At 38.8% G+C, this 72,089-nt stretch overlaps 1 protein-coding gene and 1 pseudogene across 1 annotated transcript; one reads left to right on the forward strand and one right to left on the reverse strand.

Moving 5' to 3' along the window:
* The first annotated feature begins 6,733 nt into the window (after positions 1-6,733).
* LOC122689707 (endogenous retrovirus group K member 113 Env polyprotein-like) lies at positions 6,734-13,127 on the forward strand. Its single transcript, XM_043896356.1, has 2 exons — positions 6,734-7,097; positions 11,856-13,127. Exons 1-2 carry the CDS (start codon positions 6,930-6,932, stop codon positions 12,684-12,686), a joined length of 999 nt encoding a protein of 332 aa, XP_043752291.1. The 5' UTR covers positions 6,734-6,929; the 3' UTR covers positions 12,687-13,127.
* Positions 13,128-41,821: 28,694 nt separating this feature from the next.
* LOC122689945 lies at positions 41,822-48,700 on the reverse strand (annotated as a pseudogene).
* Positions 48,701-72,089: the final 23,389 nt, after the last annotated feature.

The raw sequence follows: 72,089 nt of genomic DNA on the forward strand, positions 1-72,089 counted from the left end.
TTGGTTTCAGTGTAGGTATGGAGGCTTTTGGATGATCTCTTATTACTTAATGTTCCCTGTAGTCAGGAGTTCTTGGCATTCTCAGGTTTTGGGCTTAAGTCTCCTGCCTCTGGATTTCAGTCTTATACTTCCAGTAGCCTCAAGACTTCTCCAACTATACAGCACTGATAATAAAACTTCTTGTTTAATGGTGAAAAGATTCTCCACAGTGAGGGACACCCAGAGAGGTTCACAGAGTTACATGGAGAAGAGGCGAGGGGGGAAGGAGATAGAGATGGGCAGGAGGAGAAAAAGGGGGACTCAAGAGAAGAGAGGCAGATCTTGGCAGTACTCTGTTCCCTAAGTGTTCTCCATAGCCCAGAACACCCACAGAGATTCACAGAATTGGATTGAGAAGAGAAGGGTGAGGGAGGAAATAGAGGTGATCTGAGGGAGAAAAGGGAGAGTCAAAAGGGGGAAAGAGTAATCAACACACTCCTGAGTAAAAGTGGGTACTGAATATTGGATTCTTAAATGTCCAAAATTGATATCAAATACTGAAAAACAAAGATTAAAAATCTAGAGTAGAGGTTAGACTCTTAAAAATACAATATTAAAAACAAGAACACAAAAAATTTAAGAAATATATATGAAGTTCACTTTAAACATAGGGTCTTTTTTTTTGCAAGTTTATAGTGAAATGAAAATGAAGATTAGGGAATAATAGAGGAGTACTAGAGGAGTTTAAAAGAAAATAAAAGAAAAAAATTTTTAATTAAAAATAGTAAAATTATATGAAAGTGAACATTAAAATTAAGGGGTAATAGAGGAGTAATAGAGGACTTTAAAAGAAAATAAAAGAAAAAAATTTTTAATTAAAAATAGTAAAAATATATGAAAATGAAAATTAAAATTAAGGAGTAACAGAGGAATAATAGAGGACTTTAAAAAAAAATAAAAGAAAATGAAAATTAAGGAGTAAAAGAGGAGTAATAGGGAATTTTAAAATAAAATAAAATAAAATATTTTTTAATTAAAAAAATAGTAAAAATATATCTAAGAATTTCTCTGTAGCTGTTGTGGGCAGTGTGGGTTCGGTTCAGTTTCAGATAGCTCCTTGTTCCAGCTTACACTTCTCCATATCTATGGGCCCCTTCCTGTGTAGTCAGTGTTAACTACAGGGATTTTAATCTGTTGCACCTGTCACTTCTGAAGTGGTTCCCTTTGTTTATTTGGCTTCTGTTTGCAGGTCTCTTCAGTGTCTAGTTTCTGCCCTGACACAAGCAGACGGAGGTGGTCTCTTGTTTAGGTTCGCTTGTTCAGTCGTGCTGTGGGGAGGGAGGGGCACTGCAGACAAATATCACTGGCCTGTGTGCAGAGCACTCGCAGTGTTCCAGCTACACTGGGTTTGCCCCCACTCGCGGTCTGTCTACACTGCTCAGGTTCCAGGCTGCTCTATAGGGAGTGGGCCCTGAGTTGTGTGCGGTTCCAATTTTCTGGTACTCCACAAAAGCGCAGACTAGGTTGGGCCTGCGTTTTGTGCCTTCCCAGCCCGAGCAGGTCATGTAGCCAGGAGCTTGACGAGCGCACTCTCCCCGGGTGCAGTGCGCCTTATCCCCTCTGCAGTCCCAGCCTCAGTTTCCGCACGCGCACCGGTCGTGTGTTCCTTGTGTCTCTGCTGGGGAGCTGGTCTCTAGCTGCGACCCTTCCGGAGGATATCAACCATCCAGAATCTCAGGAAGTCTTTGGTTAGAAACTGGAAGCCTGTTTGCAGTTTGGTAGGGGATGCCGTCTCTGGGGCCGAGTTTGCCCCTTTCCCCTCCCCCCTGCCTCCTGCCTCAGGCGGGGGATGGGGTGGTCTGCAGCCGACTAGCTCTTCTCTGGAATTGCTCAGTCTTTTCTTTGTTCTGCGAACGGGCCGGCAGTGTGTTTGGTTCACAGGTTAATTTTCTCTCTCTCTTGCTATCCCACAGTTTAAATTGCTATCTCACGTTAGCTCCCTCTGATTGCCCTCAGGGCATTCAGGCCCGGTCCTTACCCTAAGCAATGCCGCCCGCTCCTCTCTGTTCAGCCCCCACTTGCTGGTGGCGGATGTGAGCATCTGGGGTACTTTTCTGCTGGGAGTTGCTTTTAGGCATTAGGCATGTAATCTGTGGGTTTTATTTATTTTTCCTCCCGGTTAGGTTACTCTCCGAGATTCAAAAACTTCCCCCAGACCCGCCAGTGAGAGGGTTTCCTGGTGTTTGAAAACTTCCCCTATTACGACTCCCTTCCCGGACAGGTCTCCATCCCTAACTCTTTTGTCTCTCTTTTTATCTTTTACATTTTGTTCTACTTCCTTTTGAAGACAATGGGCTGCTTTTCTGGGCGCCTGATGTCCTCTGCTAGTGATCAGAAGTTGTTCTGTGGAGTTTGCTCAGTGTTCAACTGTTCTTTTGATGAATTTGTAGGGGAGAAAGTGGTCTCCCCATCCTATTCCTCTGCCATCTTGAACAACTGAAAATTTAAAATAAGTATACAGTGTCATTTTCATTAGCAACAATAATGTAAAATACTTAGGTATAAATCTAATAAAATACACAAAAAATCTTATGAGAAAAACTATGAAACACTAAATGTAAGAAGCTAAAAACACTTAAATCAATATTGGCTTATCAATTGTTTAATAAAGAATTAACCTCAATTCTTAATTTCAAATAACAGATGTGATTGAAACGTTCTCCAACTTATTCATGAAACCAGTATTTATCTGATACAAAAGCTAAACAATGGCATCACAATAAAAGAAAACTATAGACCAGTACCCTTTATGAATATGGAAGCAAAAATCTGGAATGAAATTCCAGTAAATGGCATATAACATTATGTTAAAAGAATTATTCACCATGACCAAGTAGGATTTATTTTAGGACTGAGTGCAAGGGTGACTCTGTTTGGGGAAGCACATTGACTGAAACCGCCCACCCTGGTCAGGCACCATAGTAACCATTTGTATGAGTTGTTTTATGACAGGAGGTCCTGGTAAGGAACATGGAACTAATAAGTCACCACCAACTGGAAGAGTTCAGGAAAGGTCAAAAGGAGACACTACATGTCTGACCACCTCCCAGAATCCTTCTCTCTGACTTCCATCTTGGCTGAACAAGGCTTGCACCACCAGGAAGGACTCTGAGTCAGAATGATTGGCTAAAGACAACCCGTAAACTTATCCCATCATCATAAAACCTGAGACATCAAGCCATGTGGCAGAGCTGTTCTTCTGGGTTCCTTTACCCTACTGCTCTCCACCTGGGTGCCCTTTCCCAATAAAATCTCTTGCTTTGTCAGCACATGTGTCTCCTTGGACAATTCATTTCTGAGTGTTAGACAAGAGCCCAGTTTTGGGCCCTGGAAAAGTTCCCCCTTCCTGCAACAACTCAATACACAAAAATCAATGAGTAACATACCACATTAACAGAATGAAGGAAAAAACCCAACATGGTCATCTCTATTGATTCAGAAACAGCATTTCACTCTATTTAATACACTTTCATTGTAACAGTCACTTAAAAAATGAATAGAAAATATGTCAGTTTGCCAGGGCTGTCACAACAAAATGTCACAGACTGGTTTAAAATATTCTCACAGTTCTGGATGCTAGAAGTCCAAATTTAAATGTAAAGTAATTAGCCTCCAACTAATAAAAATAAATGAAAAAAAGAAAAAGAAAAAAAAAATATTCGCACAGTTCTGGATGCTAGAAGTCCAAATTTAAAATGTTGGCAGGTATTTTTTTGTTTGTTTTTATCTGTCTTTTCTTAGCTTGTAGATGGTTGAACTTCTCACTGTGTCTTCACATGGTCACGTTCATACACATCCCTGATGTGTCTTTGGGTGTACAAATTTCCTCTTCTTATAAGGACACTAGTTAAATTGGATTAGGACCCACCCTAATGGCCTCAGTTTAACTTAGCTACCTCTCTAAAAGGCTTTGTCACCAAATATAGCCACATTTTGATGTACTGGGATTTAGGGATTTGAGTTATAAATTTAGGGGCTACATTATTTAGCCCATAACAGTTAAGAACTTACACAACCTGATAAAGTACATCTATGAAAAACATACAGCTAACACACTCAGTGGTGAAAGACTAACAGCCTAATTCCTTAAGGTCAGGAATTAGATGAGAATGTTAATTTTCACCATTTCTATTCAATATTGTTCTATAAGATAAAGCCAGAGAAATCAACCAAAAAAAAAAAAAAGCATCCAAATTTGAAAAGGAGAATGTAAAACTATCATTATTCACAGATGAATTTTTTATTTTTAAAATTTTTATTGGAGTATTGTTGATTTCTGGCCTGGAGAATTCCTTTCTTTTCACTTTCATAGTTGATTTAGTGTTGTGTTGGGCTTCCCTGATAACTCATTTGGTAAATAATCCACCTGCAATGCAGGAGACCCCCGTTCAATTCCTGGATTGGAAAAATCTCCTGGAGAAGGGATCGGCTACCCATTCCAGTATTCTGGCCTGAAGAATTCCATGGATTGTATAGTCCATGGGGTCGCAAAGAGTTGTGTTAGTTTCTAATGTACAGCAAAGTGAATCAGTTATGCATATGCATATATCCACTCTCTTTCAGATTCTTTTTCCATGTAGGTCATTACAGGGTATTGAGAAGAGTTCTCTGTGCTATATAGTATGTCCTGATTAGTTACCTATTTATATATAATAGTGTGTATATGTCAATCCAAATCTCTCAATTTATCCCTCTCCCCCGACCTCCTGATAACCATAAATTTGTTTTTCACATCTGTGACTATTTGTCTTGTAAATAAGTTCATTTGTACTATTTTCTTAGATTCCACATATAAGTGATATCATATGATATTTGTCTATCTGACTTACTTCACTCAGTATGACAATCTTTAAGTCCATCCATGTTGCTGCAAATGACAATATTTTGTTCTTTTTGATGACTGAATAATATTCTGCAGTATATATGTGCCACATCTTCCTTATCCATTCCTCTGTTGATGGACATTTAGGTTGCTTCCATGTCCTGGCTATTGTAAATAGTGATGCAATGAACATTGGGGTTCAACAGATGACATATTCTTATACAGAGGAAACTTAAAAATCCACAAAACTATTTCAGATTATGAATACATTCAACAATGTTGCAGGATACAAGATCTACATACAAAAATCAGTTGCATTTCTATACACTAGAAATAAGTAATACAAAAATGAGTTGAGGAAACTAGTCCATTAATAATAGCATTAAAAGAGTAAAATATTTAGAAATAAATTTAACGAAGGAGATGCAAGACTTGTACATTGGATACTACCTAACATTGAAAGAAATTAAATAATATCTAAATAAATACAAGGACATCCAATGGTTATGGATGATGAGAGTTAATATTGTAGATGGTGCTACTTCCCAAAGTGATCTAGAGATTCAATGCAATTTGTGTAAAAATATCTACTGCCATTTTTACAAAAATGGACAGGTTGATCTTAAAATTCATATGGAACTGTCAGGGACCCCAGATGGCCAACACAATTTTGAAATAGAATGTAGTTAGAGTACTCATAATTCTTGATTTTAAACTTACTGCAAAGTTCAGTAATCAAATCACTGTAATACAGGCATAAGAATAGTCATAGATCAATGGAATAGAATTGAAAATTCAGAAACAAACCCATATATCTCTGGTCAATTGAGATTTTAAAAATTGGTGTATTGTTGCTTTACAATATTGTGTTACTTTCTGCTGTACAAAGAAGTGATTAAGCTATACATATACCAAATATATATATATATATATATATATATATATATATATACAGATGGTGATGCAACCATGAAATTAAAAGTCGCTTGCTCCTTGGAAGAAAAACTATGACCAACCTAGACAGCATATTAAAAACGAGAGACATTACTTTGCCATCAAAAGTCCGCCTAGTCAAAGCTATGGTTTTTCCAGTAGTCGTGTATGAATGTGAGAGTTGGACCATACAGAAAGCTGAGTGCCATAGAATCGATGCTTTTGAACTGTGGTGTTGGAGAAGACTCTTGAGAGTCCTTTGGACTGCTAGGAGATCCAACCAGTCAATCCTAAAGGAAATCAGTCGTGAATATTCATTGGAAGGATTGATGCTGAAGCTGAAACTCCAATACTTTGGCCACCTGATGTGAAGAACTGACTCATTGGAAAAGACCCTGACGCTGGGAAAGATAGAAGTCAGGAGGAGAAGGGGATGACAGAGGATGAGATGGTTGGATGGCATCACTGACTCAATGAATCTGAGTCTGAGCAAGTTTCAGGAGTTGGTGATGAGCAGGGAAGCCTGGCGTGCTGTAGTCCATGGGGTCACAAAGAGTCGGACACAACTGAGCTACTGAACTGAACTGATATATATATATATCAGTATACACACACACACACACACACACACACACACACACATATTTACCCTCCCTCTTGGACATCCTTTCCACCCACCCATCACATCTGTGGGTAGAGACCAAATTAACCAAGATGGCGTGTTCAGGCTCTCTCACCCTACGTTTTGTAAATAATGACTATGTAATAGCTGAGAGCATTTGTAGCACTGCACATATGAGCCACGAGGTACTTGTTGGTCATGGGTGTTGAGGGAGACTATGTGACTGCCTTGAGGAGAAGGTCCTCACAAGGAACTGGCAAAGGGCCAGGGCCGCCAGGCATGTCTCCATGTTTTGCCCTGAGAAACATTTCCTGCATATACGGCTTTTACGACTGCATGAGAATAGTGTTGAGAATAACAAGCTGGCCTTGAGGAGAACAGACTGTCTTTTGATCCTGAGAAAATAGAGTCTATGTGTCTCATTAAACTTGGTAAACTTGCTGTTATCAACTTTGTACGTGCTCAAGCTCCATCTGTGTAACCTTGATTTTTGTAAGTTTTTCCCTTGCTCCCATGCATAAAACGACTCGCTGTAGAACTAAAGTTTTGTTAGTTTCCCAGAGAGGCTGTCCGTGTCCTTTTTTCAGAATCTACTCTGCTGAGCTTTCCACAAGTGGTGCCCAACGTGGGGCCTCGAAGTCACGACAAGTTGAACACGGAGAAAGATTCCTGCAGAAAGAGGTAAGCAGACAATGGGACACCAGGCAAGTAAGATACCTTTTGTTTCACTTATGCATTAATTTTTGAAACAAGTCGGCACCAACGTTTCTGTTAATCAGTTAACTGAATGTTACCAGCTTGTTTTAGAATACAATCCTTGGTTTCCTGAGGAAGGGACTTTAGATGAGCAGGTATGGCAACGCGTTCGAAATAATGTCTTAACCGCATATCGCCAAGGTGCTCAAATTCCTCCCCGATGGTGGGTTACTTGGGCATTGATTTGGACCGTTGTCGAACAACTTGATGGCAAAAAGGTTGATGTAAAAGTAGAAACGGTGCAATCTTTACATGAATATGAATTAGGTGAAAAGGATATGCAAGGTGATTTGCATCATAAGAATGTTCTTTTTAATCAGAAAAGACCCACTGATGTTGGCTGTGAGAACAAACAGCCATCTGCTACTTGTGATTTTTGGTCTCCTAAAACCGAAAGCAATTTTCCCTCACCGCCGAAGGAATTCCCTAGCACCACTCTTCCGTCCGCTCCTGCTCTAACGCTCCCTTCGCATGTTTCCCTTGATGTCTTGCCACCACGGGACCTAATTAAACGTGCATTCCCCATCGTATTTAACCAACCGCAACCAGGTCATATTACCTGGAACCCTGCTGATTTTACTGTAGTTTCTGCTTTCAAAAAAGCATGCACTCTTTATGGGCCCACTTCTCCATACTGTCTTGAATTCCTTCGGAATTGGGCGGATCATTGGCTTCCTGCCGACTTTGCAGCGGTAAGTAAAATGGTTTTGACTCGTCAACAATTGTTGCAGTGGCAAATGTGGGTTAACGATGAGGCAAATGAAATTTTACAGGAACAACAAAGTCGTGGAAATCCTGCTCAACTAACTTTTGACATTTTAACAGGAACTGGCACTATGGCTGAGGTAGGGGCTCAATTACAGAATACTGCCCCACCCATGGTATATTGGATAAAGAGGTTGCTTTGCGTGCCTGGGCAAAGGTTGACAGTGCTCGGTCTGATGGGTCTTTTGTTAAAATATTTCAAGGACCATGGGAGGAATACGCCCAATTTCTAGAAAAACTTAAAGATGCTATAGAGGAATCCATTAAGGATGCTAATTTGCAGCAGATGTTGCTAAAACAGTTGGCCTTTGAAAATGCTAATGAAGATTGTCAAAATGTAATCTGGCCAATTCGAGAAACCGGATCTATTATGGATTATATGAAAGTCTGTCGAAACATTGGCTCCATTCAGTATAGTGCTAAAGTTGCAGCCATGGAAACTCGCTGCACAATAGGTTATGAATTTGAAATGTTTTAATTGCGGGAAGCCCAACCATATGAAAAAGCAGTGCCGCCTCCCCATTAGACCAAGGCAGCCCCCTACTGCTACGAATTTCAAAGAGAAAGGAAAACCTCCCGGACCTTGCCTGAGATGCAAAAAAGGGAATCATTGGCTAAATGAATGCAAGTCGAAATATGACAAAGCGGGGAATCCACTATTACAAAAGAAAGACTGCCAGTCTGGAAACTAGAAACGGGGCTGCCCTTCAGCCCGGCACACAAAGAAGGGAATCTTCCTAATATTCTTCAGTTGCAGACAGCTACATAACACAGTGCTTGTGTTGATTCCTTGTCCTAAAGATATGGAACTTTTGATGATAAATTCCCCTTAAAAAATCAACACTGGTTATTATGGCTCGATACCCTCTCAGACCGTGGGACTAATTTTAGGTCGCAGCAGCTGTATCATGCAAGGTCTCACGGTCATGACTGGAGTTATTGATGAGGATTACGTAGGGGAAGTTTCAGTAATGGTTCAAGTCACCCGGAATTTATATTTACAGAAAGGAGATAGGTTTGCTCAATTGCTTCTTCTATCATATATAAAACCACAAAAGACTTCCACTGCTGCCAGAACAGGGGGTTTCGGCAGCTCTAACATTACTGCAGGATTAAGTACTTTATTACATGAGCTCAAAAAACCCTTACTATGACTTAATATTCGGGGAAAAATTTTGAAGGTATATTAGACACTGGAGCAGATATCTCTATTATACGCCGCTCTGAATGGCCCCCAGAATGGCCCATACAACCGGCTTCTAATAGAATAATTGGTGTGGGAGAAGCTAATTCCTTGACCACTTTTGAAAGTGTTTCCTATTTACAAGCTCATGGTCTAGACCAAATTACAGTTTACATAAAACCCTATGTTACTGAAGTTCCTATTAATCTTTGGGGCATGGATTTCTTACAACAAACTAAAGCAAGACTTGTACTTAATGAACCTTTTTGACTGGGGCCACTGAGTTATTGCCACTACAATGGAGATCTAATGAACCTGTGTGGACTGCCCAGTGGCCCCTGACTACAGTAAAATTAGCGACTTTAAAGGATTTAGTGAAGGAACAATTGAATTATGGGAGAATTGAACCTTCTTTTTCTCCATGGAATTCTCCTGTATTGGTTATTAAAAAGAAGTCAGGTAAATGGAGAGTGCTTATTGACCTGCAAAATGTTAATGACACCATGGTAACCGTGGGAGCATTGCAGCCTGGTCTTCCAAATCCTGCTATGATTCAAAAAAATTGGCCTGTTATCATTATAGATCTTCAAGACTGCTTTTTTACACTGCCTCTTCATGAGGAAGATAGACAACGTTTTGCCTTTTCTATTCCCATGACAAATAATATTCATCCTGTTCAGAGATATCATTGGAAAGTTTTACCTCAAGGTATGAAAAATTCCCCCACCATCTGCCAATATGTTGTCACCCAGACTTTGCAGCCCATGAGGGACGCATACCCTAATGCTTATATTATACACTATATGGATGATATTCTGCTGGCCGATGCTTCGTCGCTCCAATTAGACAAGATTTTTTCAGACACTGTTCAGCAGTTACAAAGTCATGGCTTAATCATATCAGAAGAAAAAATCCAACATACAGAGCCTTTTAATTATTTGGGCTATCTTTTAACAAAAAACAAAGTGAAACCACAGAAAATATCCATTAGAATGGATTTCATTAAGACTTTAAATGATTTTCAGAAATTGTTGGGCAACATTAATTGGTTGCAACTCTCCTTGGGCATTCCCACATATGCTTTGCAAAATCTTTTTAAAACTTTAGAGGGACCTTCAGACTTAAATAGTTCTCACCATCTCACCTCTGAGGTGAAACAAGAATTAGAATTAGTAGAAAAACGTATTGCTGAAGACTTCATTCATCATATCCAACCTAATCTTCCGATTTTTTAATATGTTTTCCTCACTATCAGATCCCCTACTGCTGTTATATCACAAGAAAATTCTCCATTAGAATGGGTATATCTCCATTCGAAACAGGCCAAGAAAATTGTCTCTTACCTTGAGCTTATTGGTACTATTGTCCATCAGGGTCATGCTCATATACAGACATTAACTGGATATGATCCTGATGGTATATACATTCCCATTTCAAAGTTAGAATTTAATGCAGCATTGCAAAACAATATTATGATACAAATTGCCTTTTCTAATTTCCAGAGAACTTTACTTCCAAATTTGCCTAAAGGTAAACTTTGGGACTTTCCAAAAACAACTCCTTTTGTTGTCAATTCCATCCTATCTGAAACCCCTATTCCAGAAGCACCTACCTATTACATAGATGGAAATAAACAAGGATATTCTGGAATAGTGGGTCCTCACTGGATGAAACGAGTAAAAAGTCCTTTTTCCTCTGTCCAGAGAGCTGAACTTTATGCTTTATATCTTCTACTAGAATGTGAATCTTCCCCTTCTAAGGTACTTACAGATTCGTTATACATTGCCTCCATGTTTCCCAATTTCGTCACAGCCCCGCTTTCTTCTTCCGATTTGGAATTGACTCAATTGTTTTTGTCTGTTCAAACTCTCATTCAATCACATTCATGCCCTTTCTATATTACACATATCCGTGCTCACTCAGGCCTTCCTGGACCTTTGGCAGCTGGAAACAACAAGGTTGATAAATTAATAAGTGCTCTCTTCTCCTCTCCAAAAGAAGAACATGAGCTTCTTCATACCAATGCTAATCGCCTACATGGCCACTATCATATTCCTTTATCTGCTGCTCGCGATATTGTGCGATCTTGTTCTGTCTGTTCCCCATTACATCAACGGATGTCACCATCAGCAGCTAATCCTCGTGGCCTCCATCCTAATGAATTGTGGCAAGCTGATTTTAACCACTTTTTTTTACCCCGTGCCTCTCTGCTTTTTGTTGTAGTTGACACTCATTCAGGTTTAATTTGGGCTGTTCCTGCCTCTTCTGAGTCAACCAAAGCAGAATCCAGGGTTTATTGTCCACTTTTGCAGTGATGGGCCTACCTCATACCTTGAAAACTGATAACAGTCCCGCTTTTACTTCAAAAGGTTTTGCAACCTTTCTTTCGGATTGGAACATCCTTCATCTTTGTGGAATCCCTTATAACCCTCAGGGGCAAGTCATTATTGAACGGGCCCATAGGACCCTTAAATTAACTTTAAATAAATTAAAAGAGGGAACACTCTATACAAAATATGGCCCAAAAGGATATTTACCTCTTACTTTATTTACCATAAAATTTTTGAACGAATCTTCAGAAAAGATGACTAGAGATAGAAGGCATTTCTTGAATATGTCCAAAACTAACGTTTCTGAGCAATTTTTGAATTTGGATGTTTGGGTGAAACGATTCAATAACTGGAAGCCAGGGGTGCTAAAGCTCCTAGGCAGAGGATATGGTCTTGTCCCCACAGATGGAGAAGATATCTGGGCTCTGCAGCGATGTATATGTCCTCAACAACCAGGACCCATCGGGAGCAAAGAAATGGGTGACCCACATCACCAAGAGAATGGCCACAATGTCACTGGAGGAAGAGAAACAACAGAAAAGAAGGAGAACTGCTCCAGCTCAACCATACCCCACTTGGGCACAGATCAAGAATCTGACAAGGAAAGCTGAAGATGTACTGAAAGAAACCAGAACCCCTTTAACTCCTGATAAACTTTTCTTGGGTATGCTAGCTGTATTGTCTTGTACATCGGCATTGAGTGCTAATTATACATACTGGACTTACATTCCTGCTCCGCCTTTGTTGCAATTTGTTGACTGGAGTGAACCTAGCCCTCTGGTCTTCACTAATGATAGCCAACACTTCCCTCCTCCATGGTCTAGAGCTGGACCTACTCATCCTGATCAAGAGGGGAAAGCAATCAATATATCCATAGGGTATAAGGTTTTACCTATTTGCTTTGGTGCAAGTCCTCCCTGCATGTCTATACTTCCTCAATGGTGGGGTTATTCCTATAATAATGGCACAGGTTTTAGGTTGGGGTTTTTTGCTGCCACTTCATTTCTGTTAAATCAATCTGAAAGGTACTATCATGGGCAAATTTTTAACAGTACAAAGGCTTTATTTTTACCTGAGGAGCCTCCCTCTGAAGCAGTATCCTGGCAAAGAAAACATCAGGGCCCTCCATTATTTTGGTCTGAGTGCCGGGGAGTTGTTAGAAAAATATCTCATTATTTGAATGTTACATTTATTGATTGGGGACTACATGGAATGTTTGTTAATTGCTCTGATTGAGAAGAGGGAAATTGTAATGGGACAAAAAATATTAGATTTAATCTTTCTTTGGGGGGACTATGGCATCAACAGAATGATATCCTCAATTGGTATAATGGTGGCCTGTCTCCACCCAGGCCCTGTATGATTCATCCTCAACTCAGGCCTGAACATTGGCACATCTGGAAAATACCTGCCTCTTTACACCAATTTGCTACCCTTGTAGGACATGCTCGTACTTCAGGCCCCCAAAATTATACTATCACTTATAATAGCACTGGGTTCATTCAAGCATGTGTACACCCTCCTTTTCTGTTTGCTATAGGATAATTCATTATTACAAACTCCACACAACTTGTCAATTGCACAAACTGTAAACTCTACACTTGCTTAAACCATAGTTTGCCATTCAATCGTAGTAGGGAGGGAATTTTCCTTATGAAACAGAGAGCAGAATTATGGATACCTATTTCTCTTGATGAACCATGGTCTGACTCTATGTTTCTATCATTTTTACTAGAAAGAGTTGTCAAAAGAACTAAACGCTTTGTCGGTTGGATTATATTAGGCATTATTAGTCTCATAACAGTCGTGTCTCTTGGCACTGTGTCAGGCATGGCCTTATATAATTCCATTCAAAATCGTGAGTTCATCACTTCATGGCATAAAGATTCCCATGAGCTGTGGGCACAACAAGCAAAAATTGATCAGCAAATCCAGGCCCGGTTAGATGAAATACAGGATACTTTTTTTATATGTAGGAGATCAAGTAAATCGATTACAATTATCACTCAAACTGAAATGTCATTGGAACTTTACACACTTTTGTATTACTAATTTACCCTACAATGCCTCTGAGTACCCTTGTGACACGATTAAGGCTCATTTACAATTAGAAAAAACTAACATGAGTCTTAATATTGAAAAATTGAAGAAACAAATAAGTGACAGTTATTCTCACTTACCCCCAGAATTATATAGTTTGCAGTTTTATGATGCATTAACCTCCGCCTTTTCATCACTAGACCCTCGATCTTGGTTTTCATCTTCTCATATTATCTCATATGTTCTAATAATTCTCATTATATGCATTGGTGTTATAAGCTTCCAATGCCTCTGGATCAGATCCTCCCTAACCCAAGCTACAGGAATAAAAATGATGGTTGCAGTCCTAACACTAAAAAAGAAAAGGAGGAAATGTTGAGGGAAACTATGTGACTGCCTTGAGGAGAAGGTCCTCACAAGGAACTGCCGAAGGGCCAGGGCCGCCAGGAATGTCTCGATGTTTTGCCCTGAGAAACATTTCCTGCATATACGGCTTTTACGACTGCATGAGAATAGTGTTGAGAATAACAAGCTGGCCTTGAGGAGAACAGACTGTCTTTTGATCCTGAGAAAATAGAGTCTATGTGTCTCATTAAACTTGGTAAACTTGCTGTTATCAACTTTGTACGTGCTCAAGCTCCATCTGTGTAACCTTGATTTTTGTAAGTTTTTCCCTTGCTCCCATGCATAAAACGACTCGCTGTAGAACTAAAGTTTTGTTAGTTTCCCAGAGAGGCTGTCCGTGTCCTTTTTTCAGAATCTACTCCGCCAAGCTTTCCACAATGGGTTATGTGCAGTATGCATGTGTGAGTTCCACCTGAAGTGTGGTGGTATTGCTTCTGCATCACAGCTGTGCCTATTGGGTCAGCCACGAGAGGAGAGAATATAGTGTGTCTACTGCTATGGCTGCTGCATTAGCCAGGAGAAAGGTTGTGTTGTGTGAGATTTTGGAATGGTTGCTGCTATGGCTGCTGTGTCAGTCAGGAGAGAATAAATGTGTGCGCAGTTCCTACGGCTCCTCGAGTCTTTTTCCAGCCTCTTGGCTTGTGCCTTGCCTACCCTGGGTTCAGGGAACAGTGTGGATAATGTGAACCATGAGACATTTGGTGTCATGAACAGAATCAGCAAAACAACATCCATCTAGGTCACGACAAAGCACCGAGCTGAGCTCCCTACACTAGACAGCAAGTTCCCAATAGCTATCTGTTTTACACATGGCAGTGTAAGTATGTCAGTATCAATCTGCCAATTCATCCCATGCTCCCCCCATGTCTATGTGTCCATTCTCTATGTCTGTATCTCGATTCTTGCTCTATAAATAGGTTCATCTGTACCATTTTCTAGATTCCACATACATGTAAATATATAAATATATATTTATGTAAATATACCATATTTGTTCTCTTTCTGACTTTACTCTGTATGATAGACTCTAGGTCCATCCACCTCTCTACAAATGACTCAATTTCATTCTTTTTTGACTGAGTAATATCCCATTTTATATATCTACCACATCTTTATCCATTCCTCTGTTGATGGACATTTAGGTGGCTTCCATGTTCTGCCTATTCTAAATAGTGCTGCAATGAATACTGGGGTGCATGTATCTTTAAAATATGGTTTTCTCATAGTATATGCCAAGTAGTGGGATTTCTGGGTCATATGAAAGGCCTATTTTTAGTTGTTTTTTTTTTTTAAAGGAACCATTGTTGCAATGGTAAATGGGATTGTTCCCTTGATTTTATTTTCTGATCTTTCATTGATGGTATACAGGAATGCAAGAGATTTGTGTGTATTAATTTTGTATCCTACAACTTTGCTAAATTCATTGATTAGTTCTAGTAGTTTCTAGTGTCATCTTTAGGATTTTCTGTGTATAATATCATGTCATTTGCAAACAGTGACATTTTTACTTCTTATTTTCCAATTTGAATTCCTCTTATTTCTTTTTCTTCTCTGATGGCTATGACTAGGACTTCCAAAACTATGTTGAATAATAGTAGTGAGAATGGACATCCTTGTAAAGTTCCTGATCTTAGAGAAAATGCTTTCAGTTTATCACCATTGAGAATGATGTTTGCTGTGGGTATATCATATATGGTATTTATGTTGAAGTAGATTCCCTCCATGCCAACTTTCTAGAGAGCTTTTTAAAAAACCATAAATAGGTATTGAATTTCATCAAAAGCTTTTTCTGCATCTATTGAGACGATCAGAGGTTTTTATTATTTAATTTGTTAATATGGTATATCACATTGATTGATTTGCTTATATTGAAGAATCCTTGCATCACTGGGATAAATCCCACTTGATCATGGTGATGATCCTTTTAATGTGTTGTTGAATTCTGTTTGCTAGTATTTTTTTTGAGGATTTTTGTGTCTATGTTAATCAGTGATATTAGCCTATAATTTTCTTTTTTGGTAATATCTTTGTCTGGTTTTGGTATCAGGATGATGGTGGCTTTATAGAATGATGTGTGGCAGTTTTCCTTCCTCTGCAATATTTTTGAACATGAGTTTGAGCAAACTCTGGGGGATAGTGAAGGACAAGGAAGCCTGGCATGCTGCAGTCCATGCGGTCACAAAGAGTCAGACATGACTGAGTGAATGAACAACAATAACAACAACAAAATGTTTGGCAGGACACACCTCTAAAACCATCAGGCCCTGCACTTTCTTTGGTTGGAAGTTTTTAAATCACAGTTTCAGTCAGAGTGCCTGTGATTGGTCTGTTCATGTTTTCGATTTCTTTCTGCTTCAGTCTTGGAAGGTTGTACCTTTCTAAGAATTTGTCCACTTCTTCCAGATTGTTAATTTTACTGGCATATGGTTGCTTGTAATAATCTCTACAATATATAACTTTGTATTTTTGCAGTGTCAATTGCAATTTCTCCTTTTTACATTTATAATTTTATTGATCCAAATTCTCTCCCTTTTTCTCTTGAAGGCTGACTAAAGGTTTATCAATTTTTTAAATCTTCTCAAAGAACCAACTTTTAGTTTCATTGATTTTTGCTATTGTTTTATTTGTTTTTATTTATTTCTACTCTGATCTTTATGATTTTTTTTCTCCTTCTACTAACTTTGTGTTTTTCTTGTTCTTATTTTTCTAGTTGTTTTAGGTATAATGTTAGGTTGTTTATTTGAATATTTTTCTTGTTTTTTTTTCTTAGCTGGTATAAATATCACCTTTATTTTCAAAGCAATGAAACATGGAAAAAACAGTCATTTACAAGAGAATTTTTCATAATATAAATCTCAGCCACAGTCTTACAACTAACTTTGACAAAAAATGGTTCACTATAAACCTGTAATTGCCCAATACTGTGCAATTCAAAAGATTTTGTACCATTACTGTTGACATTAAAATGGCCTGTCTTCATTTGTTCAACATGAAAAAAGAAAATGGAATAAGTGTTTAGAACTGAGCATCTTATTATACTTCACTAAAGTGACAATAATTTATTTATTAAAACCTCAGTAAAGCTAATGGAAAAGAGATGTACAGGGACTTTGCTCTTACCTATTGGATAACACACAATGGAATATTTATTTATTCAATACAAATTTATAAATCTCTTAATCATATTTCAAGGTTACAAATGTTAGTACATTAATTCTGCTTCTGTACTATTTAGCTGTTCACGTTTAGTTATTTGTTGATAATTTGGTGGCCTCAGTTTTTCCAACTATAAAATTATTTCATTTCCTTTATAAAACTAGATCTGTGGTAAACATTTAGAGGTAAAAAAAAATTTTTTTTCGATTAAACCACAGACTGTATTTGAGTATCATCATTTCCCCTCTACTGTTCCTTTTGTGTCCCAGGATATGACTCAAGACCCCATGTTGCATTCGGTTTCTGTGTCTTCCTAGTCTTCCCCACTCTGAACAAGGGCTTTCCTTGTGTTTCCTTGTCTCCCATGGACTCTCATTTTACTTTTTTTTAATATAAATTTATTTATTTTAATTGGAGTCTAATTACTTTACAATATCGTATTGGTTTTGCCATACATTGACATGAATCTGCCACGGGTGTACATGTGTTCCCCATCCTGAACACCCCTCCCACCTCCCTCCCCATCCCATCCCTCTGGGTGATCCCAGTGCACCAGCCACGAGCACCCTGTATCATGCATCAAACCTGGACTGGTGATTCATTTCACATATGATAATATAAATGTTTCAATGCCATTCTCCCAAATCATCCCACCCTCGCCCTCTCCCACAGAGTCCAAAAGACTGTTCTATACATCTCTGTCTCTTTTGCTGTCTCACATATAGAGTTATCATTACCATCTTTCTAAATTCCATATATATGCGTTAGTATACTATATTGGTGTTTTTCTTTCTGACTTACTTCACCCTGTATAATAGGCTCCAGTTTCATCCACCTCATTAGAACTGATTCAAATGTACTCTTTTTAATGGCTGAGTAATATTCCATTGTGTATATGTACCACAGCTTTCTTATCCATTAGTCTGGTGATGGACATCTAGGTTGTTTCCATGTCCTGGCTATTATAAACAGTGCTGTGATGAACACTGGGGTACACGTGTCTCTATCAATTCTGGTTTCCTCAGCAGTGTGTATGCCCAGGAGTGGGATTTCTGGGTCATATGGCAGTTCTATTTCCAGTTTTTTAAGGAATCTCCACCCTGTTCTCCATAGTGGCTGTACTACTTTGCATTCCCACTAACAGTGTAAGAGGCTTCCCTTTTCTCCACACCCTCTCCAGCATTTATTGCTTGTAGACTTTCGAATAGCAGCCATTCTGACTGGCGTGAAATGGTACTTCATTGTGGTTTTGATTTGCATTTCTCTGATAATGAGTGGTGTTGAGCATGTTTTCATGTGTTTGTTAGCCATCTGCATGTCTTCTTTGGAGAAATGTCTGTTTAGTTCTTTGGCCCATTTTTTGATTGGGTCATTTATTTTTCTGGAATTGAGCTGCAGGAGTTGCTTGTATATTTTTGAGATTAACTCTTTGTCACTTGCTTTGTTTGCTATTATTTTCTCCCATTCTGAAGGCTGTCTTTTCACCTTGCTTATAGTTTCCTTTGTTGTGCAGAAGCTTTTAATTTTATTTAGGTCCCTTTTGTTTATTTTTGCTTTTATTTCCAATACTCTGGGAGGTGGGTCATAGAGGATCTTGCTGTGATTTATGTCAGAGAGTGTTTTGCCTATGTTCTCCTCTAGGAGTTTTATAGTGTCTGGTCTTACATTTAGATCTTTAATCCATTTTGAGTTTATTTTTATGTATGGTGTTAGAAAGTGTTCTAGTTTCATTTTTTTTTTTACAAGTGGTTGCCAGTTTTCCCAGCACCACTTGTTAAAGAGATTGTTTCTCCCTTGTATATTCTTGCCTCCTTTGTCGAAGATAAGGTGTTCATAGGTGCATGGATTTAATTCTGTGCTTTCTATTTTGTTCCATTGATCTATATTTCTGTCTTTGTGTTAGTACCGTACTGTCTTGATGACTGTGGCTTTGTAGTAGAGCCTGAAGTCAGGCAGGTTAATTCCTCCAGTTCCACTCTTCTTTCTCAAGATTGCTTTGGTTATTCAGGTTTTTTGTATTTCCATATAAATCGTGAAATTATTTGTTCTAGTTCTGTGAAAAATACCATTGGTAGCTTGATAGGGATTGCATTGAATCTATAGATTGCTTTGGGTAGTATACTCATTTTCACTATATTGATTCTTCCAATCCATGAACATGGTATATTTCTCCATCTATTTGTGTCCTCTTTGATTTCTTTCATCAGTGTTTTATAGTTATCTATGTATAGGTCTTTTGTTTCTTTAGGTAGATACACTCCTAAGTATTTTATTCTTTTTGTTGCAGTGGTGAATGGTATTGTTTCCTTAATTTCTCTTTCTGTTTTCTCATTGTTAGTATATAGGAATGCAAGGGATTTCTGTGTGTTGATTTTATATCCTGCAACATTACTATATTCATTGATTAGCTCTAGTATTTTTCTGGTGGAGTCATTAGGGTTTTCTATGTTGAGGATCATGTCATTTGCAAACAGTGAGAGTTTTACTTCTTTTCCTATCTGGATTCCTTTCATTTCTTTTTCTGCTTTGATTGCTGTAGCCAAAACTTCCAAAACTATGTTGAATAGTAGTGGTGAGTGTGGGCACCCTTGTCTTGTTCCTGATTTTAGGGGAAATGCTTTCAACTTTTCACCATTGAGGATAATATTTGCTGTGGGTTTGTCATATATGGCTTTTATTATGTTGAGGTATGTTCCTTCTATTCCTGCTTTCTTGGGGGGTTTTAAATCATAAATGGATGTTGTATTTTGTCAAAGGCTTTTTCTGCATCTATTGAGTTAATCATATGGTTTTTATCTTTCCATTTGTTAATGTGGTGTATTGCATTGATTGTTTTGCAGATATTAAAGAATCCTTTCATTCCTGGGATAAAGCCCACTTGGCCATGATGTATGATCTTTTTAATATGTTGTTGGATTCTGTTTGCTAGAATTTTGTTGAGGATTTTTGCATCTATGTTCATTAGTGATATTGGCCTGTAGTTTTCTTTTTTGTGGCATCTTTGTCTGGTTTTGGAATTAGGGTGATGGTGGCCTCATAGAATGAGTCTGGAAGTTTACCTTCCTGTTCAATTTTCTGGAAGAGTTTGAGTAGGGTAGGTGTTAGGTCTTCCCTAAATTTTTGGTAGAATTCAGCTGTGAAGCCGTCTGGTCCTGGGCTTTTGTTTGCTGGAAGATTTCTGATTACAGTTTCAATTTCCATGCTTGTGATGGGTCTGTTAAGATTTTCCATTTCTTCCTGGTTCAGTTTTGGAAAGTTGTACTTTTCTAAAATTTGTCCATTTCTTCCAAGTTGTCCATTTTATTGGCATATAGTTGCTGGTAGTAATCTCTTATGATCCTTTGTATTTCTGTGTTGTCTGTTGTGATCTCTCCATTTTCATTTCTAATTTTGTTAATTTGATTTTTCTCCCTTTGTTTCTTGTTGAGTCTGGCTAATGGTTTGTCGATTTTATTTATCTTCTCAAAGAACCAGCTTTTGGCTTTGTTGATTTTTGCTATGGTCTCTTTTGTTTCTTTTGCATTTATTTCTGCCCTAATTTTTAAGATTTCATTCCTTCTACTAACCCTGGGGTTCTTCATTTTTTCCTTTTCTAGTTGCTTTAGGTGTAGGGTTAGGTTATTTATTTGACTTTTTTCTTGCTTCTTGAGGTAAGCCACTATTGCTATGAACCTTCCCCTTTGCACTTTTTTTTTTTTTTTTTTTACAGTGTCCCATAGGTTTTGGGTTGTTGTGTTTTCCTTTTTATTCATATTTTGATTTCTTTTTCAATTTCTTCTGTGATTTGTTGGTTATTAAGCAGCGTGTTGTTCAGCCTACGCATGTTGGAATTTTTAATAGTTTTTCTTCAGTAATTGACATCTAATCTTTCTGCATTGTGATCAGAAAAGATGCTTGGAATGATTTCAGCTTTTGTGAATTTACCAAGGCTAGATATATGGCCCAGGGTGTGATCTCTCCTGGAGAAGGTTCCATGTGCACTTGAGAGAAAGGTGAAATTCATTGTTTTAGGGTGAAATATCCTATAGATATCAATTAGGTCTAACTGCTCTATTGTATCATTTAAAGTTTGTGTTTCCTTGTTAATTCTCTGTTTAGTTGATCTATCCTTAGGTGTGAGTGGGGTATTAAAGTCTCCCACTATTATTGTGTTATTGTTAGTTTCCCCTTTCATACTCATTAAGATTTGCCTTACATATTGCTGTGTTCCTATATTGCGTGCATATATATTTATAATAGTTATATCTTCCTTTTGGATTGATCCTTTGATCATTATGTAGTGTGCTTCTTTGTCTCTTTTCACAGCCTTTGTTTTAAAGTCTATTTCATCTGATATGAGTATTGCTACTCCTGCTTTCTTGTCTCTATTTGCATGGAATATATTTTGCCAGCCCTTCACTTTCAGTCTTTATGTGTCCCTTGTTTCGAGGTGGGTATCTTGTAGACAACATATACAGGGGTCTTGTTTTTGTATCCATTCAGCCGTCTTTGTCTTTTGGTTGGGCCATTCAACCCATTTACATTTAAGGTAATTATTGATAAGTATGATCCCATTGCCATTTACTTTATTGTTTTGGGTTGGAGCTTATATATCCTTCTGTGTTTCCTGTCTAGAGAAGATCCTTCAGCATTTGTTGAAGAGATGGTTTGGTGGTGCTGAATTCTCTCAGCTTTTCCTTGTCTGTAAAGCTTTTGATTTCTCCTTCATATTTGAATGAGATCCTTGCTGGGTACAGTAATCTGGGCTGTAGGTTTTTTACTTTCATCACTTTAAGTATGTCCTGCCATTCCCTTCTGGCCTGAAGAGTTTCTATTGAAAGATCAGCTGTTTTCCTTAAGGGAATCCCCTTGTGTGTTATTTCTTGGTTTTCCCTTGCTGTTTTTAATATTTGTTCTTTGTGTTTGATCTCTGTTAATTTTACCAATATGTGTCTTGGGGTGTTTCGCCTTGGGTTTATCTTGTTTGGGACTGTCTGGGTTTCTTGGACTTGGGTGATTATTTCCTTCCCCATTTTAGGGAAGTTTTCAACTGTTATCTCCTCAAGTATTTTCTCATGGACTTTCTTTTTGTCTTCTTCTGGGACTCCTATGATTGGAATGTTGGGGCGTTTCACATTGTCCCAGACGTCTCTGTGTTTGTCTTCATTTCTTTTAATTCTTTTTTCTTTTTTCCTCTGTTTCATTTATTTCTACCATTCTATCTTCTACCTCACTTATCCTATCGTCTGCCTCTGTTATTCTACTGTTGGTTCCCTCCAGAGTGTTTTTGATCTCATTTATTGCATTATATATTGACTCTTTTTTATTTCTTCTAGGTCCTTGTTAAACCTTTCTTACATCTTCTCAATCCTTGTCTCCAGGCTATTTATCCGTAACTCCATTTTGTTTTCAAGATTTTGGATCATTTTCACTATCATTATTTAGAATTTTTATCAGGTAGATTCCCTCTCTCTTCTTCTTTTGTTTGGTTTGGTGGGCATTTATCCTGTTCCTTTACCTGCTGGGTATTTCTCTGCCTTTTCATCTTGTTTATATTGCTATGTTTGAGGTGGTCTTTCTGAATTCTGGCATTTTATGGTTCTTCTTTATTGTGGAGGTTCCTCACTGTGGATGAGGTTGGACGGTGGCTACTCAAGGTTTCCTGGTTAGGGAAACTTGTGCCAGTGTTCTGGTGGGTGGAGCTGGATTTCTTCTCTCTGGAGTGCAGTGAGGTGTCCAGTAGTGAGTTTTGAGCTGTCAGTGGGTTTGGTGTGACTTTTGGCAGCCTGTATATTGAAGCTCAGGGCTATGTTCCTGTGTTGCTGGAGAATTTGTGTGGTATGTCTTGCTTTGGAACTTATTGGCCCTTGGGTGGTGCTTGGTTTCAATGTAGGTATAGAGGCGTTTGATGAGCACCTATCAATTAATGTTCCCTGGAGTTAGGAGTTCTCTGGTGTTTTCAGGATTTGGGCTTAAACCTCCTGCCTCTGGTTTTCAGTCTTATTCTTACAGTAGCCTGAAGACTTCTTCGTCTATACAGCACCAATGGTAAAACATCTAGGTCAGTAATGAAAAGTTTGTCCACAGTGAGGGACACCCAGAGAGGTACACAGAGTTACATGGAGAAGAGAAGAGGGAGGAGGGAGATAGAGGTGACCGGAAGGAGAAGAGGGGGAATCAAAAGGGGAGAGAGCAAGCTTTCCAGTAATCACTTCCCTACGTGCTTTCCACAGTCTGGATCCCTCAGAGATGTTCACGGAGTTACAGAGAAGAGAAGAGAAGAGGGAGGAAGGAGACAGAGGTGGCCAGTAGGATAAAAGGGGGAATCAAAAGGGGAGAGACAGATCCAGCCAGTAATCAGTTCCCTAAGTGTTCTCCACAGCCCAGAACACAGAAATAGATTCACAGAGTTGGGTAGAGAAAATTAATAACAAATACCAAAAAGCAAAGATTAAAAATCTAGAGTAGAGTTTAGCTTCTCAAAAATACAACAATAAAGAAAAAAACAAAGTCACAAGAATTATGAAATATATATATGTGTGTATATATATATATATATATATATATATATATATATATATATATGAAGTTTGCTTTAAAAATAGGGTCCTAAAAAATAAAATAAAATAAAAATAGGGTCTTTTTTTGCAGTGTAATAGGTTATAAAAATGAAAATTAAAGGAGTAATAGAGGACTTAAAAGTAATAAAAATTTTAAGAAATTAAGCAAATGATAATAGTAAAATATATCTAGGATTTTCTCTGGTGTTGTTATGGACAGTGTGGGGTCAGTTCATTTTCAGATAGTTCCTTGATCTGGCTTATACTTCTCAAGATCTATAGGCCCCTTCCTATGTAATCAGTGCTAACTGCTACTGCTAAGTCACTTCAGTCGTTTCTGGCGCTGTGCGACCCCATAGACGGCAGCCCATCAGGCTCCCCCGTCCCTGGGATTCTCCAGGCAAGTACAGTGGGGTGGGTTGCCATTTCTTTCTCCAATGCATGAAAGTAAAAAGTGAAATTGAAGTCGCTCAGTCGTATCTGACTCCTAGCGACCCCATGGACTGCAGCCCACCAGGCTCCTCTGTCCATAGGATTCTCCAGACAAGAGTACTGGATTGGGGTGCCATTGCCTTCTCCAATCGGTGCTAAGAGCAGGGTTTTAATCTATTGCACCTGTCACATCCGAAGCGTTTCCCTCTGTTTTAGCTTGCTCTGTTTGCTGGTCTCTTCCGTGTCTAATTTCCGCCTTGACACAAGAGGGCGGTGGTGGTCACTTTTTTAGGCTCACTTGTTCAGTGCTGTGGGGAGGGAGGAACACTGCAAACAAATATCACTGGCATGTGTGAGGAGTGCTCGCAGTGTCTCCGCCACCCTGGGTTTGCCCCTGCTCATGGTGTGTGTGCTTTCCCAGTCTACACTATTCAGGCTCTAGGTTGCTCTGCCAGGAACTGTCTGAGGCGGGCCCCTGGTTGCATGTACTTCCCAGGTCTAAGCCGCTCAGGTTCAGGTTCTCAGGTACTCCACAAAGGCGCAGGTTTGTTTGGGCCTGCGTTTTGTGCCCTTCCCAGGTCTGAGCAGCTCAGGTGATCAGGTGCTTGGGGAGCACAGTCATCTCCAGTTGGGGGCTGCATCTTATTGCCTCCCCCATCCCAGCCGTTCGGTTTTCTAGGTATACAACCGGCGCGCCTTCTCAGGTGTGCCGTGTATCTCTTCTGGGGAGCTGATCTCTGGCTGCAACCCTCCCAGCAGATGTCAACCAGCCAGAATCCCAAGAAGTCTTGGTTAGCAACGAAGCCTGCTTGCAGTTTGGTAGATGATGCCTCTCTGGTGCCGCGATTGCCCCCTTCCAGCTCGGGCTGCCCTCTCCTGCCTGTCTCTGGCGGGGGATGGGCCAGTCCGCAGCCGGCTAGCTCTGCTCAGTCCTTTGTTCTGTGAGCTGGCCTGGCAGTGTCTTAAGTTAGGGCTTTTCGCAGGATAGCTATCCCACAGTCTGGGTTGCTATCTCAAGTTAGTTCCCTCAGATTGCCCTCTGGGCATTCGCTCCTGATCCTTACCTTAAGCAATGCAGCCTGCGCCTCCCTGTCCAGTCCTCACTTGCTAGTGGCGGATGTGAGCATCTGTGTTGCTTCTCTGCTGGGAGTTGCCCTTAGGCACATAATCTGTGGGTTTTAATTATTTATTTATTTTTCCTCCCGGTTATGTTGACCTCTGAGGTTCCAAGGCTCCCACAGACCCGCCGATGAGAGTGTTTCCTGGTGTTTGGAAACTTCTCTCTGTTTTAAGACTCCCTTCCCCAAATGGATCTCCATCCCTACCTCTTTTGTCTCTGTTTTTATCTTTTATATTTTGTCCTACCTCCTTTCGAAGACAGTGGGCTGCCTTTCTGGGTGCCTGATGTCTTCTGCCAGCATTCAGAAGTTGTTTTGTGGAATTTACTCAGCATTGAAATGTTCTTTTGATGAATTTTTGGGGGAGAAAGTGGTTTCCCCCATCCTATTCCTCTGCCATCTTCTGACTATTTTTCTTGTTTCTTGAGGTAGGATTGAATTGTTGCAAATTTCTCTCTTAAAACTGTTTCACTGCATCTCATAAGGTTTGGATTGCTGTGTTTTCATTTTCATTTTTCTCTAGGTATTTTTTTATTTCCTCTGATGTTTTCAGTGATCCGTTGCTTGTTTAGTAGCATATTGTTTAACCTCCACTTGTTTATGTTTTTTAGGTTTTTTTTTCTTTTTCTTGTGGTGTATTTCTAGTCTCATAGCATAGTGGTCAGAAATGATGCTTGATATGATTTAAATTTTCTTAAATTTCCCAAGGCTCCCATTGTGGCCTAGCATATAATCAGTTTTAGAGAATATTATCTATACACTCAAGAAGAATGTGTATTATGCTGTTTTTGGATCAAATAATCTATAAATACCAATTAAGTCTATCTGATCTAATGTGTCATTTAAGGCCTGTGTTTTATTGAATTTTTTGATCTGAATGATATGTCCATTGGTGTAAGTGGGGTGTTAAAATCCCCCACTGTTGTTGTGTTACTGTCAATTTTCCCTTTTATTGCTGTTAGTATTTACCTTATGTATTGAGGAGCTCAATATCAACAACTAAACAAAACAAACCCAGAACAGCGAAATAAATGAATAAAAGTTTAAAAGTAAAATAAAGGGAAAAAATTAAAAATTCTTGTCTATCAGCTTCCTTGCCCCCACTGCAAGCTACACCCTACTGCACCTCCCCAGTGGGCCTCCAAGACCTCCCAATTGGTCTAAGAGGTCTGGACCTGTTGTGTCATCCCTACCTTTATGTATGCTCCTCTCACTGGCATCTGTTCCAGGAGCTGCTTTGGAGTTCCCTACCCACTCCAGCCAGCTGAGGTGCAAGCCTCCATAGGGACATGTACAGTGGCTGGATAGTTAGAGGAGGTCTTAGAGAGGATGGTGCTGCTCTGCCCGCCTGGAGCCACCTGTTCAGAGGAGGTACTGTCAGGTTTGGTAACTGCTGTGACTGGCATAGCTGAAGGAGGACTTGGAAGGGGATGACACTTGATCTGCCTGGATCCACATAGACAGATGAGGCCCTTTTGGGGGTGGCACTCAGGCTGCCAGGGTCTGTGTGGCCAGAGAAGGCTTTGGTGGGGGTGGGGCTCAGGCCCAGTTCCTGCATTGTCAGAGTAAGCCTTGCAAGGAAGCTCAGGCCAAGAAACCATATAGTTGGAAGATGCCTTAGTTGGGGGTGGGGGTGGGGAGGAGGCAGCTCAGGCCTGGGAGTCACATGCCCAGAAGAGACCCTGGGGAAGGGAGGCTCAGGCTTAAGGACTCATGTGGCTGCAAGAGCCTTGGGGGGTCAGTTCAGGCCTTGGGCACTCATGCAGCTGAAAGAGGCCCTGGCATGGGTCGGGCCCCAGGCCCAGGATCTGCACAGCTGAAAGGGGCCTCAGGGTGTGGAGTTTCAGGCTCAGAACCCCAAAAGGCTCACTAGGGCCCAAATGGGTGGGGGAGATGCTGGTCGTGTTCCTCTCTGATCCCCTGAAGCTTTCTCTCCATCCTCGCTGATCTCCCAGCTATGAGTGGCCTCTCCAAATGCAGGACTCTTTCCCATCCCTCACCCCCCATGAAGGGCACCAGTCCCATCCTGCCTCCACTTTTCCTTTTCCTCCTTCCTTCCTTCCTTCCCACATCCTATCTGGTCCTATAGGGGTTCCTCCCATCCCCTTAAGGTGTCCAAGGATCCCCACCAGTAACTACTTGGTATCCTAGTTTTGAGAAGACATGAACTCCAGGCTGGGGGAGTTCTTACTCAAATGAGTTTTGATAGGGTTCCATGACCATTAAACAATCAACAAATGGTGCCAGGAAGTTGGCAGAGCACAAGGATGTGTGCTCATCCCTTCTTACAAGAACACGCGAATCACAATTAATTGCCAAACAACTGTTGACAAAAACTCTGGAACCTGCCAAAAAAGATAACCATACATCCAAAGACAAAGGAGAAGCCACAACAAGATGGTAGAAGGGGCACAATGAAATCTCATATCCACCAGGTAGGAGACCCACAAACTGGTAAACAATTATACCACAGAAATTCTCCCACTGGAGTGAACTTTCTGGGCCCATGTCAGGCTTTTCAGTCTGAGGTCTGTCAATGGGAGGAGTAATCTCCAAAGACTCTGACTTTGGACGCCAGCAGTATTTGATTGCAGGAATTCCACAGGACTGGGGGAAATAGAAAGTCCACTCTTGGAGAGCACACACAAAACTTTGTGTGTGCCAGGACCCACGGGGAAAAAAGCAGTGACCCAATAAAAGACTGGCCAGAACTACCTGCTAGTATTGGGGGAGTCTCCTGCTGGGGTGGGGGAGGGGCGTGGCACAAGGTGGAGACTACAACACTGGCAGCAGCAGTTCTGGAAAGCACTAACCCCACCAAATATCCTGCAGGCTCCAGTTCTGGGTCACTTCAGGCCAAACAACAAATAGGACGGGAACACAGGCCTACCAGTTAGCAGACAATTGGATTAAAGTTTTACTGAGCATGGCCTTGTCCACCAGAGGAGCAAAACCTAGCTCTAATTACCACCACTCCCTCCCATCAGGAATCTTGCAGAAGTCTCTTAGATAGCCTGATCCACTGGAGGACAGAGGACAGAATCAAGAAGAATTACAATCTTGCAGCCTGTGAAATTAAAACCACAATCATAGAAAGTTAGATGAAGTGGAAAAAACAGGATTATGTCCCAGAAGAAAGAAGAAGATAAAACCCCAGAAAAATAACTAAGTGAAGTGAAGATTGGCTACCTTCCAGAAAAATAATTCAGAATAATGATAGTGAAGCTGATTCAGAATCTCAGGAAAAGTATGGAGGCAAGGAACAAGAAGATGCAAGAAATGTTTAACAAAGATCTAAAAGAACTAAAGAATAAGCAAACAGGGATGAATAATACAACAACTGAAATGAAAAATACACTGGAAGGAATCAAGAGCAGCATAAGTGAGGCAGAGAACAGATGTGACCTGGAAGACAGAAAGGTGGAAATCACTGCCTCAAAACAGAATAAAGAAAAAAGAATGAAAAGAAATTAACTCAGTCTAAGAGACCTTGGGACAACATTAAAGAATCCAACATTTGCAATATAGGCGGGTCCCAGAAAGAGAAGAGAGAGAGAAAGGATCTGAGAAAGTATTTGAAGAGATGATAACTAAAAACTTCCCTAGCATGGGATGTCAGTTACCCAAACCCAGGAAGCACAGAGAGTCCCAGGCAAGATAAACCCAAGGAAGAACACATTGAGTCACATGGTAATCAAAGTGACAAAAATTTAAGACAAAGAAAAAATATTAAAAGCAACAAGGCAAAAAAGACAACATACAGGGGAACTCTCACAAGGATATAATCAGACTTCTCAGTAGAAACTCTGCAGGTCAGAAGGGAGTGGCATGATACATTTAAAGTGATAAAAGGGCAGAACCTACAACAAGAATACCAGCAAGGCTGTCTTTCAGATTCAATGGAAAAGTCAAAATCTTTACAGACAAGGAAAGCTAAGAGAATTCAACATCACCAGACCAGCTTTTCAACAAATACTAAAAGAACTCCTTTATGTAGGAAAGAGACCAACAACTTAAAACAACATTGTACATATATAGACTGCTATATCAAAATCTCATGGGAACAGCAATTCCAAAAACTACAGTAGAAACACACACACACAAAGAAAAAAGCAACCCAAACACAACACTAAAGATGGTCATCAAATCACAAGAGTGGAGAATAAAAGAGGAAGGGAAGAAAAAGGACCCACAAAAACAAATTTCAAAACACTTAAAATAGTAATAGGAACACACATATCAATAATTACCTGAAATGTTAATGGATTAAATGCTTTAACCAAAAAATATATACTGGCTGAATGGTTAAAAAAACAACACCTGTATATATGCTGTTTACAAGAGATCCACTTCAGACCTAAAGATACACATACAGACTAAAAGTGAGGGGATGGCAACCCACTCCAGTATTCTTGCCTGGAGAATTCCATGAACAGAGGGGCCCGGAGAGCTAAAGTCCATGGGGTCTCAAAGAGTCAGACATGACTGAGCAACTAACACACACACACACACACACACACACACACACACACACACACACACGGGATAAAGAAAGACACCATGTAATGATGAAGAGGTCAAGAGAAGATATATCTTCCAACAAGAAGATATAACAATTGTAAATATATATGTACCCAACATAGGAGCACTTCAAAATATAAGGCAAATACTAAGAGTCATAAAGGAAGAAATTGACAGTAACAAAAATAATAGTGGGGGATTTTAACAGTCCAGTTCATCAAGGGATAGCTCATCCAGACCAAAAAATCGGTAAGGAAATAGAAGCCTTAAATGACACATTAGACCAAATGGACTTAATTTGTATTTATAGATCATTCCATTCAAAAGCAGAAGAATACACAGTCTTCTCAAGTGCACACTTAACATTCTCCTTTCTCCAGCATGACTACATGCTAGGCCATGTTTCCCAAAGCAAGCCTTGGGAAATTTAAGAAAATATAAATCATATCAAGCATCATTTTCAAACACAACACTACAAGATTAGAAATACAACACCAGAAAAAACTGTAAAAAAGAGAATCAGATGGAGGTTAAACAATATCTTACTAAATAAGCAATGGATCACTGAAAAAATCAAAGAGGAAGTAAAAAATATCTAGAAGAAAATGAAAATGAAAACATAACAATCCAAACCTTATGGGATACAGCAAAAGAAGTTCTAAGAGGGAACTTGATAACAATTCAATCTTACCTCAAGAAGCAAAAAAAAAAAAAAAAAAAAAGCAAACAAACCCAAGTAAACAGCCTAACCTTACACCTAGAACAAATATAAAAAGAAAAACAAACAAAACCCAAAGTTTGTAGAAGGAAAAAAATCATAATGATCAGAGCAGAAATAAATGAAACAGTGACAAAGAAAACAATAGCAAAAATCAATGAAATTAAATGCTCTTTCTTAAAAGATAAAATTGTAAACTGTTAGCTAGACTCATCAGAATAAAAGGGAGAGAATTCAAATCAATAAAATTAGAAATTAAAATGGAGAAGTTACAACTGACACAACCGAAATACAAAGGCTCATAAGAGACTACTACAGACAACTTATGACAACAAAATGCACAACGTGGAAGAAATGGTCAGATTCTTAGAAAGGGACAATCTCCCAAAACTGAACCAGGAAGAAATAGAAAACATGAACAGATCAATCACAAGCAGTCTAATTGAATCTGTGATTTTAAAATTCGCAAATAACAACAATTCAGGACCTGCTGGTTACAGAGGTGTATTCTATCAAACATTTAGAGAAGAACTAACACCTATCCTTCTGAAATTGTTCTAAAAAATTTCAGATGAAGGAAAACTCTTAGACAACATTCTATTAGGCCACCCTCACTCTGATACCAAAACCAGAAAAAGATGTCACAAAAAAAGAAAATTACAGGCTAATATCACTGATGAACATAGATGCAACAACCTTCAACAAAATACTAGCAATCCAACCCCCACAGTACATTGAAAGTATCATACACCATGATCAATGGGATTTATCCCACAGATGCAAGTATTTTTCAATATCCACAAATCAATCAATGAGATACACCACCTCAACAAATTGAAGAATAAAAACCATATGATTATCTCAATAAAAAAACATTTAACAAAATTCAGCATCCATTTATGATAAAAGCTTTCCAGGAAGTAGGCATAGAGGGAGCATACCTCAACATAGTAAAGGCCATAAAATACAAACCTGCAGCTAACATCATACTCAACAGTGCAAAGTTGAAAGCATTTCCTCTCCTCTAAGATCAGGTAAAAATCACTTGCTACTTATATATTCAACATAGTTTTGGAAGTCCTAGTAATAGTAATCAGAGATGAAATAGAAATGGAAAGAATCCAAATTGGAAAAGAAGTAAACTGTCACTGTTTGCAGATGACATGTTACTATACATAGAAAATTTTAAAGATGCTACCAGAAAACTACTAGAGCTTCATCAATGAATTTGGTAGAGTGGTAGATTTCAGAATTAATACATAGAAATCTTTTGTATTTCTATACACTAACAGTGAAATATCAGAAAGAGAAATTAAAGAAGAAATCTTATTTACCATCACATCAAAAATAATAAAATACTTAGAAAAGGGCTTCCCTGGTGGTTCAGTTGTAAAGAATTCTCTTGCAATGCAAGACTTGGGTTCAATCCCTGGGTCAGCAAGATCCCCAGGAGAAGGAAATGGCAACCCACTCAAGTACTCTTGGCTGGGAAATCCCATGGACAGAGGACTCTCGCAGGCTACTGTCCTTTGAGTCGCAAAAATGATGGATAAGACTTAGCAACTGAACAATGACAATAACAACAACCTAAAAAAAAAAAAAAACTGTCTAAGGAGCAAAAGACCTATAATCTAAAAACTATAAGGTACTGATTGAAGAAATCAAAGACTACAGAAGCAAATGGAGAGATATATCATGTTCTTGGATTAGAAGAATCAAGATTGTCAAAATGACCATACTACCGAAAACAATCTACATATTCAATTTGACCCCTATCAAATTACTGATGGCATTTTTCACAGAACTAGAACAACAAATCTTAAAATTTGTATGGGGATACAAAAGACCCTGAATAGCCAAAGCAATCTTGATAGAAAAATGGAGCTGGAGGAATTGGTCTCCCTGACTTCAGACTATAATAAAAAGCTGTAGTCATCAAAGCAGTATGGTAGTGGCTGAAAATAGAAATATAGATCAATGGAACAGGATAAAATGCTCAGAAATAAACCCACAAACCTTTGGTCAACTAATCTATGATAAAGAAGGCAAGAGTACACAATGGTGGAAAGACAGTCTCTTCAATTAATGGTGCTGAGAAAACTGGATCGCCACATGTAAAAAAAATGAAATTAGAACATTATTTAACACCTTACATAGAAGTAAGCTCAAAATGGATTAAAGGTCTAAATGTGAGACTGTATACTCTAAAACTCTTAGAGGAAACTATAGGCAAAAAACTCTTAGGCATAAATCACAACGAGGTCCTTTTTAACTCATCTCCTAGAGTAATAAACTCCTGGAGAAGGGAAAGGATACCCACTCCAGTATTCTGGCCTGGAGAATTCCATGGATTATATAGTCCATGGGGTCCCAAAGAGTCGGACATGACTGAGTGACTTTCACTTTCACTTTAGAGTAATAAAAATAAACTAATGGCACCTACTTAAACTCAAAAGCTTTTGCACAACACAGGAAACCATGGATAAGATGAAAATACTACCCACAGACTGGGAAAAAAAATATTTGTAAATGATGTGGTCAACAAAGGATTAGACTCCAAAATTTACAAGCAGCTCATGAAGCTTAATATCATGAAAACAAACAAGCTAATCAAAAAACGGGAAGAAGATCTAAATAGACATTTCTCATAGAAGATATAAAGATGGCCAAGGGCACATGAGAAGTTGTTCAGCATTGGTAATTATGAGAGAAATGCAAATCAGAAGTACAATGAATTATTACCTCATACTTGTCAAAATGGTTACCATAAAAAAAAAATCCACAAACACAAATATTGGAAAATGTGTGGAGAAAAAGGAACACTCATGCATTGTTGGTGGCAATGTAAATTGGTACAGCCACTATGGGGAACAGTATGGAGTATCCTAAAAAACTAGAAATAGATTTATCATATGATCCTGTAATTGCAATTCTGGGCATATATCTGGGGAAAAACATAGCATGAAAGGATACATGCACCCGATATTCATTGCAGCACTGTTTGCAATAACCAAGACATGTAAGCAACATAAATGTCCAACCACAGATGAATGGATAAAGAAGATATGGTATATATATATGATAGAATATTACTCAGTCATTAGAAAGAATGAAATAATGCCATTTGCAGTAACATGGATGGATCTAGAGATTGTTATACTGAGTGAAGTCAGACAGAGAATGAGAAATATTGTATTATATTGCTTATATGCTGTATCTAAAAAGAAATGATACAAATGAACTTAGTTACAAAATAGAAACAGCCTCACAGACTTAGTAAACTTATGGTTACCAGCGGGGAAGGGTGGGGGAGATGGATAGTTTGGGATTGACATACACACACTGTGTTCTCTCTCTGTATGTGCGTATATATGTATATATACACATATGTATATATATATATATACATATATATATATACACACACTGCACAGGCCCTTAGTTGTGGCATATAGAATCTAATTTCCTGACAAGGGATTGTACCCAGGCCCCCTGCATTGGGAGCATGGAGTCTTAGCCATTGGACCACCAGGGAAGTCCCTGTATAATCTTCTATATTAATGTAAAGCTTAAATGAGAAATTATAAAAATTGTTTTATTAACAAAATCTTCAATAAAATTCACATAGTTAATGGAGCTCATTATTTTAATACTTAAAGATAAGTTAAAATAATTATCCAGAATAAAAAGAAAAACAAAACAAAAACAAATGGTGCTGAGAGAAGTGGATATACCCTTGAAAAGAATGGAATTGGACTCTTCAGTTTCTCTTCAAAATTAACTCAAAATTGACCAAAGACTTAAGAAAAAGAACTAAAAATATTAAAAAAATTAGAAGAAGATATCCAGGGATATCTTAATTAACTTCGATTTGGCAATAGCTTCTTAGGTCTGACACCAAAAGGACAATAACCAAAGAAAAATAGATAAATTGGAGTTCTACAAAATTAAGAATGTTTGTGTATCCAAGTAACAAACGTTGGTGAGGATGTGGAAAAAAGGGAACCCTCATATACTGTTGTTTGGAATGTAAATTGGTACAGCCACTGTGGAAAACAGTATGCAGGTTTCTCAAAAAAATTAAAATAGATCTACCATATATATGACTCAGCAATTCTAGTCCTTGGTATATATCTGGGAAAAAAGTAGTAATTCTAAAAGATACATGCACCCCAATATTCATAGTAGCAGTTTCATAATTGCCAAGGTATAGAAGCAACCTAAGTGTCCGTCAACAGATGAACAGAAAAAGAAGTAGTATATATATGCAATAGAATACTTCTCAACTATAAAAAAGAATAAAATTTTCCCATTTGCATAAATATGGAGAGTCCTGGAGGGCATTATGCTAAGTGAAGTAAATTAGACAGAGAAATACAAATGCTATATGTTATCACTTATATGTGGAATCTAAAAAATATATAACATAACAAATTAGTGAATATAACAAAAAAAGAAGCAGACTTACAGATATAGAGAACAAATCAGTGGTTACCAGTGTGGCAGGGAAAATGGCAATATAGGGGTTGGGGGGTGGGAGGTACAAAGTTTTGAATATAAGATAGGTTACAGAATATTGCATGACACAAGGAATATGACACACAGTCAATATTTTGTAATAACCACTAATGGAGTGTAATCTTTAGGAATGTGTAGAAATAATAAACAGTTAAAAAAGAGAAAAAGAATTTTTTTGTATCAAAGGATACTGTAAAGAAAAAATACAACCTATAGAATGACTGGAAATATTTGCAAACCCTACATTTGACAAAGGTTTAATATCTAGTATATATAATAAACTCTTACAACTCAAAAAATAAAAGACAACCCAATTAAAAGATGAGCAAAAGAATTGAATGAACATGTCTCTAAAAAGATATACAAATGACCAATAAACACACGAAAACATGCTCCACTTCATTAGTCATTATGAAAAGGCAACTTGAAGCACAATGAAATGCTACTTCATACACAGTAGGATGGCTATAATGAAGAAAAGAAGTGTTGACAGGATATCAAATAATTGATACCCTCATATATTGCTGGTATATATGTTAAATATTGTAGGTATTATGGAAAACTTTTCAGCTGTTCCTCAAAAAGTTAAACATAGCATGATCACGTGATTCAGCAATTTCATTCCTATGTATGTACCCAGAACTGAAAAGTGGTGATCAAAGAAATAGTTGTAGACAAATGTTCATAGTAACACTATTCACATTAGCAAAAGTTGAAAACACTCCATATGTCCATCCATTGATGAAAGATAAACAAAATGTAAATCCATACAGTGGGTTATCATTCACCTATAAAAGGAATGAAATGTTAATATGTACCATTAATGCTAATGGTACAAGAAAGATGAACCTCAAATACTTCATGGTGAGTGAAAGAAGCCAGTCACAAAAGTCCATATATGATTTCATTTATATATGAAATATTCAGAACAGGTCAAATTAATAAAGGTGAGGTAATTAATAATTGTCAGAGTCTGAGGGAAGGGGAAATAAATAGTTAAGAAAATATTTATCTAATACAAAATAATGCAGTAGAAGAGAAATAGAAACCACAATGAGGTACCATTACATGCCAGTCAGGATGGCTGCTATCCAAAAGTCTACAAGCAATAAATGCTGGAGAAGGTGTGGAGAAAAGGGAAACCTCTTACACTGTTGGTGAGAATGCAAACTAGTACAGCCACTATGGAGAACAGTGTAGAGATTCCTTAAAAAACTGGAAATAGAACTGCCATATGACCCAGCAATCCCACTCCTGGGCATACACACCGAGGAAACCAGATCTGAAAGAGACACGTGCACCCCAATGTTCATCGCAGCACTGTTTATAATAGCCAGGACATGGAAGCAACCTAGATGCCCATCAGCAGACGAATGGATAAGGAAGCTGTGGTACATATACACAATGGAATATTACTCAGCCTTTACAAAGAATTCATTTGAATCAGTTCTAATGAGATGGATGAAACTGGAGCCCATTATACAGAGTGAAGTAAGCCAGAAAGATAAAGACCAATACAATAAACTAAAGCATATATATGGAATTTAGAAAGATGGTAACGATAACCCTATATGCAAAACAGAAAAAGAGACACAGATGTACAGAACAGACTTTGGGACTCTGTGGGAGAAGGCGAGGGTGAGATGTTCTGAGAGAATAGCATTGAAACAAGTATACTATCAAGGGTGAAACAGATCACCAGCCCAGGTTGGATGCATGAGACAAGTGCTCGGGCCTGGTGCACTGGGAAGACCCAGAGGGATGGGATGGGGAGGGAGGCGGGAGGGGGGATCAGGATGGGGAACACATGTAAATCCATGGCTGATTCATGTCAATGTATCACAAAACCCACTACAATATTGTAAAGTAATTAGTCTCCAACTAATAAAAAAGAAAAAAAAGAAATATAATTGATTTTGTATGTTGATTTTTGTATTTTGTAACATTGCTAAATTCTTTATTACTTCTAATATGTTTTTATTGGATTCTTTATTTTAATATTCTAAATATAAAATCATGTAATCTACAAATAGTTTTACCATTTCTTTTCCAATCTGGATACCTTTAGATTCTTTTTCTTGTCTAACTGCCTTGCCTAGAACCTAGAATAAAATGTTCAATAAAAGTAGGGACAACATATATCCCTGTTCCTAGTTTTAGCTAGAATACATTCAGTCCTTCAGCATTAAATATGATAGAAGCTGTGGACTTTTTGTAGACATCCTTTGTCAGGTTGAGGAAGTTTACCTCTTAATTTTGCTGAGTGTGTGTGTGTGTATGTGTGTGTGTGTGTGTGTTTTGATCATACAAGAATGCTGGATTTTATCAAATGCTTTTTCTGCATCAATTGAGATGATCATGTAGTTTTTTTCCTTTATTCAATTTGTGTGATGTATTATATTGATCCCCACTAGACATGGTTTATTATCTTTTTAATGTTTGTGGATTCAGCTTGCTACTACTGTTTCAAAGATGTTTTTCTCTGTATTTATATGGAATGTTCATCTATAGCTTTTCTTTGCTTGAGATCCCTTTTTCTTGTTTCTGTATCAGGATAATAATGGCCTCATAGAATGAATTTGGAAGGGTTAGCTCTTTTATATTTTGGAACAGTTGTGAATATTGATACTAGTTCTACTTTAAAGGTTTGGCGGAATTCATCAGAGAAGCCATATGGGCATGGGCTTTTCTTTATGGATAGTTTTCAATTTCTTATTCAATCTCTTTAGTTTTTAAGGGCCAATTTCTATTTTTCCCTTGAGTCAGCTTAGGTACGTTCTGACTTTCTAGTAATTTGTCCACTTCATAGAAGTTATTAACTTCTTGAAATACAGTTTATAACTTTTTCATATAGTCATTTTTATTTCTGTAATGTTGGTAGTCACATCTTCAGTTTTATTACTGATTTTCTTCTCTCCTTTAATTGCTAAGTCTAGCTAAAAGTTTGTCAATTTAGTTGATCTTTTTGAAGAACCAACTTTTGGTGTTATTGACATTCCATATTAATTTTCTATTTTCTATTTTATTAATTTTCCCTGAAATATTTATTATTTTCTTTCTTCGTCTTGCTTTAGGCTATTTTGCTCTTCTCTTTCCAGTGTCTTAAGGTGGAAGATGAGGTTACTAACTTGAGACCTTTCTTCTTCTATAAGTGTTTTCAGTTACAAATTTTCCTCTAATCACTCTGCTTTCATTCAGTCCCATTAGTTTTATGTTGTGCATTCCTTTCCACTCATCTCAAAGTATAGTCTAATTTCCTTTGTGATTTCTCCTTTGGTTCATTGATTACTTAGGGATGTGTTGTTTAGTACCCACATGGTTGTGTTGATTTCTAATTTCATACCATTGTGGTTGAAGAACATAGACTGTATGATTTCAGTTCCTTAAAATGCACTGAGATTTATTTTATGCCCTTCTTTGTGGTCTTGGGGAGTGTTCTATGTCCATGAGAAGGGTTTTTCTATTGTTGTTGAGTTCTATTGTTCTGTAGATATCTGTAATGTCTAGTTAGTTTACACTGTTGTTAAAGTCTTCTATTTCCTTGTTGATATTCTGCCTAATTGTTCTATACATTTTTGAAAGTGTGGTATTGAAAACCCCAAATAATATCAATAAATTGTCCATTTTGTCCTTCATTTCTGTCACTGGTTGCTTCATGTATTTTGTAACTCTCTTGTTAACTTTTTCCCCCCAATATTATTATTTTCCCAATGTATTGACCTATTTATCATTATGGAATGTCTCTCTTTATCTTAGTAACAGATTTTGTTTGTTTTAAAGCCACTCTAGGTTTCTTTTCACTGCTCTTTCCATGATATAGCTTTTTCTGTTCTTTATTCTCAACCTATTTGGGTCTTTGAATCTATTGGGTCTATTGTAGGCAGTATATAGTAGGTTCTTTTTTCTTTTCTGATCTGGCAAACTCCTTGATTAGATTGCTTAATCTATTTGCATTTAATGTTAACTTTGATGTAGTTGGATTCACTTCTGCCATTTTACTTTTTGTTTTCTATATGTCCCATATCTTTTTTGTTTGGAGAAATGTCTGTTTAGTTCTTTGGCCCATTTTTTTATTGGGTCATTTGTTTTTCTGGAATTGAGCTGCAGGAGTTACGTGTATATTTTTGAGATTAATCATTTGTCTGTTACTTTGTTTGCTATTATTTTCTCCCATTCTGAAGGCTGTCTTTTCACCTTGCTTATAATTTCCTTTGTTGTGCAAAAGCTTTTAAGTTTAATTAGGTCCCATTTGTTTATTTTTGCTTTTATTTTCAATATTCTGGGAGGTGGGTCATAGAGAATCCTGCTGTGATTTATGTCGGAGAGTGTTTTGCCTATGTTCTCCTATAGGAGTTTTATAGTTTCTGGTCTTACATTTAGATCTTTAACACATTTTGAATTTATTTTTGTGTATGGTGTTAGAAAGTGTTCTAGTTTCATTCTTTTACAAGTGGTTGACAAGTTTTCTCAGCATCACTTGTTAAAGAGGTTGTCTTGTTTCCATTGTATATCCTTGCCTCCTTTGTCAAAGATAAGGTGTCCATAGGTACGTGGATTTATCTCTGGGCTTTCTATTCTGTCTCATTGATCAAAATCAATTATATTTCTATACACTAGTAATATAAGAAAATTCTATTTACAATGGTACCAAATAGAATAAAATATTTAGGATCATTTTTTTTTTGTAACATAAGAATAATAGTCAGTTTAATAATTACAACAATGTAGCATGAGTAGTCAAGGCCAGGACACTGGTGGGGGCATTTGTGGAGCATCCCCATGCCTGTGAACGGGGACCCTGCGCATCCTACAGAAACACGGGCGCGGGCACTGGGGGCTCACGAGGAGTCCCCAACAATGGCCCAACCTGCTCCAGAGCACGTCTCCTGGCCGTGTAAGGCTCCAGTACGTCTCCTCCCACCCGGGCGAGGACATGGCTCCCTCTCCTCGTCCATGGAATGTGGGGGCAGAGGCAGATGACCCCTTCCTGATATCCCTTGGGACCCTGAGCCCCTCAAAGATCCCACGGAGACACGGTTGCAGTCCACTGACAACAGGGCAGGTTTGTAGAAAGAACTGCTCAGATGCATTGTCTCTGCTCCCTAAAAACCTTAGTAAAACACTGGGACCCAGGAAGGATGCGTTACACAAGCATGTCAATGGTCACCCCTCGGGAGAAGGGGCGGTGAGAACACACGTGTGCCCCCTCGATGCTAAAGTCGACATTTAAGGCAGGTTCTGCAGGTGCCACGTCGGGGCGTGGGCGGCAACACCGCCTGTCACAAAGTGCTGGACAGTCAGGTGACGAAGTGGTTCCTGAGTTAGAATTTGCTCGAGGCAGCAAACTTCAGTACACTCGATTGGACTGTTTCCCACTGCGAGGTCTCACACATCACCAAAGGGCCTATTGTGAAAACAAGGCTTACAAAACACTTCAAGGACCATCTTTTCTAGCCCTACCACTAACGAACAAAATAAAATGCTAAGCACAAGAAGTTTGCAGTTCTCCTTACACAGTCAAGTGTCGTCATAGTCAACGTCGGCGCCAGACACACCCACTGAGCAGGGAAGTCTGAGGGTGGGGCCGCAGGCGGGGACCACAGGTGCCTAGACCTGCAGCTGCTTGGAGCTCAGGGACGTCCGCTGGCCCGACGCAGTGAGAGGAGCGCAGGTCAGAGTTGCATCTAATGCCACGTGGGCGTTTCCAAGACATCCCTGATCCAGGAGCTGGGGCTTGGGCTTTTAAGGACACGACACTTATCCTTTACAAGTTCATTTCACTTTACAAACGACCTCTTCAGAAGAGCGGGGCAGAGGAGCAGGTCCGGTGAACCAGTTGGACCCTGGGCTGGGCTCCAGGCCCCGAGGACAGGCTCCCTCCTCCGTGCCCTGGCTATCTGGACTTGACATGGGGTGGGGTGGGTGAGGGTCCCCGTCTCAATCCCCACTCCTTGGGGAATCTCGGGCGTGTTCTATTGCTGTACTTTTGCAGAAACAGTGCAGACACTGCGTTCTCAGTGAGCACGGAAAGCCTGCCCACCGCCCACAATGGGACAGAGTGCCCACCTGCACCCGGCAGCCCATCCTCACCGTCTGTAGCAACGTGCAATAAATAACACACTTTATTTACAAGCTCCAGTGAGCTTGCTCCTTCTGGGAGGACGGGACGGTGCACCTGGCCAAGTTACCAGACCAGCCCCCATGCCAGGCACCGTCTGCCATGCATGTGCTCACATGAGGCAGACATGCACACACCTGTCATGGGACCCAGTGGCAGCAGATGTGGTTCCTCGGGTTTGGGCCTGAGGCCCAGACCCCCGGGTTCAGCCCAAGTGAGGCACATGGCAACTGTGACCCTGCTCTACCAGGAGACTGGGGTGGGAAGACAGGGCCTCTGCAGGTCTAACCAGGTGAGCTGCAGGTGGACACCGTAGGAAGTGTTTCTAGAGCACTGCCGGGGGGGTGGGGATGGGGGGAGCAGAGCAGGCACCCCCAGAAACACCTGTGCATCTCCAGCCTCTGGTCCCCACGAATGGTGAGTACAAGACCCAGGGTACAGGACCAGAGAAGTTAGTGGAAGGGGACTGCAGCCCAGGAGTCAGCCCAGACAGAACCACCACCGTATGCATTCAGAACGGGGCATTTACAGGGAACCTATACATAATATTTACACATGTTCACTCAGAGCCCGCAAGTCTAGATGCCGTCACTGCACTTATTGCAAAACAAGGTACTGGATGTGGAGGAGGAGACACATGGTCTGGCCTCAGTGCCTGTGCCTCACAGCCGCCCCGGGTTGCACGTCTCCATGCACAGAAAGCAGCGGCCATGCAGCCCCTCCCTGCAGCCCTGAGTGTCACGGGCGGGGTCTCAGGGCTCTGGCTCAGTCTCATAACCGGTCTTGATGAATCACCAGGACGCCTCTCAGAGGTTCGTCTCATCCCAAGCAGGGTCGTTCATGTTCTTGAGAACCTTCCTCACCAGCTTCTCCAGATCTTTGCAGGAGAAGATCCTGCAGGTCCAGGATCTTCTGGATCCTGAGACTGATCCAGAAGATCAGGGTTAGGGTTAGGGTTAGGTTAAGTTCAGCAAACACTTCATATTTAATGGGAAATCTAGAAGAAATATGTTTTTTTCCAGCAAATGCTTGTACAGTCTTTAGAAGAATGCACCAAAATGCCAGAGACCCAGCAGAGGGTCAGGGACTGCTTCCTCAGCCTGATGCCACAAATGAAGACCCTGTACCTGGCATACTGTGCCAACCACCGTCCACGGTCAGCATTCTCACAGAGCACAGTGAGGAGCTGCGAGAGTTCATGGAGATGAAGGGTGCCAGCAGCCTCCTCCAGAGACTTCTTCATCTTCTTGTCCTGTCTTAATTCCTGGACTTCATCTTTTAGCACATACACGGTGTCAGCGAGACTCTTTTCTTCTGTCACTGTCTGACCATTGCTTTTAGTTTCTTCAGCTATAATTTTCTCTTCTTCTGGAAGCAAAACTTGTGGAGCAGATTCTTTGCGTGAACTTGAGTTGAATGTCTGTCATGTCTTGGCACTGGTGCGGTAAGTAAGTCTTGATGACCTTCAAGATCTGGACATCCTCCTCCATCACAGCTGTTTTTCCTCAGCATGAACTCCTCATCTGAAGGCTTCCGCTCCAGCCTGTGCTTGAGGAGCAGCTTCTTCATGGTCTTGGGACTTTTGCTCAGGTCCTCCTTGTAGCAGAGGGCAGCCAAGGGCTGCAGGCAGGGGTGTGGGTCACAGGCAGCTCAGGCTCCAGGGCTTGGGGGTCTTCGGAGGCTCTAGGGGCCCCCTGTTGATTGATGGTGGTGTGTGGAGTGTGGTGGTGGGAGGGGTGGGGCAGCGTGCAGTAGGTGGGCGTCAGCGGCACAGGCTTGCTGTCCGCATGCTTGCTGGACCGGGTGATGGAGTGGGAAGCAAGGGTGTGAGACAACACAGAGTGAGAGGCCCGCCAGGGTGACCTTCATCTGCTTTTGCAGATGGTCCACCCACTCGTGGAGGTCCTGCTGGTTGTTGCAGGACACCAAGATCTGCTTGATCATGCTCCCTGATATTTCAAATGCATCTCTGATTTTCACTGTCCTCGAGCTTTGTGATTGTCATTCCTGTCATTGGTAGCTTTCCCTGATATATAAAACCACTCATCCTAGGACTGACAGACAACATTAGCAAAATATCTGGAAAGAGTAGAAGATATCTTTCATTCTTTTCCTCACTGCCAGCACACTGGATCAGGACCTGGCACACGTAAACAACGCTGCCCAGGGTCTTGATGTTGTCGCCCTCCCAGCTCCGGATGGCTTCTGTCAGGATCTGTGGCTCCAACTCCTTCCTCTTCCACACCCCCTGACACTGTGCTGAAAGGTTTTTGAAGGTGGTCATGGATTTCTGAATATACTGTCTGTCTGGGTGATAATCCTCCATGTGTCTCTCCAGCTCCTTGAGCAGTGCAGGGTACTTGTCCAGACACATGAATGGCTTGCTGAGGTTGGTGGTCAGCATGAGAATGCCCAGGCTGCTGGCACCCTTCATCTCCATGAACTCTCGCAGCTCCTCACTGTGCTCTGTGAGAATGCTGACCGTGGACGGTGGTTGGCACAGTATGCCAGGTACAGGGTCTTCATTTGTGGCATCAGGCTGAGGAAGCAGTCCCTGACCCTCTGCTGGGTCTCTGGCATTTTGGTGCATTCTTCTAAAGACTGTACAAGCATTTGCTGGAAAAAAACATATTTCTTCTAGATTTCCCATTAAATATGAAGTGTTTGCTGAACTTAACTTCTCACTGGTCTGCAGGGGCTGTAGGTAGATTGAAAGCACTGTCTGAAGTTCTTTAGAATATTCATTTTCTGTTTCCAAAATATTCTGTAGCACCACATTGTAATAGCTTTTGTTAATGGCAGTCGTATCAAATCCTTTGGGAGGGCTCTTCAAGATTCCAGATTTGGGTAACACAGGCTTTATGCTGGACTTGATCTTGTGCAAATAGTTGCTGGGGAACCAGCCAGTCCTGCAGTTGTGCTCGCCCTCCCACCAGTCCCCCTCCTCCACCCACGTGACGTGGATGACGTCTCCTTTCCTGAAGGACAGCTTGTCTTCATTCGTCTGCTGGAAGTTAAACTTGGATCTGATGACCAGCTGATTGTTGATATTATCGCTCATGTCCAAACTGTGGTACTGGCCCTGGAACAACTGTGAAGTCCTACCATGAAGGCTGCGGTCCCAGGGAGTCAGAAGACTTGATCCGGTGGGAGGAGGGCCAGGCGCACATGGAGTCGCTCACCAGGCCGATGTCTGCTATTACTTTGTTCAGCATCACTAAGGAGCTGAGGACCTTGTTGAAATTCTGCCCCTGATACAAATCATTTGCATCAGACTTCTCCAGCTGCAGGGACACCCCACAGCCTCGCAGGAAGTCGAGGATGTTGCTCAGACTCGCCCTTGCTCCGGGTCTCCGGGTAGACCTGCAACACAGAGAACAGGCGCTGAGCGCTGTGGACAGGTCGCAGGCGCGCCCAGAGGCAAGCCAGACGCGGCCCCCTGCAGGAATCCAGCCCCTCATGTGACCAGGGCGGGTGGCCCCGGTGGCCTGGAGCGATCCTGGCCGCCCCCCAGCGCCCGAGCACTCAGCCACTGCCTCTCCTCATATTTAAGATCAATTTAACAAAGAAATGCAAAACTTTTGAATAAGGGGTCAAAGATAACAGCATAGGAAGACCCTGAGCTTGCCTCCTCATATATAGAGCAATTCCTCCTAAAGAACAACTAATTGGCTGATTGAACTGCTACTGCAAAGAGAAGCTTCACATAGAAATGGGTAGAAGAGATTGGGAACATGGAATCTCCCTGATGTGGAAATCCGTAGTAGGGAGGGATATTGCTGAGGGGTCAGAGCACAGACTCACCCACCCTGAGACACAGTGAAAACACAGCAATTTAAAAGTCATCTAGACTATAAGCAAAGGAAATCTACTCACTAACCCTAGAGCTTTGGGTTAACGGGCAGGAAATTGTTGGAGGTCTCACCAGGGTCGGAGGTATCAGTGAACGCCATTGTTTGAGTTCCCCAGGCATTCCCTCAGGCCCATGCCCATTCCAGCTCTAGCCATTTCACCAAGGGCAGTCTCAGGTGAAGTCGCCCCCAGCCACTCCCAGGCTTGTGCCTGATCCAGCTCCAGCTGTTCTGCCATGGAGGCCTTGTTACAACTCTTCCTGAGACTGCATCCAGCCTAAGCCCACCCTAGCCCCAGCCGTTTTGCCAAAGTGGCCCCAATGTGGCATACCCACAAGGAATTACCCTGGCCCAGGCCCATTTCAGTTCCAGCCTTCCCATCAAGGTGGTCTCAGGAACATCACTCTCTGGGAAACACTACCAGTCCAACCCTCTTCAGCTCAAGCCACCCTGCCAAGGTTGCCTTAGTTCAGCACTCCCCAGGGACTTCCTTTGGCTCATGCCCACTCCAGTTCTACTAATCTGCCAAAGCTTCCAGGTGCAAGAAGTCTACACAGAGGATGCTCCCACACAAGGCCCTCCTTCACCTATTCATAGAAGCAAAGACCAAAAGCACACAAAATGAGGAGTCAGGAACATGTTCCAAATGGAGGAACAAAATAAAAGCCCAGAAAAATAAAAACCCAATGAAATGCAGATAAATAATTTACATAATAAAGAGTTCAAGAAACAATCATGAAGATACTCGCTGAACTCAGCAGAGTGGAGGAACTCAGTGAGAACTTCAACAAAGATTTTTAAAATATAGGGAAGAACAAATCAGAACTGAAGGATATAATGACTGAAATAAAATATGTTCTAGAGGTAATTAACAACAGATTACATGATACAGAGGACTGGATAAGTAATCAAGAAGACAGAATAGTGGAAATCACTCAATCAGAACAGGAAAAAAAAGAATTTTTTAAAGTGAGGATAGTTTAAGGGACCTCTGGGACAACATCGAGTGTCCTAAGATTCACATTATATGGGTCCCAGAAGGAAAAGAGACACAGGAAGGGACAGAAGACTTATTTGAAGAAATAATGGATGAAAACTTCCCTAACTTGGGGAAGGAAACAGACATCCAGGTACAGGATGCACAGAGTCCCCAAAAGATGAATCCAAAGAAATCCACACCAAGTCATCACAATTAAAATGGCAGAAGTTAAAGAGATAATCTTAAAGGCAGCAAAGGAAAAAAAAACAAAAAAACAAAAACAAAACTAATCACATAGAAAAGAAACCCAATAAAACTATCAGCAAAATTTTCAGCAGAAACTTTACAAATTTACAGGCCATAGAGCAGTGGCAGGATATGCTTAAAGTACTGAGAGGAAAAACTTACAACCTAGAATAATCAATTCAGTGCTGTAATCATTCAGAATTGAAGGACAGATAAAGAGTTTCTCAAATATTCAAAAACTAGAGGAGTTCATCACTACACAACTGGCCTTTTAAGAAAATTTAAAGTACATTTTTAAGTTAAAAAAAGGCCACTACTAAAATAAAATATATGAAAGAAAATATCTCATTGATAAAGGCAATTAAAAGCTAGTATATAGGTTAAAAAACATAGTACAATCAATCATGACTAAAATAACTAGGTAAGGGAGACACAAAATCAAAATATGTATTGACAAAATATGTCATCAAAAACATAAAATGCAGGTTGGGGGATAAAAATAGAGTGTTTTTTGAATGCCTTCAAATTTAAGTGGCTGTCAGCTTAAAATAGATGACTACAAGATAATATATATGAATCTCTTAGGAACCACAAACCAAAAACCTACAATGAATAGAAAAAAACAAAGAGAAATGGCTGTAAAAATAACACTAAGAGGACATGTTAGGCCACAAAGAAGTCTAAATTTAAGAAGATTGAAATCATACCAAGCATTTTTCCTGACCACAATGCTATGAGACTAGATGTCAATTACAAGGAAAGAAACACAAACGTGTAGACTACACAACAAGGTACTAAACAATCAATAGGTCAATGAAGAAATCAAAGTAGAAAAAAACAATTTAGAAAATTGAAAATGAAGACACTTCTGTCCAAAATCTATGGGATGCAGCAAAAGCAATTCTAAAAGATAAGTTTATAGTAAAAGGCCTATATCAAGAAACAAGAAAAATCTTAATCTAAATATACATGTACAGGAACTAGAAAAAGAAGAAAAAACAAAATCCAAAGTTAGTGGAAGGAGGGAAATAATAAAGCTCAGATTTGAAATAAATGAACTAGAGACTAAAAAAATTAGAAAAAAATCAATAAAACTAAGGGTTGGTTCTTTGCAAAAATTAACAAAATTGACTAACAAATGGCTAACAAATGTTTAGCCAGATAGAGAGAGAGCACAAATAAATAAAATTACAGCTGAATGAGCAGAAGTCACAACAACCACCACAGAAATACAAAGAATCATAAGAATATTACAAAAAATTATATGCCACAAATTAGACAATCTAGAAGAATGGATAGATTCCTAGAAACATACAGTGATTCCAAGAATGAATCATGAAGAAATAGATAATCTAAATAGATTGATTACTGGTAACAAAACTAAATCAGTAATCTAAGAACTGTCAAAAAACAAAAGTCCAGGTCCAAATGGCTTCACAGGTGAATTCTATCAAACATTTAAGGAAGAGTCAATACCTATCTTTCTCAAAGTATTCTCAAAAATTGAGGAGGAAGGAAAGGTTCCAAACTCATTTTTTGAGGCCAGTATTATCCTGATACCAAAATTAGACAAAGACACCACACACAGAAAACTTTATAGGCCAATATCCCTGATAAACATACACACAAGAATCCTCAACAAAATATTAGCAAATCAAGTTCAATAATACATTAAATGGATTATATACCATGATCAAGTGAAATTTATCCCAGGAATGCAAGAATGGTTCAAAATCCACAAATCAGTCAACATGATACACCATATTAACCAAAATAAACAAAACCATGTGATCATCTCTCTAAGTGCAGAAAAAGCTTTTCACAAAATTGAACATCAGGGACTTCCCTAGCAGACCAGTTAGGACTCACTGCTTTCACTATCATGGCCATGGGTTCAATCTCTGGTCTGGGAACTAAGATCCTGCAAGCTGCACAACATGGTAAAAAAACTAAACATTCATCTATGATAAAATCTCTAAAGAAAGTGGGTACAGAAGATACGTAATATCATAAAGGCCAAATATGACAAACCCACAGCTAACATCATACTCAGTGGTGAAAAGCTGAAAGGTTTTCCTCTAAGATTAAGAAGAAGACAAGGATGCTGAAGGGAGAACAAGATGGTGGAGGAGTAGGTGGACGTGAAGTACATCTCTCTCTACCGATACATCAGGAATACACCTTCAGACACAGAAGTGCATGCAGAACACCAGCTGAGAGAGGACAGGAGTAACTGACCAATGGAAAATAATATACACCACCACACAAAACTTGGTAGGATGAAGGAACTAGGGGAAAAAACAGGAGTGTTAGTAAGACTGGACCTGCCCTCGGCAGGTGGGGGAACTGATGCAAGGGTCTGAGCCCTACATTGGGGCAACTGTCTGAGTCAGAGGAGAAACATTTAAGGCTGAGAGTGAAACAGTTGGTCTGTGGCAGCCCAAATGGAATGAGAATCAGACAGTCCTTGCTGAAGTCATACATACCCCAGATAGGAATGCTGGTCCCCTGGAAGGTGCAGCAGCAGGGAGCTGGAATTTAGATTGTGGAGCAATCCCAGGGCGAGGGCTGCTGTTGGCTGCAGAGAGACGGATTGAGGGGATGTAAGGGAGGAGATCGTGGTGGGAAATGTCAGTGGAGGAAAGCCAGGCAGCTATGGAAGCAAGGCAGTACTGCTGAGTCATGCATAGGGGGTGGAGGTATCACCATAGCCTCTCTCGCCCCACACGCCAGCATCCGCAGCTGAACAATAGAGAGGCTGGCCAATCAAATGCCTGAGGCACTGAACTACAGAGTAGGACCCCACCCAGGGTTCCCCTTTAAGTGCCTGACCTGCTGATCTACAGAGTAGGACCCCAGCCAGGGGGGCCCCTCTGTGTGTCTGACATTGTGAAAAACAGAGAAGGATCCCAGGAAAGGGAGGCTTGTAAGTGCCTGAACGGGCAGAGCTATGGAGAAAGACTGGTCAAAGAGGCCTTCTGATTGCCAGCTACAAGAGGCTTGATAAAAGACTCTGATAAGGCCATAACTCCTGTGGCAGAGGCAGTCCGTGTCCCTGCACATTTGGTGCTGCCAGGGTCCCTGCAAGCCAAGCAGCTGCACCACCCTCATACTCAACTCTCACTGGGGCAGAGCTACCACAGGCAAAAAAAGTCTTGTGTCTATGTCCACAGGGTCACTTCAGTCGTGTCCAACTCTTTCAGACCCTGAAGACTGTTGCCTGCCAGGCTTCTTTGTCAGGGGGAATCTCCAGGCAAGAATACTGGAGTGTATTGGCCAATCCTGGTTTCCATACCCTTCTGCTGCTGCTGCTGCTGCTAAGTTGCTTCAGTCGTGTCTGACTCTGTGCGACCCCATAGACGGCAGCCCACTAGGCTCCTCTGTCCCTGGGATTCTCCAGGCAAGAACACTGGACTGGGCTGCCATTTCCTTCTCCAATGCATGAAAGTGAAAAGTGAAAGTGGAGTCGCGCAGTGGTGCCAGACTCTTTGTGACCCCATGGACTGCAGCCTACCAGGCTCCTCCATCCATGGGATTTTCCAGGCAAGAGTACTGGAGTGGAGTGCCATTGCCTTCTCCACCATATCCTTCTAGAGCACTATATTTCCTGCTGCCCTAGCCACCAACTCCACTGAGTACCTGGTGCTGCCAGAACCCTGTGAACCAAGCAGCTGCAACACCTTCACACCTGGCCCTCACAGGAGCAAATCCAAATCCTCCAAGGCAGCCTCAGGAGCAAACCCCAGTGAACCACCCACATGCAGAGGTGGAAATAAAACCACAATTGAAACCCAGGGGCAGTGTCACTAAGGAAAAAGATATAAAAACTTCCCACAAGCTGTAGATTAAATCCACATGATCAACTAGGCAGACTCTGTGTCTATGGGATATATAAAAGGACACTGAGAGCTTCCACAAATGAAAACACACTATTCTGATAGCTGTGGACATTGGAGGCATGAACACACAGGAGTAGGACCAGATTAGAATCTGAGCTGCCCCCACAGCAGGTCCAGAGTTCATCAGCACAGTGTGGGAGGGCATCCTAGGGAGGTGAGGTGGACTGTGACTCCCAGTGAGGGAAAGGACTCTTACAGCAGTGACTCAAGAAAACATTTATTATTCTTATGTTTTGACTTGTTTTGTAGATTCTTTTAGACTTTTTATCCCCCTCTTTTCCCCACATCTGTTGTAGTTGTTGATTTTATTGGCACTATGAAATCTAATTAAGCCATTGAGCTATGTTTTCCCTCAATCACATTTTTTCATTGTTGTTATAAACCTCTGCCTCTATGCTGGGCTTTTACAGTTCTGTGGAGTTTTCTTATTTTTTTCTTTTATCTTTTTTTAATTTTAATTTTTAAAACCTATTATTAGTTTTTCTACATTTATTCCTTTGTTTCCTTTTCCTACTGTTCTTTTCCCCTTGCAGTTAATCTTTAATGTATATAAATTTTCTTCATCTACCTATATTTAACTTTGCATATCTATTCTTTCTTTTCTTCCCTCTCAAAATATTTGTTAGTTTTGTTTTTATTGCTTTATTCCCCACTTGGCACCCTGCTTTAGGTTTGTCTTCCAGTTTGTGCTTTAGTTAGTTTTGTTCTTAACTGGTAAATATAATTTTTGATTTCCTTTGTTTGCTGGGTCAACTTACTATGCTTTATTTTTGTTGAACTGTTTTGACTTTGCTTATGGGTGTATATGTATACTGAATTATTTTAATTATTATATGCCTGATTTTGTAACTGCCATTTGTCTGGGGTTCATCTTTGGTTTTTCATTTTTGAGTATTTGTTTTAATTTTACTTAATGCCATAACAAACCACTTGTGGAATCTTTGTTCCTGACCAGAGAGCAAGCCCTTAGCCTTTGGAGTGGGAGCGCTGACTCCAAGACCCTAGACTACCAGAGAACTAACCCTAAGGAGTATCATATAGAACTCACTCAAAAGAAACCACTTGAATACAAGACACAGCATCACCCAACTACCAGTAGCACCCTGTGCAGGATGCTTCATCTAAAAAACAAACAAAACAAAAATACAAACCCAATCATCAGCAGACAGGATTACCACCTCATTGCCCATGAGATAAAAAACAAACAAACAAAAACTCAGCACAAATCTCACCCTATACGAAGCTTACACAAACCACTGGACGAACCTTAGGAGGGCAGAAACCGAAAGGAAGAAAGAATTCAACCTTCTTTGAATCCTGGGAAAAGGAGACCTCAAACACAATAAGGTAAAAAAAAATATTGAAAAGGCAGAGAATTACTACAGAAATGAGGGAACAAGCTAGAAACACAGAAGTCCAAATAAATGAAGAGGAAATAGGCAAACTACCTGAAAAAGAATTCAGAATAATGATAGGAAAGATGTTCAAAAACCTTGAAAATAGAATAGAGAAAATGCAAGAATCAATTAACAAAGACCTAGAAGAATTAAAGAATAAACATACAGAGACAAACAACACAATTACTGAAATTAATAATACTCTAGAAGGAATCAATAGCAGAATATCTGAAGCAGAAGAATGAATCAGGGAGCTGGAAGACAAAATGGTGGAAATAACTTTTGAAGAGCAGAATAAAGTAAAAAAAAAATGAAAAAAACTGAGGATAGTCTCAGAGACCTCTGAGAAAATATCAAATGCATCAACATTCAAATTTTAGGGGTCCCAGAAGAAGAAGAGAAAAAGAAAGGGTTTGAGAAAATTTTTGAAGAGATCACAGTTGAAAATTTCCTCAACATGGAAAAGGAAGTAGTCAATCAAGTCCATAAGGCACAGAGTTCCATACAGGATAAACCCAAGGAGAAACACACCAAGACACAAACTAATCAAACTAACAAAGACTAAAGACAGACAGAATATTAAAAGCAGCAAGGGAGAAGCAACAAGTAACATAAAAGGGAAACCCCATATGTTTCACAGCTGATCTTTCAGCAAAAACTCTGCAGGCCAGACGGGAATGGCAGGATATATTTAAAGTACTAAAAGGGAAAAGTTTACAACCAAGATTACTGTACCTGGCAAGGATCTCATTCAAAAATTGATGGAGAAATAAAAAGCTTTTCACACAAGCAAAAGTTAAGAGAATTCAGTAGCACTGAACCAGCTTTACAACAAATGTTAAAAGGACTTATGTAGTCAAGGAATACAAGAGAAGAAAAAAGATCTACAAAATCAAACCCAAACAATTAGAAAATGGCAATAGGAACATATATATCAATAATTACTTTAAATGTAAATGGATTAAATTCTCTAACCAAAAGAGACAGACTTGCTGAATGGATTCAGAAACAAGACCTATATATATGTTGTCTACAAGAAACCCACTTCTGACCTAAAGAGACATATAGACTGAATGTGAAAGGTTGGAAAAATATATTCCACACAAATGGGAAGCAAAAGAAAGCTGGAGTAGCAATCCTCATATCAGACAAAATAGACCTTAAAGAGTATTACAAGAGATAAGGAAAGACACTACATAATGATCAAGGGATCAATCCAAGAGGAAGACATAACAATTGTAAATATCTATGCACCCAACATAGGAGCACCTCAATACATAAGACTAACACTAACAGACATAAAAGGAGAAATTGACAGTAACACAATAATAGTAGGAGACTTTAACACCCCACTCACACCAACGGACAGATCATCAAAACAGAAAATTAATAAGGAGACACAAGTCTTAAGTGATACATTAGATGAGATGGATCTCATTGATATCTTTAGGACATTCCATCCAAATGCAGAAGAATACACCTTCTTCTCAGGTGCACATGGAACATTCTCCAGGATAGACCACATCTTGGGACCCAAATCAAACTTCAGTAAATTTAAGAAAATGGAAACCATATCAAGCATCTTCTCTGACCACAAAGCTATGAGACTAGATATCAATTACAAGAAAAAAAACTAAGAAACACAAACACATGGAGATTAAACAATACATTTCTAAATAACCAACAGGTTACTGAAGAAAGCAAAAGGGAAATTCAAAAAATTTCTAGAAACAAATGACAATGAAAACATGACAACTCAAAACCTATGGGATGCAGCAAAAACAATTCTAAGAGGGAAGTTTATAGCAATACAATCCTACCTCAAGAAACAAGAAAAACCTTGAATAGACAACCTAACTTTACACCTAAAACAACTGGAAAAAGAAGAACAAAGAAATCCTAAAATTAGTAGAAGGAAAGAAATCATAAAGTTCTGAGCAGAAATAATTGAAAAAGAAATGAAAGAAACAGTAGCAAAGATTAATAAAACTAAAATCTGGTTCTTTGAGAAGATAAACAAAATTGACATACCTTAATTCAGACTCATCAAGAAAAAAAGAGATAAGAAACAAATCAACAAAATTAGAAATGAAAAAGGAGAAGTTACAACAGACAATGCAGAAATACAAAGGATTGTAAGAGATTATTATGACCAACTATATGGCAATAAAATGAATAACCTGGAAGAATTGGACAGATTCTTAGAAAAGTTTGATCTTTCAAGACTGAACCAGGAAGAAATTGAAATTATGAACAACCCAATTACAAGCATTGAAATTGAAGCTGTGATCAAAAATCTCCCAAAAAACAAAAGTCCAGGACCAGATGGCTTCACAGGAGAATTCTGTCAAACATTTAGAGAAGAACTAATTCCTATCCATCTAAAATTCTTTCCAAAAATGGCAGAGGAAGGAACACTTCCAAACTCATTCTACAAGGCAAACATCACCGTGATACCAAAACCAAAGACAACACAAAAAAAGAAAACTACAGGCCAATATCAGTGATGAACATAGATGCAAAAATCCTCAACAAAATTTTAGCTAACAGAATTCAGCAACACATCAAAAAGCTCATCCACCATGATCAAATTGGGTTTATTCCAGGGATGCACGCATCCTTCAGTATATGCAAATCAATCAATGTGGTACACCATATTAACAAATTGAAAGATAAAAACCTTATGATCATCTCAATAGATGCAGGAAAAACCTTTGACAAAATTCAGCACTCATTTATGATTAAAACTCTTCAAAAAATGGGCATAGAAGAACCTACCTCAACATACTAAAGACCATATATGATAAGGCTACAGCAAATATTATTCTCAATGGTAAAAGACTGAAAGCATTCTCCCTAAGATCAGGAACAAGACAAGGGTGTCCACTTTTGCCACTATTATTCAACATAGTTTTTTGGAAGTCCTAGCCACAGGAATCAGAGAAGAAAAAGAAATAAAAGGAATCCAGATGGGAAAAGAAGTAAAGCTCTCACTGTTTGCAGATGACATGATACTGTACATAGAAAACCCTAAAGATAGTATCGGAAAATTACTAGAGCTAATCAGTGAATTTAGCAAAGTTGCAGGATACAAAATCAATATACAGAAATTACTTGCATTTCTATACACTAACAATGAAAACTCAGAGAGAGAAAGCGAGGAATCGATCCCATTCACCATTGCAACAAAAAGAATTAAATATCTAAGAATAAACTTACTGAAGGAGACAAAAGAACTGTATACAGAAAATTATAAGACACTAATGAAAGAAATCAAAGATGACATAAGCAGATGGAGAGATATTCTATGTTCCTGGGTAGGAATAATCAATATTGTGAAAATGACTATACTACCAAATGCAATCTACAGATTCAATGTGATCCCTATCAAATTACCAAAGGCATTTTCACAGAACTAGAACAAAAATTTCACAATTCATATGGAAACACAAAAGACCCCGAATAGACAAAGCAGTGTTGAGAAAGAATGGAGCTGTAGGAATCAACCTCCCTGACTTCAGATTATACTACAAAGCTACAGTCATCAAGACAGTACTCACACAAAAACAGAAATATCGACCAATGGAACAAGATAGAAAGCCCATAAATAAACCCATGTACCTATGGGTACCTTATTTTTGACAAAGAAAGCCAGAATATTCAATGGGGCAGACAGCCTCTTCAATAAATGGTGCTGGGAAAACTGGACAGCTACATGTAAAAGAATGAAATTAGAACACTTTCTAACACCATACACAAAGATAAACTCAAAATGGATTAAAGACCTAAATGTAAGACCAGACACTGTAAAACTCTTAGAGGAAAACATAGGCAGAACATTCAAAGACATAAATCAAAGCAAGATCCTGTAAGACCCACCTCCTAGAGTAATGGAAATAAAAACAAAAGTAAACAAGTGGGACCTGGTTAAACTTAAAAGTTTTTGCACAGCAAAGGAACTATAAGCAAGGTGTAAAGACAACCCTCAGAATGGAGAAAATAATAGCAAATGAAACAACTGACAAAGGATTAATTTCCAAAATATACAAGCAGTTCATACAACTCAATGTTAGAAAAATAAACAACCCAATCAAAAGGTGAGAAAAAGACCTAAACAGACATTTCTCCAAAGAAGACATACAGATGGCTAACAAACACATGAAAAGATGCCCAGCATCGCTCATTACTAGAGAAATGCAAATCAAAACTACAATGAGATATCACCTCACACTGGTCAGAATGCCTATCATGAAAAAGTCTACAAAAAATAAATGCTAGAGAGAGTGTGGAGGAAAGGAAATGCTCTTGCATTGTTGGTGGGAATGTAAATTTAAAGAACCACTAGAGAAGAAGGTATGGAGATTCTTTAAAAACTAGGAAATAAAACCACCATATGACCCACCCAGCAATCCCTTCCTAGGCATATACCCTGAGGAAACCAAAATCAAAAAAGACGCATGTATCCCATTGTTCATTGCAGCACTATTTACAATAGCTAGAACTTGGAGACAACCTAGATGTCCATCAACAGATGAGCGGATAAGGAAGTCATAGTACGTATACACAATGGAATATTACTCAGCCATGAAAAGGAACACATTTCAGTTCTAATGAAGTGGATGAACCTAGGACCTATTATACAGAGTAAAGTGAGTCAGAAAGAGAAAGATAAATATCATATTCTAACACACATATAAGGAATCTAAATAAATGGTACTGAAGAATTTATTTACAGGGCAGCATTGGAGAAACAGACATAGAGAAGAGTCATATGGACTTGGGGAGAGGGGAGGAGAGCAAGAGATGTATGGAAAGAGTAACATGGAAACTTACTTTCAGTTCAGTTCAGTTCAGTCGCTCAGTTGTGTCCAACTCATTGCGACCCCAGGTCTCCCTGTCCATCACCAACTCCCAGAGTCCATCCAAACCCATGTCCATTGAGTCAATGATGCCATCCAACCATCCCATCCTCTGTCGTCCCCAGGACTGATCTCCTTCAGGATGGACTGGTTGGATTACCATATGTAAAACAGATAGCCAATGTGAATTTGTTATATGGCTCGGGAAACTGAAACAGGGGCTCAGTATCAATCTAGAGGGATGCAATGGGGTGGGAGATGGGAGGGAGGTTCAAAAAGGAGGGGATATATGTATATCTCTGGCTGATTCATGTTTAGGTTTGACAGAAAACAACAAAATTTTGTAAAGCAATTATCTTTTAATAAAAAGTAAATAAAATTAAAACAAAAACAAAAAAGAACAAGACAAGGATGCCCACTCTTGCCACTTTTATTCAACATAGTATTGGAAGTCCTAGCCACAGCAGTCAGAGAAGAAAAAGAAGTAAAGGAATCTAAGTTGGAAAGGAACTGAAACTGTCACTATTTGCAGATGATGTGATATTATTCACCCAAAACCCTTAAGATCAAAAGACTACTGGAACTTAAAAATGAATTCATTAAAGTTGCAGGATAGAAAATTAATCACAAAAAAAGAAAATCACAGAAATCTGTTACATTTCTATACACTAATAATTAACTACTAGAAAGAGAAATAAATAAAACTATCACATTCACTATTGTATCAAAAAGAATTAAATACACAGGAATAAATTTATCAAGAGGCTGAAAGACCTGTACTCTGAAAACTATAATAAATTGAGGAAAGAAATTGAAGAAGTCATAAATAAATGGAAAGATATACTATGTTCATGGTTTGGAAGAATCAATATCATTAAAATGTCCATACTAATCAAAGCAATCTATGGATTTGATGCTATTTGTTTCAAAATACCAATAGTATTTCCACAAAACTAGAACAAATAATCCTAAAATTTTTATGGAACCATAAAAGACTCTGGATAGCCAAAGCAATCTTGAGAAAGAACAAAACTGGAGGTTTTATACTCCCAGATCTGAAACCATATACTACAATGCCACAATAATCAAAACATGAATAATCAAAACTATGAATGCAATTGAATACCAGAAAAATAAACAACCCAACAAAAAAAGTGGGCAAAAGACCTAAATAAACATTTCTCTAAAGAAGACATACAGATGGTTAATAAACACATGAAAAAAAATGCTCAACATCACTCATTATTAGAGAAATGCAAGCCAAAACTAAAATGAGATATCACCTCACACAAGTCAGAATGGCCGTCACCAAAAAATCCACAAACAATAAGTGCTAGAGAGGATGTAGAGAAAATGGAACCCTCTTGCACTGTTGGTGGGAATGTAAATTGAAACAGCCACTTTGGAGAACAGTATGGAGATTTCTTTAAAAACTAGGAATAAAACTATCATATGAACCAGCAATCCCACCACTGGGCATATACTCTGAGAAAACCATAATTCAAAGACACATGTACCCCAATATTCGTTGTGGCACTATTTACAATAGCTAGGAAATGGAAACAACCTAGATGTCCATTGACAGATGAATGGATAAATGGATAAAATAGTTGTGATACATATATACAATGTAATATTACTCAGCCATAAAAAGGAATGCATTTGAGTCAGTACTAATAAGATGGATGAACCTAGAACCTATTATACAGAGTGAAGTAAGTCAGAAATAGAAAAACAAATATCATATATTAACACAAATATATGGAATCTAGAAATATGGTACCAATGAACCTATTTTAAGGGCAGCAGTGGAGACACAGAGAACAGACTTATGAATATAGTGGGGGGAGAGGGTGGGCCAAATGGAGATAGTAGCATGGAAACATATATACTGCTATGTGTGAAATAGATAGCCAATGGAAATTTGCTGTATGACTCAGGGAACTCAAACTGGGGCTCTGAGACAACCCAGAGGGGTGGGATGGGTAGGAGGTGGGAGAGATGTTCAAGAGGGAGAGGACATATGTATATCTGTGTCTGATTCATGATGATGTATAGCAGAAAACAACACAGTATTGTAAAAAAATTATCTTGCAATTAAAAACAAACAAACACAAACAAACAAAGAACCTCAAAGAAACAGTACAAATTTAAAAACAAACAAACAAACAAACCAGCATGGTACTGGCAAAAGGACAGACACAAGAGATTAATGGTACAGAATAAAGAGTCCAGAAATAAACCGACACTCATGTAGTCAATTAATCTACAACAAAAGGGGCAAGAATAGACAATGAGAAAAAGACAGCCTCTTTAGTACATGGTGTTGGGAAAACTGGACAGCTACCTGCAAAAGAATGAAACTAGACCATTTTCTTAGACTATGTGAAAGAATAAACTGAAAATGAGTTAAGACTTAAATGTAAGACTCAAAACCATAGCACTCCTAGAAGAAAACATAGGCAATAAGTTCTCTTACACAGGTTTTGTCAATATTTTTTGGATATGTCTCCCAAGTCAAGGGCAACAAAAGTAAAAGTAAACAAATTGGACTACATCAAAATTAAAAGCTTTTGCACAGTGAAAAAAATCACCAGCAAAATAAAAAGGAAACCTACTGAACTGGCAAAATATTTGTTAACAATGTGTTCCATAAGGGGTTGATATCCAGAAAATTATAAAGAATAAATACAACTCAATATACAAAAAACAAACAACCCAATTAAAAAATGAACAGAGGAATTGAATAGATATTTTTCCCAAGAAGACATACTGATGTCTCACAGGCACAAGAAAGATGCTCAGCATCACTAATCATCAGGATAACGCAAATCAAAACCACAATGAGATACCACCTCAGACTTGAATAGATATCCAAACTCTGGAAGATAATGGAGGACAGAGGAAACTGGTGTGCTGCACTCCACGGAGTCACAAAGAGTTGGATTCCACTTAGGAACTGATAAGTGAAAGTGAAAGTTCCTCAGTCATGTCTGACTTTTTGTGACCCCATGGACTATACAGTCCATGGAATTCTCCAGGCCAGAATACTGGAGTGGGTAGCCTTTCCCTTCTCCAGGGGATCTTCCCAACTCAGGGATCGAACTCAGGTCTCTTGCATTGCAGGCGGATTCTTTACCAGCTGAGCCACAAGGGAAGCCCAAGATTACTGAAGTGGGTAGTCTATCCCTTCTCCAGCGGATCTTCCTGACCCAGGAATCCAACCGGGGTCTCCTGCATTGCAGGTGGTTTCTTTAACAACTGAGCTATCAGGGAAACCCAGCGACTGATAAACAACAACAGTATTCTCCACACTGTACATTTCGTACCTGTGACTCACTTATTTTGCTTCTGGAAGTCTCTACCTCTTCATCTTCCTCATCTGTTTTTTGCTTCACCCCACTCCCCTTCCCTTGGCCGCTACCTGTTTGTTCTCTGTATCTATGGCTCTGTTTCTGTTTTATTGTTTTCATTTGTTTTGTTTAAATTCCACATATAAGTGAAATCATACAGTATTTGTCTTCCTCTGTCTGACTTATTTCACTTAGCATGATATCCTCTATGTCCATCCATGTTGTTGCAAATCACAAGGTTTCATTCTTTTTATGGAGAATAACAATCCATTATATATATTAATATATACACTTCATCTTATTTAGCCATCTCCCTGTTGTTACTCCCACTTCCTTCTCTTTAAATTACTTTGAAGGACTTTTTCTGACCATAGGTTGTTTCTTTATGTCCCTCTTCAAAGTATGACAGTTCTATCTAACTGCTTGAGTTCTTACTAGGCCAAGGACTTCTTGGATGTTTTAATATTACCAGCTACAGTGGAAGTGAGGAGGAATAGAAGAATTAGTTTGTGCCATATCTACATTAGACACCAATGCTATTGAACTGATTCACTATGGGAATTAAAGATTTAGCACAAACTAGGATCTTTGATATCATCTCATTTAATTTTCACATTTGACTTATGGGAAATAGAAGGAAAAAAGGGGTTCTCCCCCAGACCACTCTGGATTACTAATAGAACTCAGGCCTTCTGTGTCCCAGGCCAGTACTCTTTTAATTATATTGCTAATAAATATATTTATATTATCAAATATATGCATGGCAAGCATCTGAGTGCCATTTTGTAAAAGGAAATTGTAGCCTTTGGCACTGCTACAACCAAGGGCTCTCACTGGGGAATTATCCTATATTCTTGGTTTTCCTCCTCTCTCATCATTCATTAATATGCCTTTACCCTGAGCTCAGTTTTTTGGAGCTCTTTCTGCTTCTTTCCCGGGTGACAGCATGTGTGTTAATAGCCCATGATCTATTCTTCTCTATATAATTGACATTCTGGCAAGACTGCTCTAACTCAGAAAAATGATTACTATTATAAATTTCAGGCACTGTGGCAGGTAAGCAAGAGGGATGTTTAGGAATGATGTCACCCTGTAATGGTTCTCAAATCATACTATGTATAGTGACCTCCTGTTTTTTCACATTCAGGGTCAGAACTTATGATATTGAGGGTAAAGAAAAATGATCTTTGCAGTTGATAGAGATATATCATTCTCCAACCTTATCAGTCTTTCTGTTTATGGCTGGAGGCATATGAAGAATGAAGAGAGATTATTTAACAATTGGGACATGTCACAGACTTATATCTAAGTCACTCGATCTCATATGCTTTCTTTATCAGGATCTAATGGAAAGGGCACTAGACTAGAAGTCAGGAAGCCTGAACTCTGTTATTACTTCATTAACTGATATCATCACCCTGAGCTTGGGATCTCTCCTTCTCTGGGCCTCAGTTTTTTCTACCTGCAAAATGAGATTGGACAAGACCATAGTTCCCAACCTTCTGAGCATCAGAATCACCTGATTCTAAAATATATGTGAAAACCACAAATGCTCGATCACTACTTAAAAGAGATTCTGATTGTTTAGAGGGTGGGCTCAAGTGCTGATGTTTATTACTTTTCCCAAACAAGTCTAAACAGCTGGGGGCTGAGAACCACTGTTCCAGATGTGACCTTCTCCAAAAAAGCAGTTTTAAAAATAAACAGGATATATTCACAAGTATTTCTGGAAGAAACACCAGGAACAGATTGTAGGGCAGAGGATAGAATGAAATTAGAGTTTATTTCAGCAGTTCTCCATTTTTTCTTCTTGTTATCCACTGTATGTCTCACAACTTTTCTCACCCTCACTTCAGCTCATACTTTGTATGTAATACTCCATTTTCTAAACTCTGTAGTTCTATTTTCCATATTTATATAATGGTAGATCTCTAAAACTCGAAACCTAGGAGCAGACTTGATAGATAAAGGGAGGTCAGTGTGCTCACCTCTTAATAGCTACTACTTAGGGCTCAGCATTTCCAGTCTCAGCCCCTCTAGAAATCCATTACAATTTCTCTCAGTTCCCAGATTCTACATCACAGACTGAAAAAGATCCAAAATCTTTGTGTAGTATAAATAGGTACTAATTGTCACATCATTTTATGAACATGTACACACTGTAAAAATACACAGAAATTTTCAACTTTCCTTTTTTTCCTGCCAGGCTCCCTTATTTCTATTACATATTAGCCCAGGCTGGAAAAAATGGTAAATCAATACTGACATGAGCCTCACCCCTATCTGATCTGAATTTCTGTTGTGTCGGTTTTAGAGCCTTAAGAACCTAAAACATGTCTGATGTTGGCTGTCAGGGAATGTTTGACGGGAGGATTCCTCCATGCTGTCTCTCATGAGTCCTTTGTCCCTCTTCAAGCGGAACAGCACGCTGCTCCCAGGGACTGAGGTCATTATGTGAAGCAAGCATGAGTCTCCTTTAGTAAACATTCTCCTTAGGACAAAACAGCTTAATCTCCTTCCCCTTTCTTGAGATATGGATTGTCTCCTGACCTTGTGGTAACAGTTGCTGTACATTTGGTTTTCTGATCTCTATCATTCCCGAAAGAAGTTTCTTGTACTGCAGCCTATATATACTCATAGAAAAATCATTAAAGCACCTTTGCTCCATCAGAGCTTAGGTCCCCGGGTCTTTTTTGTCTCTCTCTCTCTCTCTCTTTCTCTCTCTCTCTTTCTCTCTTTCACTTTCTTATCGTCGACTCCGCACCACAAGGTTCCGGTCCATTAAAGGACCCCAACAAATGGCGCCAAGAACAGGGACACTGGTGTACGTGGCATATCGGGCGAACTGACTCAGGGACCTATTGAGGTCGGTAAGTACTAAGGCATGGGTTAAACGGCTGGCCAGCCCCATTATTTTTCCACTTTACTTCATCATTTGTTTAAATTTCAGGGACTTCTGGCTTCACAGCAATGAATAGAGGCTTGCCTTTAAACAGTAGTTGAACTATCAGTAGTTTCCTGATAAATGCAGTTTTGATATAGAAATTTGGCTCCAGGTCAAAGAAAATGTTAAATGAGCAGCCAAACAAGGAAAAAATATTCCAATTGATCTCTAGCCCCTATGGGCTCTTATTAAAGCTATAATTTTGCCATTTCAAGGTACATTCTAGCCCTTCCAATATTTAGCAACAGACAGAACACTTATTACATAAATATAAATTAAATGATTAAACTTTACAAAAGGCCCAATTAAAACAATACAAAATATCTCAAAATTTTCTTACTAGCCCTGCCCCGGCTGCTCCAAATGCTTCTCCTCTGCCAACAGTCACAACTCCAAAAGTCTCTCATTTGTTGGAACCTAATGAAAAGTTATGCTAATTTTTAAACTAGATTAGAAGCTGCTATTTCCCGTACTGTAATCGGAGAAGAAACCAAAAAACAGCTAGAGAAATTACTTGCTTATGAGAATGCAAATCAAAAATGTCAAAGAGCTATAGCTGCAATTTGTGAGACTAAGATTATTATTGATTATTTGAAAGCTTATTGCAATCTAGGATCAGAAACTCAAAAGATACAAATGCTGATTGAGGCAATGGCTACTACCTTTAGAAAGGAAAATGAAAGATGCTTTAACTGTGGAGATAAAAATCATTTAAAAAGGGGCAAGTTCTATCTTTTCCCTCAAACCCTCAACATCCAGCAGTGCTGCCGTCGATATACCAGCCCTAAATGATTTTTTCCTTACCCTCAAGCAGTCCTTACTAGAGTGCCTACCAGACTTTTTGGACCCCTGCCCCCACAAACTTTTGGTCTTTTGCTTGGCCGATCTAGTCTGACTTCTAAAGGAATTACTGTTCACCCTGAAATAATTGATTCAGATTATAAAGGAGAGATTCAAATTCTGATGTCATCTCAGATTCTATGGCAATTCAAAAAGGGGGACAAAATTGCTCAATTACTTCTTTTACCTTACATTTCTATTAATTCCTCTAATAATGTATGGACAGATGGGTTTGAAAGTACAGATCAAAAACAATCTTTGTGGACATCATTAGTATCTGAGTATGCCCGACCAAATATAAATATCAAAATTAATGGTAAAAGATTTTCTGGTCTCCTCGACACTGGATCTGATATTACTATTATTTCCAAACATTTATGGCCCAAATCCTGGCCTGTACAAAAGGTCTCTCGCCAAATTGCAAGAATTTCTCAAACTAAAGTACAAGAAGTTTATCAAATTGTTCAAATATACTCATGTGAGGGACCAGAAGGCCAACCTGCAACATTAAAACCTTATGTGATAAATGTATCCTTTAATCTAATAGGAAGGGACTTACTTATACAATGGCAAACTCAGATATGCATTCCACATTTTTCCTAGGGGCCACTGCTCATTTAACAAATAAAACAATTATTAATATAACTAAGAAAAATTATGAGCCTATTTGGACAAAGCAATGGTCCCTTATGAAAGAAAAATTACAAGCTACTAAAGAACTTATAAACACACAATTAAAATTGAAACATATTGAAGAATCTTGCTCTTTTTTGCAACCAGAGATCCCATCACCTATTACTGTTCCTCAAAATTGGCACATTATTATTACTGATTCACAAGATTGCTTTTTAAATATACCTTTACACCCTTTAGACCGGCAGAGATTCACTTTCTCTCTCCCTTATCCTAATCATATTGGGCCTCATAAAAGATTTCAATAGACTATGTTACCTCAAGGTATGCTTAAAAGTCCTGCTACTGCTGCTGCTAAGTCACTTCGGTCGTGTCCTACTCCATGCGACCCCATAGATGTCAGCCTGCCAGGCTCCCCCGTCTCTAGGATTCTCCAGACAAGAGTACTGAAATAGGATGCCATTGCTGTCTCCATAACAGTCCTAGTATTTGTCAAAATTTTGTAGCCAAGGCTTTACTTCCTATGTGACAACAATTCCCTCATGCATATATCATTAATAATATACTATAGCTACAAAAAGAAAAATGATATTTTTGACACTGAATGGCTATGATATTCTTTAGACTCCGGAGGAAACTGATGAAAATAAAATATTTTTTGAAATTGCAAAACCGGTTCTTCTTGCATGTGCAGTTAGGAAAAGGTTAACTTGTTAAAATATTTTTTTTTTTTGAGCTAAAGTTCTGCCTGGGAAACAAAAATAGGCCTAAGAAAAAACCTTAAGTTAACTCTTATCATGTCCTTGGGATACACAGCCCACTCTATCTAGGACTCCAGCCATTAACAAATTGGTGGAGCTCAAGATAAATAAAACAAAAGGATATTTTAAATTTCAAACAGAGAACTATGCCTATGTATCTAAAATTATCTATGTCTCAATGTATGTCTTTGTTTTTGGATAGTGTGGAATTAATGAGCTCTATTTGGATTCAGCTTTACATGAACTGAAGGGTGTTCAATGTTGGGTATAATGTTTATTTAAATGTGAATGTGATTTAAATATAATTATTTGTTAATCTAGTTGGGACATGTCTTGAGTCATCAACATTATATAATACTTTTATTATGCCTTGGTTTAAGGTAAACTAAGTTTGTCAACAAAAAGGTAACTCTTTATATATATATATATATACACACACAAATATATAGATGAGATAAAAACTTTTAGATAAGCTCTTAGAAATAATTGTATTTTTGATAGAATGATCTATTATCTATAATCTGGAGCCGTCTCTTGGGATTGGAGTGACTTAGGTTTCTAGAGTTGTGCTAAACTAAGTAGTAGAAGTTTGTTGAATGGCTGGGTCATTTCCAAATGAAGTAGGATTTTGAAGCGTTAATTGCTGAACATTGGCTTACTCTTAAAAGGGGTTTTTCTTGCAGAAGAGCTAAAGAGATTTTGAGCTGTTAATGAATATAAATATATATTTATATATGAATGGATATATATATAATAAAATATGATTTGAGAAATATGTTCAACGGTCTATAAAATGCTAACATACAAGACATTTCATGGTTGCTATAGAAAAGTAAAATATATGCTTTTAATAGAAAGATATAAGAAATGGCAAATAAAATGATGAATACAAAAATATTTTTTTAATTGTTGAAACATTTATTATAGAATAAAGTGGTATTTACATAAACTTTACTAGACTAGTTTTTCATTGTCGTTCTAGCTACAGCAAATGTTCTTTCTCCAAATTAAACCAAATTGGAAACAAGAGAAAAATTCTAGGAAAACAATATTTAACAGAATTAACTTTGGTCAGCAGATACATTCAGACTGCAACTATATTAGAAAATGCAGTTGACATGCTTGGGTGGATCACAATGAAAACCACAAAGTATGGTATGTTTATTTAAAATAAACATTGGATTTGTTTATTATGCTATCATACTTTGTTTTGGCCTTTTAACTTTTAAAGATATTTAGTGCTAGAATTTTAAAAAGGCTTATGACAAATGAAAGAAAATTTTATGGCAAATTGATGTAACTCATTGTCCTGAACTTTCTTCCTCTTCCTTCTTACATGTCTCGATCAATACAAATTCTTCTTTTCTAGGGGCAACACCTCTCTAAGGTAAGACTACACAACATGTTATAACCCACCTATCAATTTACTTCACAATAATGAGAACACCTAATTCCATAAAAACAGACAATGACTCTGCCTATATTTCTAAGCAGTTCAAACAATTTTTACATTCATTCTCTATTAAACAGATTGCAGACATTCCTCATAGTCCACAAACACAAGACATGATTGTACAAACACATTACACACTGTAGCTACAAATAAAAAATTAAATAAGAGAAAATACACAGGAACACTTTTGTCTTCCTTGTCCAGAGCAAACTTTGCTAGATTCTGGTGTAATGTAGTCTTTAAGCCTATAACTATTGTTGGTATGACTATTTCTGTTCCCAATGTGTAGGATTCTTAAAGCAGGGCGAAAATGGCATTAAAAAAAAAAAAAAAAAAAGACACCATTTCCCGAATGGATTATTTGTTCCTAAAAATATCAGAAATGTGGAATGTTTGCCTTCTTTTCAAGTCTGTCTTGGAAGTGTAGTCATCCTCTTTAACACACTGAACAGTGAGACTCAACAGTTGCTAAGCTGCATTTCTTTTTCAAGGACAAGGTCAAATATATTTGGATGTGAGCAACATTTCATTTGTCAAGTTGTTCTGCATCACATTTTCAATAATTTCACTTAGGAAAAAATATTTGAATGGTTACTCCTAATCCTTTGCCCCAGATAACACAAACCACAGCCAAATACCAGTCCCAAACAGATTTCTGAATGATTTTTTTTTCTTTTGGACTGAAATATTTCCTAAGAATGTTTTCATCATTATCGCTTTCCTCTCTTTTTATAACTATTGTTAATATAGCCTTATTTGTTTTATAGTTTTTAAACTTACCACAAAGAGATGTTTTGACAAAAGCAAAAAACAAACAAACAAAAAAAGAAGTTTTGAAACATTATAGGACACCTCCTTTCCTTTGCCCATTTGATATCAAGACGGGTTAACTAATCAATAGAAATCTAAGAAACTAATCTTACAGGGAAAGGATATGCTTCTATTTCTCCAGATGGATCCAACGAACTCACATGACTTCCTCTTCAGAAGATTCAACCTAAGGGGGCCCCCAGCATTCAGACTAGAGATGAAACAGCAAAAAAACCCAGGAAGAAAGAATTCCAGTATAAGCCATGGCGACATTAAAAATTTCCAAAATAACGCCGCACTCGACGTCATCGACCTTATGATCTCCCTACTTGGGGACAGATAAAAACCCTTACTAACTAAACTGAAAACCTGATTTCTCAACAGGGAATGCCTCGGAATCCTAAAAATATTTTTCTTCGCTATGCTTGCTTTGCTTGCTTTTGCTTCCCCCGCTCAGGCTGACCTGATTGATCACACTTACTGGGCTTATATACCTAACCCCCCTTTTTTATTGTAGGTTGTAAAATGGACAGATATAGAACCAATCACATCCACTAATGAGTCAACACATATGCCCCCTCCTTGGAACTGGAGGGGCCCTCTCATCCTGAAAAAAAAGAAAAACTAATTAATATCGTTCTAGGTTATGAAGTCCTTCCTTTATGTATGGGCCCAGCAGAATTATGTATAAACGTTAGTCGACAAACTTGGGCTTTCGTCCTGACTCCAGAAAAGGATTTTCGGACACTACTTGGATTATTTACTGCCCTTTCTTTGTCAGTAAACCATGTTTATACTACTGAAACTTTAGGGAAAGAATTAGGGAAAGAACAAAGAACAACATGCCAAGGGTTTACTAATAAGAACTTTAAATATATTCCTGATCATTGGGACAAATGTCAGGCCAAATCAGGAAAATTAATGTTTATAGCTAATCATACAATTGTCAGTTGGGGAACCCATAGTATGTGGTTATTGAACTGCTCAGATGATATTAACAATACTATGTATGATTCTATTACTCAAGTAACATGGAAGGTTACTAATACTACAATGGAACATTATCATGACAGAGGACTTCTTGGCTAGCTTGATGATGGAATGGCCCCCACCTCGTCCTCAAATCATCTTTGATAAACAGATTGGGCCTAAACAATTGGACATCTGAAAACTTGCTGCAAACACCGAAGAACTTGGGACTTGGACCAGACATTCCACAGGGACCAATCATAGCTATAGCAATTATTTCTTTCGCTATAATCGATCATATTTTATACAAGCCTATGTACCATTTCCTTTTGTTATAGCTATAGGAAACTTACAATTCAATAAGACTACACGTTTTGTAACTTGCATAAATTGCAGGTTATATACTTGTCTTAACTCCTCTATTTCCTTAAGATATGATTCTCTTTTAATTCTTCGATCTCGACGTAGTCTATGGTTACCAATAAATCTCCAACGGCCCTGGGAAGAAGGTCCCATGGCTGGACTTGCTTCCCGGTTGCTTACTAAATTGCTCTAGCGATGTAAACGATTCATTGGATGGCTGATTTTTGGCATTATAAGATTAATAACTATTTGCACCATTGCTGTCATCACCAGCGTTACTTTACAAACCTCAATTCAAACACATAATTTTATCCAAAATTGGACTAAAAATGCTCATACTATGTGGGCCACTCAGTCTCAAATAGATGAGGATATTCAAAAAAAATACAGGAACTGAAAACAGCCATCGAATGGGTTGGAGATCAATTAACAGATGTACAAAAACAGGTGATGCTAAAATGTGACTGGCATTCTACTCAATTTTGTGTTACTCCTGTTCATTTTAATAATAGTGCCTACAACTGGGAACCAATCAAATTTCATTTACAAAACATACATGATAACGCCTCTCTGAATGTACAATTATTACAAAAAGAAAATTTTGAAAGCTTTTCTAATAATCTGCCCTCTTCCATTGATATGGAAACTTTAGCTAAACAATTGGCTGATCAATTATCTGGGCTAGACCCACATGGATGGTTTCAAAGTCTTACTCATAGCATTGGATCTGGAACCATAATTTTGGTGATTGTCTTAACAATTATATTTGTTGTCTACCATTGCCTTCATGCAAAGATTGTCAAAACTAAATAAACTCTGATGGTCAGAACTCTTCTTACAAATATTATAAATAAATAAGGGGGAATTGTCAGGGAATGTTTGACGGGAGGATTCCTACATGCTGTCTCTCATGAGTCCTTTGTCCCTCTTCAAGCGGAACAGCACGCTGCTCCCAGGGACTGAGGTCATTATGTGAAGCAAGCATGAGTCTCCTTTAGTAAACATTCTCCTTAGGACAAAACAGCTTAATCTCCTTCCCCTTTCTTGAGATATGGATTGTCTCCTGACCTTGTGGTAACAGTTGCTGTACATTTGGTTTTCTGATCTCTATCATTCCCGAAAGAAGTTTCTTGTACTGCAGCCTATATATACTCATAGAAAAATCATTAAAGCACCTTTGCTCCATCAGAGCTTAGGTCCCCGGGTCTTTTTTGTCTCTCTCTCTCTCTCTTTCTCTCTTTCACTTTCTTATCGTCGACTCCGCACCACAAGGTTCCGGTCCATTAAAGGACCCCAACATTGGCTTGCAAAGATGTTAGGGAAGCAGAGATAGGTAAGGGAGAGCAAAAGCAGCTGACTAGCCAGTTCAAGCCCATTTGAGGAATGTGTGCATGTGTCACTTCAGCTGTGTCCAACTCTTTGTGACCCCATAGACTGTAGCCCACCAGGTCTACATGAGAATCCATGAGATTCTCCAGGCAAGAATACTGAAGTGGTTTGCCATGCCTCTCTCCAGAGGATTTTTCTGACCCAGGGATCAAACCGCATCTCCTGAGGTTTCTGGTATTGCAGGTAGATTCTTTGCCACTGAGCCACCAGGAAGCCCATTTGAAGATTAGGGGTTGCCTAACTTTTTGACGCTGGGAAAGTTGTTTCACCATTCTAAGTTTCAGTTTCTCTGCTGATAGAATGGAAGAGTGAGACCAGAGGATTTCTAGGGTCCCTTCTGGTTCAAATACTCTAATTCACATCGTAAAGAGAAACCAGGAACTTGTGCCTTATAAAAACTAGGATTTCAGGATGGGGAAGGTGGAAAGGATTGAGAGTGGGCAATTCAGAACAGGTGCACCAAAGTGAGGTCAACAGTAGTAGGAAGGGAATATATGTACACTTATGGGTAATTCACATTGTTGTACAGCAGAAGCTAACACAACATTGTAAAGCAATTATACTCCAATTTAAAAATAAATAAATAAAATCCCTAAAAAATAGAGATAATAGTGATTGATTTACCTAACAAGTGTGTGTGTGGGTGTGTGAGAGAGTTAATGAGAGAAGAGGAAAAGCTACGAAAGTGTTAAAAATCCTTTTAGATATGTAAAGTTGTATATATATGAAGTCTTGCTTAGACCAATTTAATATAGAGAAAGGAGTGACAGCAAATGGGATTACAAAGCATTTTCAAAGTGTATTATGTATCCACTATTTACAAATTATATAAGTAAATTGTAGAAAAGCTTTCATGGACTCAAGGACCTCGAGCACTCTCTATAGCTGGGAGTCCTTCTCATTTCCAGGAAATCTGTATATTTTGATTGGCCTATGGAGACCCAACTGCTTATCAGTCTTCCTTAATGGTTAGTATGTTCCCAATCCTGTCCTAGGAAACCTTACAGGGAGATAAGAGGAACATAAAAGTTGTTTTTATCCTCTTGATGACATCATGTTTTAACTGTGGGTACAATATTATGGTGTTTCTATTTTCCATATCAAAAGTTAGGATTTTTGGTCTGTTAAGTACACATGTTCCTATGGAGACATTTTCCTCCATAGGAGAACAACTTTAAAAAACTGTACTATGATTAAAAAAAATCAGCATGTTTGGGGGAGAAGTGAGATAGAGCTTGGGGGTTAAGAGATACAAGCTACTATCTATAAAATAAATAAGCAACAAGCATATATTGTACAGCACAGGGAAATATAGTCATTATTTTGTAATAATTTTCAATGGAGTACAATTTATTAAAATATTGAATCACTATGTTGTGCACCTAAAACTAATATATTATAAATCAACTATACTTCAATAAAAAAATCTGTGTATCACCATCCAATATACATTTATCAATATTTACTTCATTTTTCATTTTATTTCTTTACATTTTGACTTTTAAATTTACCTGAGTTTTGCTGTGCTAAGTAATGTATAGGAATCATATGTATTATAATTCTCCCAAAAGTTTAACTAATTTTCTCATTATTATATCTTTCTCCTGTTACTATTGATTAAAATTCTACCTACATTCCATGATAAACACATGTGTATTTCCTCCCCCAGAAAAAAGATGTTTTTTTTTAAATAATAGGGAATACAGATACATGCATAAATAGCATATATTATAAACAATTGTTAATTAAGTGTCAAAGGAGTGGGACAGACAGAGTGTTACAAGGAAGACTTCTTTTACATGGAGTGGTCAATAAAATCTTCACCAAAGAGTTAAGATGTATAGGTTTGGGGGAAAGACAGGGAAGTCATTCTAAACATAAACATAGTGTTTGTCAGAATATTGCTCCACGTTGGAGGGAACCCAGTATTGGAAAAGTGTTAATGTCAAAACTTAAAAGGTTTATGGTGTGGCCTAAGTAATGAATCCAAGTCTACATAGCTCAACATTCTAATCTGACTTTGTGTTACATTGAGCAGCAAATTAACTTTCTTTGAGCCTCATTTATCCATATTAGGAGAAATACCTCAGGAATGGTTACTAGATGGCATAAAAGCAAACCACCAGATAATGAAGGTGATATAAAAATGCCAGAAATATATAAACTTGTACAGAAACATACCAACTTATAGATATCTACATATCCTATAGATGTAACTAAATGCTAGATCCTGTCAGACTGTAGTCTGCTAAGGTCAGGTAAGCTTTGTCCTTCATTCAGCTTCTGGCTGAGTCCCCAAGGAGTTATCTTTGTGTTTATAGAGATCTG

The sequence above is a fragment of the Cervus elaphus genome, chromosome X (genome assembly GCF_910594005.1).
Source record: "Cervus elaphus chromosome X, mCerEla1.1, whole genome shotgun sequence".
Lineage (NCBI taxonomy): Eukaryota > Metazoa > Chordata > Mammalia > Artiodactyla > Cervidae > Cervus > Cervus elaphus.

Excerpts from the sequence above, each read along its gene's own strand:
- LOC122689707 (XM_043896356.1), top strand. The coding sequence starts at position 6,930 with ATGCATAAAACGACTCGCTGTAGAACTAAAGTTTTGTTAGTTTCCCAG. Across the intron at positions 7,098-11,855 it reads AAAGATTCCTGCAGAAAGAG|ATGGAGAAGATATCTGGGCT; the intron begins GTAAGCAGACAA and ends TTGTCCCCACAG.